General features: G+C 36.7%; 3 protein-coding genes across 3 annotated transcripts; 2 read left to right on the top strand and 1 right to left on the bottom strand.

Annotated features, from left to right (window-relative positions):
• The first annotated feature begins 18835 nt into the window (after positions 1–18835).
• LOC105437225 (fibropellin-3-like) lies at positions 18836–21891 on the top strand. The gene is made up of 3 exons (XM_030997152.1): positions 18836–19074; positions 20081–20191; positions 21809–21891. The coding sequence occupies exons 1-3, from the start codon at positions 18993–18995 to the stop codon at positions 21889–21891; spliced, it is 276 nt and encodes a 91-aa protein (XP_030853012.1). The 5' UTR covers positions 18836–18992.
• A 2420-nt stretch (positions 21892–24311) lies between these two features.
• On the top strand, positions 24312–42107 carry LOC100893625 (adhesion G-protein coupled receptor G2). Its single transcript, XM_030997151.1, has 16 exons — positions 24312–24504; positions 27239–27364; positions 28066–28320; positions 28981–29093; positions 30160–30379; positions 31285–31401; positions 32276–32397; positions 33720–33866; positions 34361–34546; positions 35124–35552; positions 36325–36480; positions 37939–38054; positions 38999–39270; positions 40025–40091; positions 40554–40812; positions 41001–42107. Exons 1-16 carry the CDS (start codon positions 24312–24314, stop codon positions 41475–41477), a joined length of 3255 nt encoding a protein of 1084 aa, XP_030853011.1. The 3' UTR covers positions 41478–42107.
• Positions 42108–55397: 13290 nt separating this feature from the next.
• On the bottom strand, positions 55398–61192 carry LOC753949 (deleted in malignant brain tumors 1 protein-like). The gene is made up of 4 exons (XM_011674395.2): positions 61189–61192; positions 56964–57284; positions 56078–56410; positions 55398–55543 (listed from the first exon to the last, which is right to left on the bottom strand). Exons 1-4 carry the CDS (start codon positions 61190–61192, stop codon positions 55398–55400), a joined length of 804 nt encoding a protein of 267 aa, XP_011672697.2.
• Between the last annotated feature and the right edge of the window lie 10897 nt (positions 61193–72089).

Below are 72089 nucleotides of genomic sequence, written 5' to 3'. Positions count from 1 at the left end.
AATAATTGGTGCCAATTTAAGATAAAAAGCTGATTGAATTAGAACTTTACAAAACTCTTGAATGCAAGCTATGGGTGAAAAAAATGTTTACTTTTCCTAGATATTGACGAATGCGTGGTGGATACAACGCTCTGTGCAAATGGAGTGTGTTCGAACATAGATGGCTCTTACACCTGTAGCCCGTGTAACTCTGGATATGAATTAAATGATTATGGCACTGCTTGCAATGGTAAGGATGTAAAGTCAAATTAGATCTAGTAGTCTATTCAGTACTAGTGTCACATTTTAATTTTTAGATGCATTTTTTTAACAGTCTATTGATCCAGAATACTCTGAATTACAAGTTGTAGTTCTACTAGATCTTAGTCCAAAAGTCAATAGGAAATTTAAATCCACTTCTGTTAAAGTACACTCTGCAATTAATGAAAACTATTAAATCTAGTATGGACATTTAACTTTCTAAATGAGCAATGGAGAGTAAACTGTATAGACTAATCACTTTTTTTTGTTTACAAATTTGGCAATTTCTTGTTGATTTTTCGTAGCATTTGTTCACGATTTCATTGGAAATTCATTTTTACTTTTTTACTCTCTAGATCTAGATCTAGTCTAGATTCAGAGTGCATGGAGATACAAATAATTGGTGCAAATGTAAGATGAAAAGTTGATTCAATTCGAACTTTAGAAAAATCTTGACTGCATGCTATGGGTGATTTTTTAAAAACTTTTCCTAGATATTGAAGAATGCGTGGTGGATACAACGCTCTGTGCAAATGGAATGTGTTCGAACACAGTTGGCTATTACACCTGTAGCGCGTGTAACTCTGGATATGAATTAAACGATGATGGCACTGCTTGCAATGGTAAGGATATAAAGTCAAATTAGATCTAGTAATCTACTCAGTAATAGTGTCACATCTTACTTTTTAGAGGCATCTTTAACAGGCTTTTGATCCAGAATGCTCTGAATTACAAGTTGTAGGTCTACATGATCTTAGTCCAAAAATAAGTAGGAATTTTAAATCTACTTTTGTTAAAGTACACTCTGCCATTAATGAAAACTTTTAAATCTGAAATGGACATTTAACTTCTTAAATTAGCAATGGAGAGTAAAATGTATAGACTAATCACTATTTTTGTTTACAAATTTGGCAATTTCTTGTTGATTTTTCGTAGCATTTGTTCACTATTTAATTTGACATTAATTTTTACTTTTTTACTCTCTAGATCTAGACCTAGTCTAGATTCTAAAGTGCATGGAGATACAAATAATTGGTGCCAATTTAAGATAAAAAGCTGATTGAATTAGAACTTTAGAAAACTCTTGAATGCAAGCTATGGGTGAAAAAAATGTTTACTTTTCCTAGATATTGACGAATGCGTGGTGGATACAACGCTCTGTGCAAATGGAGTGTGTTCGAACATAGATGGCTCTTACACCTGTAGCCCGTGTGACTTTGGATATGAATTAAACGGTGATAGCACTGCTTGTTATGGTAAGGATGTGAAGTCAAATTAGATCTAGTAGTCTACTCAGTACTAGTGTCACATTATACACTGTTGGTCATAATGGTGGAATAATTATTTTTACCCCAGTTTAGGGAAGGATTTAAAAAAATTATTTATTTCTAATAGATCTAGATAATGGCATACATTCTCAGATTTTATTGAATATTGATTTGCGAGAGTTTCTTTTGCGTGACTGCTGAATCATATGTGTGCTACTATGCTAATCAGCTAGGGAACCTACGTCCTTAAATCATAATTGACAGTAATGAGGATTAATGCCTCACAAAAGGGCACTTATATAGCTGATCGACACGATTTTTATCCTGGGGCCTCACAGTAACGAGGCCATTGCTTAGCCCCTGAATCATGACTATACGCAGTGTTTGCTAGGGTACGCGGCCGCCCCCACAAATCCCCCAAAACGAAGAAAATGCAATGAATTGTCAAAAATTCATTGCAATATCCCCCCGCCCCCAACAGGAAAAATTTCTCTGTGTGGCCATGCCTTGAACCATAATGCATGGCCCTACAGAGGAATTTTTCCTGTTGGGGGCCGGGGGAAAATGCAATGAATTTTTGACAATTTATTGCATTTTCTTCGTTTTGGGGGAATTGTGGAAGGGGCCGCGTACCCTAGCAAACACTGCGTACAGTCATGATTCAGGGGCTAAGCAATGGCCTCGTTACTGTGAGGCCCCAGGATAAAAATCGTGTAGATCAGCTATATATCAATGCCCTTTTGTGAGGCATTAATCCTCATTACTGTCAATCATGACTTAAGGACGCAGGTCCCTTAGCTGATTAGCATAGTAACACACATATGATGAAGCAGTCACGCAAAACAAATACTCGCAAATTAGTATTCAATAAAATCTGAGAATGTATGCCATTATCTAGATCTATTAGAAATAAATAATTTTTTAAAATCCTTCCCTAAACTGGGGTAAAAATAATTATTCCACCAATGAAAATTATTAAATCTTAAATTTGATTATTTAACTTTCTAAATTAGCAATGGAGAGTAAACTGTATAGATCTAGACTAATCACTATTTTTGTTTACAAATTTGGCAATATCTTGTTGATTTTTCGTAGCATTTGTTCACGATTTCATTGGACATTCATTTTTTCTTTTTTTACTCTCTAGTTCTAGATCTAGTCGAGATTCTAGAGTGCATGGATATACAAATAATTGGTGCCAATTTAAGATGAAAAATTGATTCAATTAGAACTTTAGAAAACTCTTGACTGCAAGATATGGGTAACATTTTTTTTACTTTTCCTAGATATTGACGAATGTGTGGTGGATACAACGCTCTGTGCAAATGGAGTGTGTTCGAACACAGATGGCTATTACACCTGTAGCGCGTGTAACTCTGGATTTGAATTTAACGATGATGGCACTGCTTGCAATGGTAAGGATGTGAAGTCAAATTAGATCTAGTAGTCTACTCAGTACTAGTTTCACATTTTACTTTTTAGTGGTATCTTTAACAGTCTTTTGATCCAGAATGCTCTGAATTACAAGTTGTAGGTCTACATGATCTTAGTCCAAAAGTCAGTAGGAAATTTAAATCCACCTCTGTTAAAGTACACTCTGCCATCAATGAAAATTATTAAATCTGAAATGGACATTTAACTTTCTAAATTAGCAATGGAGAGTAAACTGTATAGACTAATCACTATTTTTGTTTACAAATTTGGCAATTTCTTGTTGATTTTTCGTAGCATTTGTTCGCGATTCCATTTGACATTCATTTTTTTTCTTTTTTTACTCTCTAGATCTAGATCTAGTCTAGATTCAGAGTGCAAGGAGATACAAATAATTGGTGCCAATTTAAGATGAAAAGTTGATTCAATTAGAACTTTAGAAAAATCAAGACTGCATGCTATGGGTGATTTTTTTTTAAACTTTTCCTAGATATTGACGAATGCGTAGTGGATACAACGCTCTGTGCAAATGGAATGTGTTCGAACAGAGATGGCTATTACATCTGTAGCGCGTGTAACTTTGGATATGAATTAAACGATGATGGCACTATTTGCAATGGTAAGGATGTGAAGTCAAATTAGATCTAGTAGTCTACTCAGTAATAGTGTCACATTTTACTTTTTAGAGGCATCTTTAAAGTTGATACTCTAAGCAAAGAAATGTCCCTTAATTTGTTACCTACGGCAACTATATGTTATTTTTAAGTTTTTCAATTACTTAGTATATCACAAAAAAATTCTGTCTACCCGAAATCCTCAATTGAATTGTCGAAAATATCCGCCTCTCTTTGCATAGAAAATCAGTCACGGCGCTGGTCTACTATTTATGACTTCACGTCTGGGAAAGAGTATATTCACGTACCCGGATGTTCCATAGCAAACATGTGCAGAGTGATACGATTTTCTGCATATTTTTGTTTCAAAGGCTGAAAAGCCTAATAAATCATAATTCTATGTACAATTCTTTACCTTCCCCTAGTACTTCATAGTATTAATATCAATTCCCCTTTAAAAAAAATATGACATATACATGCCAACGATGCGCTATTAGTCGATATTTTCACAATGTAATTTTTGTTTTGATGTAATTGAAATCGGTCCAGGCACGGAGTGAACAGTAGCTGTCTACCCATGCACAGTTCATTACCATACACTACAGTGATCTCCCGATGGTTTCTTCTTCCTTTTTCCCATGTCTTTCACCTTCCTTGGCCTTGAAGATCCTTCATCTACCAATTCTGACACCGGTAGTCAGGAGCAAGTCTTTGTTAGTTGTTTTTCTTAGCTGGCAACGTCGCTATTCTCTTGCAATTGCCGATAAACATATAACTAGCGCACGTACGTTCCATCACAAGCAAGCAGCGCCTAGAGCAGCGGCTTGGTCTTACCTCCCGATTCTGCTCGCTTCACGAACGTTCATGCAAGAGCCGCATCACTCGCCAAATATTATAGAGGAAGCGCGCTTGCATGATCTCGTTCAAGTTTGATATTTTACAACATAAAATGTTTAACTGGTACTGTATCCTTTTTTGAGGCAGTCACACACATCTATGATAAGTACTATCATAGTTCTAGACCTATTCGTTTTACAAAACTGCTCCTGTACCTTATCTGATGACAATATAATGCATCCGCCTATTCATACGTGCACGATTTAACTTTAATTCCTAAGTAGTAAACTCGTCTTAAATCTCTACCAAATAGATGAATATAAGAATAGAAAAAGAAATCAGCGACTGGAAAATGTTGCTTCGTTATTCTTCATTCAAATGAAAACAGAAAATCCATCAAATATACTCCTTAACAACAACAAATCTAAGCTCTGACAGGATAGCATTTACGTAGGGATATCACTGCCATTCACTCTCACTGAGCCCATGAGTCCCGTTCGTGACGTCACGGATAGAGGCCCGACTATACGTGCACTTCCGGGTTTCAGACTTAGATATTTTGGTAGAGTTTACTCGAATAAATTCATTATTCTAAACTTGTTTTGTTGGGTGGACACCTTTTGGTGTTATTATGGGGGTTAAAAGCTTTCTATTTATGTAATTATCTCAGTATTTGGGATTGTCTTAGAGTATCAACTTTAACAGTCTTTTGATCCAGAATGCTCTGAATTACAAGTTGTAGGTCTACATGATCTTAGTCCAAAAGTCAGTAGGAAATTTAAATTCACCTCTGTTAAAGTACACATTAATGAAAACTATTAAATCTGAAATGGACATTTAACTTTCTAAATTAGCAATGGAGAGTAAACTGTATAGACTAATCACTTTTTTTTGTTTACAAATTTGGCAATTTCTTGTTGATTTTTCGTAGCATTTGTTCACGATTTCATTGGAAATTCATTTTTACTTTTTTACTCTCTAGATCTAGATCTAGTCTAGATTCAGAGAGCATGGAGATACAAATAATTGGTGCAAATTTAAGATGAAAAGTTGATTCAATTCGAACTTTAGAAAAATCTTGACTGCATGCTATGGGTGATTTTTTAAAAACTTTTCCTAGATATTGATGAATGCGTGGTGGATACAACGCTCTGTGCAAATGGAATGTGTTCGAACACAGTTGGCTATTACACCTGTAGCGCGTGTAACTCTGGATATGAATTAAACGATGATGGCACTGCTTGCAATGGTAAGGATATAAAGTCAAATTAGATCTAGTAATCTACTCAGTAATAGTGTCACATCTTACTTTTTAGAGGCATCTTTAACAGGCTTTTGATCCAGAATGCTCTGAATTACAAGTTGTAGGTCTACATGATCTTAGTCCAAAAATAAGTAGGAATTTTAAATCTACTTTTGTTAAAGAACACTCTGCCATTAATGAAAACTTTTAAATCTGAAATGGACATTTAACTTCTTAAATTAGCAATGGAGAGTAAAATGTATAGACTAATCACTATTTTTGTTTACAAATTTGGCAATTTCTTGTTGATTTTTCGTAGCATTTGTTCACTATTTAATTTGACATTAATTTTTACTTTTTTACTCTCTAGATCTAGACCTAGTCTAGATTCTAAAGTGCATGGAGATACAAATAATTGGTGCCAATTTAAGATAAAAAGCTGATTGAATTAGAACTTTAGAAAACTCTTGAATGCAAGCTATGGGTGAAAAAAATGTTTACTTTTCCTAGATATTGACGAATGCGTGGTGGATACAACGCTCTGTGCAAATGGAGTGTGTTCGAACATAGATGGCTCTTACACCTGTAGCCCGTGTAACTCTGGATATGAATTAAATGATTATGGCACTGCTTGCAATGGTAAGGATGTAAAGTCAAATTAAATCTAGTAGTCTATTCAGTACTAGTGTCACATTTTACTTTTTAGATGCATTTTTTTAACAGTCTATTGATCCAGAATACTCTGAATTACAAGTTGTAGTTCTACTAGATCTTAGTCCAAAAGTCAATAGGAAATTTAAATCCACTTCTGTTAAAGTACACTCTGCAATTAATGAAAACTATTAAATCTAGTATGGACATTTAACTTTCTAAATGAGCAATGGAGAGTAAACTGTATAGACTAATCACTTTTTTTTGTTTACAAATTTGGCAATTTCTTGTTGATTTTTCGTAGCATTTGTTCACGATTTCATTGGAAATTCATTTTTACTTTTTTATTCTCTAGATCTAGATCTAGTCTAGATTCAGAGTGCATGGAGATACAAATAATTGGTGCAAATTTAAGATGAAAAGTTGATTCAATTCGAACTTTAGAAAAATCTTGACTGCATGCTATGGGTGATTTTTTAAAAACTTTTCCTAGATATTGAAGAATGCGTGGTGGATACAACGCTCTGTGCAAATGGAATGTGTTCGAACACAGTTGGCTATTACACCTGTAGCGCGTGTAACTCTGGATATGAATTAAACGATGATGGCACTGCTTGCAATGGTAAGGATATAAAGTCAAATTAGATCTAGTAATCTACTCAGTAATAGTGTCACATCTTACTTTTTAGAGGCATCTTTAACAGGCTTTTGATCCAGAATGCTCTGAATTACAAGTTGTAGGTCTACATGATCTTAGTCCAAAAATAAGTAGGAATTTTAAATCTACTTTTGTTAAAGTACACTCTGCCATTAATGAAAACTTTTAAATCTGAAATGGACAATTAACTTCTTAAATTAGCAATGGAGAGTAAAATGTATAGACTAATCACTATTTTTGTTTACAAATTTGGCAATTTCTTGTTGATTTTTCGTAGCATTTGTTCGCTATTTAATTTGACATTAATTTTTACTTTTTTACTCTCTAGATCTAGACCTAGTCTAGATTCTAAAGTGCATGGAGATACAAATAATTGGTGCCAATTTAAGATAAAAAGCTGATTCAGTTAGAACTTTAGAAAACTCTTGAATGCAAGCTATGGGTGAAAAAAATGTTTACTTTTCCTAGATATTGACGAATGCGTGGTGGATACAACGCTCTGTGCAAATGGAGTGTGTTCGAACATAGATGGCTCTTACACCTGTAGCCCGTGTAACTCTGGATATGAATTAAATGATTATGGCACTGCTTGCAATGGTAAGGATGTAAAGTCAAATTAGATCTAGTAGTCTATTCAGTACTAGTGTCACATTTTACTTTTTAGATGCATTTTTTTAACAGTCTATTGATCCAGAATACTCTGAATTACAAGTTGTAGTTCTACATGATCTTAGTCCAAAAGTCAATAGGAAATTTAAATCCACTTCTGTTAAAGTACACTCTGCAATTAATGAAAACTATTAAATCTAGTATGGACATTTAACTTTCTAAATGAGCAATGGAGAGTAAACTGTATAGACTAATCACTTTTTTTTGTTTACAAATTTGGCAATTTCTTGTTGATTTTTCGTAGCATTTGTTCACGATTTCATTGGAAATTAATTTTTACTTTTTTACTCTCTAGATCTAGATCTAGTCTAGATTCAGAGTGCATGGAGATACAAATAATTGGTGCAAATTTAAGATGAAAAGTTGATTCAATTCGAACTTTAGAAAAATCTTGACTGCATGCTATGGGTGATTTTTTAAAAACTTTTCCTAGATATTGAAGAATGCGTGGTGGATACAACGCTCTGTGCAAATGGAATGTGTTCGAACACAGTTGGCTATTACACCTGTAGCGCGTGTAACTCTGGATATGAATTAAACGATGATGGCACTGCTTGCAATGGTAAGGATATAAAGTCAAATTAGATCTAGTAATCTACTCAGTAATAGTGTCACATCTTACTTTTTAGAGGCATCTTTAACAGGCTTTTGATCCAGAATGCTCTGAATTACAAGTTGTAGGTCTACATGATCTTAGTCCAAAAATAAGTAGGAATTTTAAATCTACTTTTGTTAAAGTACACTCTGCCATTAATGAAAACTTTTAAATCTGAAATGGACATTTAACTTCTTAAATTAGCAATGGAGAGTAAAATGTATAGACTAATCACTATTTTTGTTTACAAATTTGGCAATTTCTTGTTGATTTTTCGTAGCATTTGTTCACTATTTAATTTGACATTAATTTTTACTTTTTTACTCTCTAGATCTGGACCTAGTCTAGATTCTAAAGTGCATGGAGATACAAATAATTGGTGCCAATTTAAGATAAAAAGCTGATTCAATTAGAACTTTAGAAAACTCTTGAATGCAAGCTATGGGTGAAAAAAAATGTTTACTTTTCCTAGATATTGACGAATGCGTGGTGGATACAACGCTCTGTGCAAATGGAGTGTGTTCGAACATAGATGGCTCTTACACCTGTAGCCCGTGTAACTCTGGATATGAATTAAATGATTATGGCACTGCTTGCAATGGTAAGGATGTAAAGTCAAATTAGATCTAGTAGTCTATTCAGTACTAGTGTCACATTTTACTTTTTAGATGCATTTTTTAACAGTCTATTGATCCAGAATACTCTGAATTACAAGTTGTAGTTCTACATGATCTTAGTCCAAAAGTCAATAGGAAATTTAAATCCACTTCTGTTAAAGAACACTCTGCAATTAATGAAAACTATTAAATCTAGTATGGACATTTAACTTTCTAAATGGGCAATGGAGAGTAAACTGTATAGACTAATCACTTTTTTTTGTTTACAAATTTGGCAATTTCTTGTTGATTTTTCGTAGCATTTGTTCACGATTTCATTGGAAATTCATTTTTACTTTTTTACTCTCTAGATCTAGATCTAGTCTAGATTCAGAGTGCATGGAGATACAAATAATTGGTGCAAATTTAAGATGAAAAGTTGATTCAATTCGAACTTTAGAAAAATCTTGACTGCATGCTATGGGTGATTTTTTAAAAACTTTTCCTAGATATTGAAGAATGCGTGGTGGATACAACGCTCTGTGCAAATGGAATGTGTTCGAACACAGTTGGCTATTACACCTGTAGCGCGTGTAACTCTGGATATGAATTAAACGATGATGGCACTGCTTGCAATGGTAAGGATATAAAGTCAAATTAGATCTAGTAATCTACTCAGTAATAGTGTCACATCTTACTTTTTAGAGGCATCTTTAACAGGCTTTTGATCCAGAATGCTCTGAATTACAAGTTGTAGGTCTACATGATCTTAGTCCAAAAATAAGTAGGAATTTTAAATCTACTTTTGTTAAAGTACACTCTGCCCTTAATGAAAACTTTTAAATCTGAAATGGACATTTAACTTCTTAAATTAGCAATGGAGAGTAAAATGTATAGACTAATCACTATTTTTGTTTACAAATTTGGCAATTTCTTGTTGATTTTTCGTAGCATTTGTTCACTATTTAATTTGACATTAATTTTTACTTTTTTACTCTCTAGATCTAGACCTAGTCTAGATTCTAAAGTGCATGGAGATACAAATAATTGGTGCCAATTTAAGATAAAAAGCTGATTCAATTAGAACTTAAGAAAACTCTTGAATGCAAGCTATGGGTGAAAAAAATGTTTACTTTTCCTAGATATTGACGAATGCGTGGTGGATACAACGCTCTGTGCAAATGGAGTGTGTTCGAACATAGATGGCTCTTACACCTGTAGCCCGTGTAACTCTGGATATGAATTAAATGATTATGGCACTGCTTGCAATGGTAAGGATGTAAAGTCAAATTAGATCTAGTAGTCTATTCAGTACTAGTGTCACATTTTACTTTTTAGATGCATTTTTTTAACAGTCTATTGATCCAGAATACTCTGAATTACAAGTTGTAGTTCTACATGATCTTAGTCCAAAAGTCAATAGGAAATTTAAATCCACTTCTGTTAAAGTACACTCTGCAATTAATGAAAACTATTAAATCTAGTATGGACATTTAACTTTCTAAATGAGCAATGGAGAGTAAAATGTATAGACTAATCACTGCAAACTCTTTACTGCATGCTATGGGTGAAAAAAAATGTTAACTTTTTCTAGATGTTGACGAATGCGAGGATACAACGCTCTGTGCAAATGGAGTGTGTTCGAACATAGATGGCTCTTACACCTGTAGCCCGTGTAACTCTGGATATGAATTAAACGATGGTGGCACTGCTTGCAATGGTAAGGATATGGAGTGAAATTAGATCTAGTAGTCTACTCAGTAATATTGTCACATCTTACTTTTTAGAGACATCTTTAACAGGCTTTTGATCCAGAATGCTCTGAATTACAAGTTGTAGGTCTACATAATCTTAGTCCAAAAATAAGTAGGAAATTTAAATCCACTTTTGTCCAAGTACACTCTGCCATTAATGAAAACTTTTAAATCTGAAAAGAACATTTAACTTCTTAAATTAGCAATGGAGAGTAAAATGTATAGACTAATCACTATTTTTGTTTACAAATTTGGCAATTTCTTGTTGATTTTTCGTAGCATTTGTTCACGATTTAATTTGACATAAATTTTTACTTTATTACTCTCTAGATCTAGACCTAGTCTAGATTTTAAAGTGCATGGAGATACAAATAATTGGTGCCAATTTAAGATGAAAAGCTGAACTAATTACAACTTAAGAAAATTCTTGACTGCATGCTATGGGTAAAAAAAGGTGTTAACTTTTTCTAGATGTTGACGAATGCGAGGATACAACGCTCTGTGCAAATGGAGTGTGTTCGAACACAGATGGCTCTTACACCTGTAGCCCGTGTAACTCTGGATATGAATTAAATGATTATGGCACTGCTTGCAATGGTAAGGATGTAAAGTCAAATTAGATCTAGTAGTCTATTCAGTACTAGTGTCACATTTTACTTTTTAGATGCATTTTTTTAACAGTCTATTGATCCAGAATACTCTGAATTACAAGTTGTAGTTCTACATGATCTTAGTCCAAAAGTCAATAGGAAATTTAAATCCACTTCTGTTAAAGTACACTCTGCAATTAATGAAAACTATTAAATCTAGTATGGACATTTAACTTTCTAAATGAGCAATGGAGAGTAAAATGTATAGACTAATCACTGCAAACTCTTTACTGCATGCTATGGGTGAAAAAAAATGTTAACTTTTTCTAGATGTTGACGAATGCGAGGATACAACGCTCTGTGCAAATGGAGTGTGTTCGAACATAGATGGCTCTTACACCTGTAGCCCGTGTAACTCTGGATATGAATTAAACGATGGTGGCACTGCTTGCAATGGTAAGGATATGGAGTGAAATTAGATCTAGTAGTCTACTCAGTAATATTGTCACATCTTACTTTTTAGAGACATCTTTAACAGGCTTTTGATCCAGAATGCTCTGAATTACAAGTTGTAGGTCTACATAATCTTAGTCCAAAAATAAGTAGGAAATTTAAATCCACTTTTGTCCAAGTACACTCTGCCATTAATGAAAACTTTTAAATCTGAAAAGAACATTTAACTTCTTAAATTAGCAATGGAGAGTAAAATGTATAGACTAATCACTATTTTTGTTTACAAATTTGGCAATTTCTTGTTGATTTTTCGTAGCATTTGTTCACGATTTAATTTGACATAAATTTTTACTTTATTACTCTCTAGATCTAGACCTAGTCTAGATTTTAAAGTGCATGGAGATACAAATAATTGGTGCCAATTTAAGATGAAAAGCTGAACTAATTACAACTTAAGAAAATTCTTGACTGCATGCTATGGGTAAAAAAAGGTGTTAACTTTTTCTAGATGTTGACGAATGCGAGGATACAACGCTCTGTGCAAATGGAGTGTGTTCGAACACAGATGGCTCTTACACCTGTAGCCCGTGTAACTCTGGATATGAATTAAACGATGATGGCACTGCTTGCAATGGTAAGGATATGGAGTGAAATTAGATCTAGTAGTCTACTCAGTACTCGTGTCACATTCTACATTTTAGTGGCATCTTTAACAGTCTGTTGATCCCGAAGGCTCTGAATTACAAGTTGTAGATCTACATGATCTTAGTCCAAAAATAAGTAGGAAGTTTAAATCTACTTCTGTTAGGGTACACTCAGCAATTAATGAAAACTATTAACTCATAGCCTGCATTAAGGCTGCATGCACGCTATTGTTAATCTGCTTCTTGCATGCTAGCACGCATTCGTAATAGCAGTTATTGTTCATGCCCATTGAACTGTGCCTCGTGTTTTGCAAGCGCTATTGTTAGTACCATCGTTTTAATTCGATTATCTCGTTATAAATCTGGCACTGGGGGGATTAGCCCTGTGGCAGGATAAGCGTTAAATCTGAAATGGATATTTAACTTTCTAAATTAGCAATGGAGAGTAAAATGTATAGACTAATCACTGGAGCTCTACAGCCTGCTCGACTTCTCCAAAAATCGCTGGGCGATGCCTTAATTCCAGCGGCAACCGAGCAGGCTACTAATTGGTCAGTCGCCGCTCTCATTTGTGACTATAGCTTAAGATACATGTCCGTGCGTGTGAGCTCTAGTAATATTATAATATATATGGGCAAAAACATGCCTAACGTATTCAAAATCCATTGTAGCTCTTAATGATGCAAGGTGGCCCCAATTTTTTTCATGTTTAGATAGATCAAGAATCGGAGATATGATTTCATGTCTCATTAGATCCTCAATTTACTCATGACGTCAGCATAATGGCCTCCGAACTCAAAATTTCAAATTGCATATCAAATGGAGATGCGAAGTTTAGCTTGATTCACTCTTTTGTAATTTTGAAAGATAGAACAATTCCTGACATTATTTCCATATCCCCCAAACAGGAAAACGATTCTAACTATAAATTAGAACATTAGATTAATCTCGGTACTGAAACACTGTAGTCTTCAGTGTTTATCATTATCTTCATCACAGTTGTTACAAATACTGTAATCTTTACAATTATTATTATCATCGTGTTCATGTTCGTTTTTGTCGTCCTCATTGTCTTTGAAAGATCTTGAAAACAGACCATCACATAAGTCTTTACAATTGTATATGGATAGTTATAGGTATCTGTACTATGGATTTGGATTGCGAGCACGATGGAACTTGTAATATGGATACATTGATGTGCATGTGTACTTCTGGGTACAGTGGTGGCTTCTGTGAAATAGGTAAGATTTCCTAAAAACTACTACCTTTTAACCTATGCTTTCCATCTCCAATTGATCACGAATGCAAAGTTACATGATGTTAATTTAATTCGATGGCAATTATTAGTTCATTCCAAGCGACGAACTGACGAAGAACATTGCTTTAAGAATTATTCTTTCTTCCAAAATTACAAAAGAGCGAATCCAGAGAAAGTGTTGAACAAAAACATGAAAGTTGAAAACTGTAAGTCTACCACGTGTTCTATCGCTAATAAAAAAAAAATCCGCGCTGTCACAAAGATATTTTGCTTCTTTGGCATATAGGACAACTTGGTACACATATTTCTTCTTATCTTCCGAAACAGCTCAATGAATATAAAAGGGATGTCAGCAGGGCCTCTTAATTTTGTCCTGACATTATTTCCATATCCCCAAAACAGGGAAACGATTCTAACTATAAATTAGAACATTAGATTAATCTCGGTACTGAAACACTGTAGTCTTCATTATTTATCATTATCTTCATCACAGTTGTTACAAATACTGTAATCTTTACAATTATTATTATCATCGTGTTCATGTTCGTTTTCGTCGTCCTCATTGGCTTTGAAAGATCTTGAAAACAGACCATCACATAATTACAATTGTTTATGGTTCGTAATAGGTATCTGTATTATGGATTCGGATTGCGAGCACGATGGAACCTGTAATATGGATATATTAATGTGCATGTGTACTTCTGGGTACAGTGGTGGCTTCTGTGAAATAGGTAAGATTTCCTAAAAACTACTACCTTTTAACCTATGCTTTCCATCTCCAATTGATCACGAATGCAAAGTTACATGATCTTAATTTAATTCGATGGCAATTATTAGTTCATTCCAAGCGACGAACTGACGAAGAACATTGCTATAATAATTGCTCTATCTTCCCAAATTACTAAAGAGTGAATCAAGCTAAACAAAAACATGAAGGTTGAACCCTGTAATTCTCCCACATATTTTATCGCTAATAAAAACAATATATTTCCATACCTGTCTGATATACATAGGTTTCATTGATGTATCATGTTCGGTTTTATTTTGATTACATATGCGCATATTAATTAGACGGACTTTTCATATCTGCAGATTCGCAAAAGTGACAAAAATTACTTATTAGGTGATACGTAACGAAGTCTACGTATCACCTATTTATTTCGTCAAGATTTTTATTTATTTATTTATTTATTTATTCTTCCTCGAATTTGTTCGCAAGATATCTCAAGACTGAATAAAGCCATTATCATGAAACTTGCCATGATGATAGATATTAGTCTAACTTAGAACTATGTGACTTTTCAGATAGTCAAGGTCATCGTGACGTCATCTAGGCGCCATTTTGTGAAAATCAACTTATGATCATATCTTCATAACGGAAAAAAAAATTTCATTCATATTTACCATGATTAAGATCAATATCCGTCCGGTCAATTTCAGGTCAATAAACGTGCGCAAATTTGCGCGTGCGCGCAAAAATTTAAAATGCTCTAAATCATCCCAAATTTTGTTTGCATACGTTTCAGGCAATATAGAGCATTTGACAAAAAATCACGCTCACGCGCATGCGCGCGCGTTTTTAGCGCGTACTAGCATTTTGCAACATAGAATCGCCGAATTTCCTCTATCATCATATTTGGCACATTTTTCCAAGCATTTTGATAACTTGTTCATCTTTTAATAACGCAATGAGCGTCCGTCAAATTTGAAAGCGCGCGCGGAACTGCGTTATCTTTATCCAAAATACATGAGCAAAAACATGCCTATACAAAATTCTTTGTAACTCTTCAGAATAGATAGAAACTCCCAATATTTTTTCATATTTAGATAGATTATGAGTTGGAAATATGATTTCATGTCTCATTTGACCCTCAATTAAGTCATAACGTCATCATAATGGCCTCCAAACTCAAAATTTTAATTTGCATATTATGACGTCAATATATTTTTGGAAAATTGATAGTATCTCTCTTAATATTTATCAATTTTCTTTCAAATTTTGATTTGTTCTAGCTGAGACAATTTTCTACAAATGTAGTGACCACAATTTTTCAGTTTGACAAAGTTATCATGGAGTTTTTTGCGATTAAAGGAGGCATGTCATTTTTTCACATTTGGCGTGTATTGTCTATGGGACATGACTATTTCTCAAAACTGGATTCTACATTTCCGTCTTTCGCGAGCAACATCTCCGTTGTTTCAACTTTGTTTTCGTTGAGCTTCGGGTATGTTGTAGCTGAGACAATAAGCTATCTACATTGTGCACTTTATTTTTCGATCATATGCCGGGATCATGCTATTTTACTTGCAAAGTGGGATTTGAGAATTCTATTTTCTGTTTACGTGTAATCGCTACGGGAAATGTTTTGGTGTATCGGTAACGCACTTGACTTCCGACCTTGAGATCCCGGGTTCGAGTCCGGGTGTCTCCAACAATTTTTTTCTCAACTTTTTTTTCTTGTTGACCTTTCACTGTACCATCTCCTTTGATTGTTAAAACACGTAGAATCGCAAATAATGTAATAAACAACCCTATTTACTTTATTGTTACCCTATTTTCACTTAATCCATTACTTTTTGCGTGTAATCCCTATGGGAGATGATTTTTTTTTCTCAAATCTGGATTCTACATTCCTGTCTTTTGCGAGCATTATCGCCCTTATTTCAGCTTGGATTTTGTTGATTTTTGAGTATGTTGTAGCTGAGACTATGTGCTATCTATTAAAATCACCCCTCATTTGTTTTTCAATAAGATGTCAGGATCCCGCTTATGATCATGATCATCATGATCATCATTATCATAAAGATGATAATCATTTATCAATTACACTTTCATTTCTTTGAATAAGATAAAATCGTCAAAATGTGTTCTTCATGATGTAAATTAGAGTCAAAGGTGTAACTGGTTACTGCGCAGGGTCAATGGTCATATATTGTTTCAATCTATCTTCCCTAGATCCATAATGATCAAGGGGACACAATTTAAACTTGACATATGGATAGATCTTAGTGGGAGAAGCATTTCATAAAATAATATTATATCGTGTAATGCATTCTTTATTTCGTAAACCATTAGCATACGTATCACCTAATTCGTCAAAGTGACGAATTAAAGTCTAGTTTTGTTTGCTTCTGTTTACAAAACGGTAATACATATATGAATTTTCTTTTTTGTATTTTTTACCACAAAGATGATATTTTAGTGTCTGATAATTTAATTTATTATTTGTGTCCGAGAAAGTGATGAATTAAGTTGTCAACTTTGTCGAATTTTGCCATTTTTGCCAATTTGACCATTTCTGGCAGGTTTTTCGGTAATTTTGCTATATAAAAAAAAAATGGTATAAAATCACAACGCATTGACCGATTTCAATTCTGTTTTTTCTTTTTTGAAGCTTTCATAAAGCTTGATCATTTGCAATCATTAAATAACATGTGTTTGTTGTACTTATTTTTGGTGTGCTATACCTAATTCCAGACATTCCAGTGCTGACAGATTTTTAATAGCCTATTTTATGTCTTTTTTTCATGGAAAAACGTTTGGGGAGATTCAAAAATGGTTGGGAGAATTTACTGTTAATCACTGTTAGAGAGTGTCATACATTGACGCCTTCAAAGAAAACCATAGATATCTTTGTGGTTTGAGAATATTTTCAGGATTTTTGGCATGTCAGAGGGATAGTACAGTATAAGTAATATAATGAACAACAATTTATACAAAAAAATAGCAATTTTCTCATCAATCTTCAACAATGTTACCGAGTCACTTTAAAAAAACACTTTTACACAATTTTCCTGTTAATCGCAAAAGATTTATAGAAAAATCTGACGATATGAAAATGATTTTCTTATCACGTTCATTCCAATGATTGTCACTGAATCTGAATTCACACAGATATCGACGAATGTGCCAGCAATCCTTGTGTGAATGAAGGAGTGTGTAACAATCTAGTTGACAGATTCACCTGTGACTGTGTTGGTGGCTATGATGGGATTACGTGTGATGCAGGTAAGCTTTTTTATAAGCCCGATTCAGATTACATTCCTATATCAATACACTTGTTAAGTAAAGCAAAATATAAAAAAATATTGTATGTTGCTCATTAAAAATGTTTACTATTAAAGGTGTCTTAAAACTCATATCATGTTATTATATTTCCGCGTCCATTTTGTTTAAATATTTCACACCCAAATGAAAGGTCATTCGCTTAGTTAACTTGTTTTCTTCAATATCCACATATATCTCTGTCAGACAACGATAATTATTTTGGACAATTTTACTACTTCTAAGTCCATAATATGGAGAAACAAAATTGGACAAAACATGAAAGATTTAGATTATTCACTTTTAATATTTATTTAGTAATAGTTTTACAAATGAAGTAGTTTCTTTCTTAATTGTCATCAATTTGCATTTTAAAAAACAAATTTTACTTGATTTTCCTTTTAATCGCCGAAAAATTTATAAACAAATCTGACAAAATGGAAATGATTTTCTCGCCACGTTTATCGCAAAAATTAGTATTTAAACTCAATTTATACAGATATCGACGAATGTTACCCCGACACCTGTCTGAATGGAGGAGAGTGTAACAATTTCCCTGGCAGCTTCACATGTGACTGTGCTGCTGGCTATGAAGGGATTACGTGTGAAACAGGTAAGTTTATATTAAGTAGAAGCAGATTACATTCCTATATTAATACACTTTATGTCAAGCGAAATCCAAATAAATATTGCATTTTGCTCATTCAGAAATTATACATAAAGATTGAAGAAGAATCAAAACTGAAATATATAGTCACTGGAGAGGAAACTCTGGAAAGGGTGTTTTACATTTTGGTGCGGTTCTTAGAACAATTTTGCTTCTCTTGATTATGAGTAGCACAAGGGGAAAAGAGAGTGCATGTCTATAAGTAGAGAAGATTTGATATTGTGGTTCCCAGAGCGATCTCTGTTTATTAATATTTGTTTTAAGGTATGATAAGAGTGGCATATTTCATTTTGATGAAAACGATTCAACTTTTGGCGCTAAGTTGTCTTAAAACTCAGACATTGTTATAACATTTCCACGTAATTACAAACAAAATATTTCACCCCGAAAGACAGTTCAATTGCCTAGTTTAGTTTTTTTTTTTTTCAAGGGCCACATCAAAGTTTGTCAGACAATAATAATTGTTTGGGGGATTTTTTCTACTTGTAAGTCCATTATTTTTGAAAAAAATTCGGACAAACCAAGATAGATTTAGTGTTTTTACTTCATTTCATTTCATTATCAATTTAAAAAAAAAATAAAGTATTGGGCTTTCTCAATTGTCATTAATTTGCTTTTAAAAAAAAAAAATCAATTTTTACTTGTTTTTCCTGTTAATCGCCAACAGTTTTTTGAAAAATCTGACGATATGGAAGTTATTTTTTTGTCACTTTCATTCCAATGATTGTCATTGAATCTCAATTTACACAGATATCGACGAATGTGCTTCCGGTCCGTGTATGGCTAATGAAGATTGTACTGATGGAGTAAACATGTATACTTGTGCCTGCTCTCCAGGTTATGCTGGGACTCCGTGCGAAGGTAAGCTATCAACTTAACCCGTTGACTACTGAATTCTCTAGTTCCCATAGACTTAATACAGGGAGCACCCGGTTCCAGTTGGCAATGGGTTAAAGCAGATTACATACAAACACCTATAACATAATGCAAATGCTCTTTTCTCATCAAGACATTATAGATACCCAGGCTTTCATGCTTCGTATCAGAGTCAAATTCCGTCACAAAATTACTTTTTTACTCTTTCGTTTATAACACCAGATGGCGATTTTCAATGAACTTGTTTGGAATATACACCTTTCAGTGAAACAAATGTACGTGTTGTTGCTGTCCAAAACACTGTGGTTTTTTCACGATAATCAGACTGGATTATAGCTGTGTTTTTCACCTGACGACTGAACATCAATATTCTTATTACAAAATAGAGAACACATTAAACATTAAAGGAGATATTTAGTTCACTACTTCATTTAAGTTATGTATTGATAGCTTTACGAAGGAGGTTATTCATTCCTTAAAGGGTTTCGGTAACTTTGTCTTAGATCCTTTAAAAAATCCTTGATTTAGCTCATACTGCAATGATAATCATAAACTTTTAGGTTAGTGAGAAACCCCATGACTTTTACAAGCCGAGCGCCTGTCTGATTTTCAAGATATTTACGATTGAGAAATGAAATCAAATTTTGCGTTTGCCAAACGGTTTTCATAACACTACAGTCTAATGGGGAAAACGAATATTGTAATACCGGTCACTTACAGGTTTTACTTTTTGAGGCACTTCTTGATCATTTTGAGCGTAATTTTTTTAGGGCTTCAATATAACGCCATATCACAGACATTGGTAACACGTAGGGCTTTGCATCTCAGAATTAACATTGTTAAACGATCCCTTTAACTGTTATCATTTAAAATGCCAATTTTGACTTAATTTTCTTATTATCCGTCAAAAAAAGATAAATTCGTCAAAAGGGAAATTATTTTTCCTGTCGCTTTTATTTCATTCATCTTCTGTGGAACTCAATTTGCACAGATATCGACGAATGTGCTTCCGGTCCGTGTATGGCTAATGAAGATTGTACTGATGGAATGAACATGTATACTTGTGCCTGCTCTGCTGGTTATGCTGGGACTCCGTGCGAAGGTAAGCTATCAAGTTAAAGCAAATTACATACAAACACCTATAACATAAAGCAAATGCTCTTTTCTCATCAAGACATTATAGATACCCATGCTTTCATGCTTCGTATCAGAGTCAAATTCAACTCACGTTTTGCATCTTCACTCGATCAGCAGTGAAAAGTCACAATGTTAATTTAGTTTGATGGACTTTTTTAGTTGATTCCCAGCGACGGCCTGACGTACAAACTTTATGAATCATTCTATCTTCCCAAATTACACAAGCGTGAATCAAGCTACAGTGTCAAACATAAATGAGAAGGTTGACAAGTTGTAAGGCTACCCCGGGTCCTATCGCTATAAATAGTCTATTCCGTCACAAAATTACTTTCAATCTTTCGTTTGTAACACCAGATGGCGATTTCTAATGAACTAGTTTAGAATATACACCTTTCAGTGAAACAAATGTTCAACTAGTTGACTGTTTACTATATTTCAAAGTTTAATGATATTGTAATACATACCAAGTATTTGTTATCTAGTCACAAAACTAGGTGTTGTTGTTGTCCAAAACATTGTGTTTTTTTCACAATATTTAGACTGGATTATAGTTGTGTTTTTCACTTGACGACTGAACATTAATATTCTTATTAAAAAATAGAGAACACATTAAACATTAAAGGAGATATATAGTTCATTTACTTCATTTAAAGTGGCATGTTCCCCGTATTCCAGAGGGCGTTCGAAATACGTACCCGCTGGCGGACGGTGCTAGCTGCCTATTGACACCAACAGAATATTGCTCTTACGCAGATGGCATGTTCCGAATGCCCGCACAATGCCGATTATCGCATTGATGTGCCGAAGTAATATCAATCGCAGTTCGGTTCTAAGATTCGGCTGCTGTTTCCGCCCACTTTCGTGACGTCAGGATCGGCAGCGATCAGCTGGCTTGACGAAGGCAGGCCAGGCCGCGCGTACTTTGATTGACAGCTGTATGCAAATTAGAAGTCGATCTTCGGAACCAAGATGGCGATGACTAGAGCAGCGATAACTACAATGGCGGGAACTTGCCCCTTTAAGTTATGTATTGATAGTTTTCCGAAGGAGGTTATTCATTCCGTAAAGGGTTCAGGTAACTTTGTCTTAGATCCTTTAAAAAAATCCTTGATTTAGCTCATACTGCAATGATAATTATAAAATTTTAGGTTAGTCAGGAACCGCATGACTTTTACAAGCCGATCGCCTGTCTGATTATCAAGATATTTACGATTGAGAAATCGAAATCAAATTTTGCGTTTGCCAAACGGTTTTCATAACACTACAGTCTAATGGGGAAAACTAATATTGTAAAACCGGTCACTCGCAGGTTTTACTTTTTGAGGCATTTCTTGATCATTTTGAAGCGCAATTTTTGTAGGGCTTCAATACAACGCCATATAAGAGACATTAGTAACACGTAGGGCTTTGCATCTCAGAATTAACATTATTAAAACGATTCCTTTAAGTGTTATTATTTAGAATGCCAGTTGTGACTTAATTTTCCTATCATCCGTCAAAAAAAGATAAATTTGTCAAAAGGGAAATTATTTCTCCTGTCGCTTTTATTTCATTCATCGTCTTTGGAACTCGATTTGCACAGATATCGACGAATGTGCTTCCGGTCCGTGTATGGCTGAAGAAAATCGAGCAAAATCCAAATATATATTGCATTTTGCTCATTGAGAAATTATACATAAAAATCGGAGAAAGAAAAAAATACTCAAAGATATAGTCATTGGAGAGGAAACTCTCATTTCACCCCAAAGAAAAGATCAACTGCCTATGTTAGTTTTATTTTCTTTAAGGGCCACATATATGTTTGTCAGACAACGATAATTGTTTTGGAGATTTATTCTACTTCTAAGTCCATGATCTGGGAAATAAGTTCAGACAAAACAAGATAGATTTAGTTTGTTTACTTTATTTGATTTATGTATCTAAAGTTTTACATATCAATAGTTCTGTTAATCGCCAAAAATTTAATAGAATAACATACATGCCAACTGTTCAGATTAAAGAGGAACATTCCTCTTTTTGGGAGAAGATAATTATCATTTTAATGCAGGTGTTCCACTTCCTGTACAAATTTGTCTGTAGTATTGAATAGGATAGTTAGGATTGTTCCTCTTTTTTTTTTTTAAATAGCATAATTTGTACAGATTTCTGATTTTCAAATGTTGGCATGTAAGGAATAATCTGACAAAATGGAAATGACTTTATCATCACATTGATTCCAGTGATTGTCATTGGATCTCAAAATACACAGATATCGACGAATATGCCAGCAATCCCTGTTTCAATGGAGGAGCGTGTAAAAATTTAGTTGACAGATTCACCTGTTACTGTGTTGGTGGCTATGCTGGGATTACGTGTGATTCAGGTGTGGCTTATATAAAGTCGAAGCAGATTACATTCCTATATCAATACACTATTTAGATAAAGCAAATCCCCAAAAATATAGCATTTTGTTCATTGAGAAATTATATGTAAAGTTTGCAATTTGACGAATTACGTGATACGTATGCTCATGTTTCACATATTGAAGAATGCATTTTCATGATTTCTTATCATCATATAAAATATGCTCCTCCCATAAAATGATCTATCCATATGTCAAGTTTCAACTGTGTAGCATTGATCATCATGAATCAATGGAAGATAGAGCGAAACAATATGACCATTGACCCCGTAAGATAAGCAGTTACACCTTTGACCCTAATTTACTCTTTTTTTTTTTTTTTAAAGAACAATGAATTTTCAAAATTTCATCTCATTTTATGAAATACTCCGCCTGTTATGTTCTACCTAAATTTAAATTTTTAGCTTAGTATCAACCGTCACCTTGTCAGATAGTCCAAAACGGGAGGGTACCCGTGATAAAATCAAATATAAACGAAAGCAAAAAAATCAAAACAAAAAAATCAATAGAAAATTGACTACCGGGAGTTCGAGCGTGTGTCGCCGGAAAAGGAAGCACGTGCTTTAACCAATAGACCTTAATATTTCTCACAGACTTTACATGTAAAGCTGACAAACGGCCTTGGCATCATCGCAATTCAATTGATCCCAACATCTGATCAAAAAACAAAAGGCACACTGTATATCGCTTGTAATCTCAGCTATATCATAACAAATTTTGGGGGAAAATAGAGCAAAAATAAAAGAGAGATAATGCTCAAAGAACAATGTATTGTAGATTCAAGATGTAAACAAAATCCACCTTCCTTAGACAAAACATGCAAATTACGAAAATCTGACGTGTCGCCTTTGATTTCAATTTTACATATGATGACGTTATCAAAATCAAAACAAAGTGGAATTGACTTTAAAGAAAGTTGTTTTAGCTTCAAGATTTGGAAGAAAATCGATCATTTTTTACAGAGTCCTGGCGACATCGTCAGAAACCAGATAGAATATATTGCCATAAATTGCCATAATAGGGGCTGACTGCGGGAGTGATCATGTGCCGGTGATATGTACACTTCAGTGCAAATTAAAGAAACTCAAGAGACCAAAAGTTGTGAAAATATTGGATTTTAAACAGTTGAGTAAACCGGACATACGTAAAGAATTTACTGTACAAGTAAAGAATAGGTTTGAGTTGCTCATAGATGAAGGTAAAGAAAACACGTGGGAGACGATGAGAAATAGTCTGGTAGAAACAGCGGAAGAGTATGTGCCGACGAAAGAGAGAAAGAGAAAGAACAAATGGATGACAGAGGAGATTCTTTTGAAAGATAGACAGAAAATTGGAAATAGACAATGCAAGAAATATAGGGACCTAGACAAACAAATTAGGCAAAAATGTAATGAGGCAAAAAAGAGCTGGCTAAACGAACAATGTGTATAAATTGAAAACCAATTCGATAAGAATAGTAATGTTTACCAAAGAATAAATGAGATTTCAGGTAAAAAAGTCTGGTTGTTCAAACCCTGGCTGTATCAAAGGAAAAGATGGGTCAATCCTGTTTGAAATGAAGGACAAAATGAGTAGGTGGACGCAATACAGTGGCGAACTTTTTGAGGATATTAGGGAAGCAATGCCAGGTTTTGCAGATGAAGTCAAAGGGGAGAAAATTCTTAAATCTGAAGTCCGTTGGGCAATGTCAAAGCTGAAGAAGAACAAAGCAGCTGGACCAGATGGTGTGGTCACTGAAATGTTTGAAGCATTAGAGGAATATGGTGTTGATAGATTAACAGAAGTTATCAACAAAATATATGATGACGAAATATTTCCAGATGAATTGGGCAGATCCATTTTCATTACTATCCCAAAGAAACCGGGAGCCGTGGATTGTGAGCAATATAGGACAATCAGCCTTATTTGCCATATCACTAAGATTATTTTGAGGATTCTGCTTTTGAGAGCAAGAAGTAGCATAACTCCCATGGTCGGAAGGGAACAATTTGGTTTTGTAAAGGATGCGAGCACAAGAAATGCAATATTTGTGGTTAGAAATATAACGGAGAGAGCAGTCGAAATGCAAAAGGATGTGTACATGTGTTTTATTGATTATTCAAAGGCTTTTGATAAAGTAAGACATTCAGAACTTTTTGAAGAGCTGAAAAAGCCTGATATAATTGTATAGGAAAGATCTAAGACTGCTATAAAGTCTATATTGGAATCAGTTTGCATGCATCAGGGTAGAAGGAGAGTTTAGTGAATATATCAACATCAGACGGGGAGTCAGACAGGGTTGTGTTATGTCGCCAGACCTGTTCAATATGTTTAGTGAAATCATTCTAAGAGAATTGGAAGATGAAAATGGGATACAAGTGGGTGGTCATTCATTCACATATATCAGATATGCTGATGACACTGTTTTATTTTCTGAATCAGAGAAAGATCTCCAGAAACTCCTGAACGTAGTTGTAAAAGAAAGTGAGAGAATGGGACTAGAGATCAACTATACCAAGACAAAGTGCCTGGTGGTATCGAAGAAGAGCAGTCCAAAATGTAACTTGAAACTGAAAGAACAGACTATTAAACAAGTCTCCTCATTTAACTACCTCGGCAGCATGATTACCGAGGATGCCAGATGCGAGACAGAGATCAAGAGAAGGATAGCTCTCGCTAAATCTGCATTTTCAAAGTTAGGCAAAATTCTGACAAATCGAACAATGTGTATGAGGAACAGAATAAGGGTATTGAATTGTTACATCTACCCAGTACTTATGTATGGTAGTGAAACATGGAATTTAGCCTCTGATACTAAAAAGCGTTTGGAAAGTTGAGAAATGTGGTTTCTAAGAAGAATGATGAAAGTCCCCTGGACTGACAAAGTTAGTAATGAGGAAGTTCTTACACGAGCTGGAGTGCAAAGGAAAAAGATACGTGAGAATGTGCATACATTGTGTGCGGGTAAGCCGATGACCGGGGTAATAGTATGTATATCTGTAAGGCGCTTTGATAGGGCCCTCCTGGAAAAGCGCCATATAAGAAATAGTTATTATTATTGATATTATTACACGTAAAGAAGGCCTAGAGAATCTTGCTTTCACAGGGAAAATTGTGGGAAGAAGGAGTAGGGGAAGAAGGAGGATACTTTGGATGGACAGTCTGCAGAAATTGTTGGAAGGGAGTGGAGTGAAAGAACTGGGAGTGGTACTAATACAGAAGGCTAGGAGCCGAGGGTTGTGGAACAGAATGATCGCCAAAGTCAAACCATATGGCACTTAGAGAGAGAGAGAGAGATTTACAGAGATACAATCAATTTACCATAAATATGCTGACGTCATAATATGCAAATTCGTATTTTGAGTTCCATGACCATTATATGATTACATCAAGATGTACTTAATGGCCAAATGAGACATGAAATCATATCTTATACCCATACCCTACCCAGGCGCGTAGCCAGGGTTTGATGTTTGTTGGGGGGGGGGGGCACATACATGTAATCGATCGAGGTCAAAAAAGGGGTCTAAAAAATGCAACCGATCCTGGAAATTTAGGGGGGGGCATGTGCCCCCCCCCCCCCACGTGGCTACTCGTCTGACTCTATCTAAACATTAAACAAAATTGGCGGTCCTCAATAATCCCAAAGAGCTATAATGGACTTGTTATAGGCATGTTTTTGTCGATTATGCAATATTTTAAAAGAGCTAGCGCGCAAGGACATTTATTTTTAACGGACGCCCATTCCATTATTAATGGTCATAAACAGATGGAAATGGTATCAAATTGTTCGAAAAAGTATGAGAAATATCATGAAAGAAAAAAATAACGATTCTATGTTGGGCACGGCCGTTACGAACGAAAACGCACGTGTGAGCGATTTCTGTTTGTTGAAAAGTGCTCAAAATGGCCTAAAACATTTAGGAAATGAATTTGAGACGATTTGGAGCGTTTTAAAATTGTGCTAGCGCTTAAACGCGCGGACATGCGAATAAAAGTTTGAACATTAACCATTCTTATCCCACCTTTATCATAATATTGTATCATTTGGTTTCGGGTAACTCTATTCATACCTTTCCAGATAAACTTAGATAATGTTCTATAACCTCTGTTGGTGGATCTGGAATAGTTATAATCAAATACGTTAACTTTGAAAGTAGGAGGTATTTTTATACAACAATGATCCTTCCTACAGCGGTAAGATTTGTCTTAGACCACTTATTTATCAAACTCTTAATATACAACAACACTTTCTGGTAATTTCAAATTAATCATTTCATCCAACTTAGTAGTAAAGAATATACCAATCGGAATTCTTCGTACGAGTCAAAAAGTATTTTGGTTTATAGGAAACTAATGGTTAGTAAATAATAAAAAGAACCTTTAGCAAAAACGAACCTTGGGAAAGTATACTTATCGCAACGACTAGCATTAGGAGTTCCCAAGTTGTTGCCAGTGGTTGAATATTTGCCTTTTCTCTTTCTTTGACATTACCCCTTCATTTCTTAAACGTAAATTATTTATAACAATATGTTTAGACAATGTTGCCCAGGAAACTGAGGAATGAAACTACAAACATTAATTTGTTAATTCTATGCTACTACAATTTTACTAAAACTTTACTTCTGACAGTTATCACTGATCCTTGCACCCAACCAAACCTGTGTGTCAATGGTCTCTGCAGTCATATTGGACAAGGGCAGTACGAATGTGAATGTCAAGATCATTATGAGGGAATCCATTGTGATGAATCAACTCGTAAGTCATTTGTTTGGATTTTAAATATGTATCTGAAAGGTGTTACGTTATGCAAATCCATGATTTACATCGTTTCGTAAGACGGGTGAATACTGAGGAACTTTAACTTGGAAATCGATTCGACTCATTGTTTTACCATCAGAAATAATGATCCACTTTTTATTTCTAGATAAGTAAATCAAATATCTTTTCATCATCTCTGGATATTAAAAAAAAAATTTAGGGGGGGGGGGGGGAGCTTTTACTTATCTGTCTCACTATCTATTCGGGTGTAGAAAACGGATACATTTTAGGAATTTATTCCTTAAATGCTATTAGGGCCTTATAGCAAGTGTAGGGCTCATAATACTATTTTGTTGGTGTAATGTAGCTGTACTTATCATTTTTAGTAGAAGTAGTAGTAGTAGTAGAAGTAATAGCAGTAGTAGGGAATTGGTATTATTATTATTTATTCAATGAAAATATTATTATTATTATCATTATTAATATTTGTATTACTATTATTGGTATCATAATTATTTGAATTTGTATTCCTTTTCTTCTGATTCTTCATGTTATTATTATCATTGTTTTTTATTGTATTTGTTGTTATTATTAATATTATTATCATTATTACTACTATACTACTATGGTTGTCATCATTATTGATGATTAAATTACCTCATTCACTGTCGCATGTTCTAATTCCCCCTGAAATGCAGTTCCTTTGGAGGTTTCTGTCCATCCGTCAAGCCAGATAGTCAACATCAATGCCAGAGTGGAGCTGACATGCACTTTCAACAATGTCAAGCGATACCACTGGTACAAAGATGATGTCCTTTTGCCCAACAGTGTAAACCAGAATCCTTTGATAATCCTGTCTGTCGCGCCCAGTAACATCGGGTATTACTTCTGCCGAGGCTCAGGAAGAAATGGAGAAACTTTAGACACGATGCCAGCATCTGTATATGTCAAAGGTAAAAGCTTTGCAATAGGCCAACAAAAGAAAAATAACCAGATTTAGGGTTGTGTCTATCCTTCAATCAAGGTGACCTGTGTGTGTATGTGTGTGTGTGTGTGTGTTTGGGTTTTTACAGACATGTATCAATCAGATATGGTTGTTTACGTCTGTGGACCGACCTTTAACGTCACCATCCGAAAGACGTGACTCCGTTTCGAACCTGCGTCCTCGGTTGAATCAGTTTGTAACTTCCATTGTAAGCTGGACTACAGGCACACGCCACAACGCCCAACAACGCCCCCTGTGTACTCTAGCCAGCTTTTATATGAGCCCTCCAAATGCATGGAATACCCTATTGTTATTGCGAAAAGTTTCATGCAGGCAGCATGGAGCTTGCAGGCTTTGAATAAATACGTTATTAATGACTAAAACGTCCTCAGCATTAAATCTGTGTGGCCTGTATTGGCATTTGTCCCTAAACTTTGCAAATAAACATCAGGTTTTTGCTGTTCCGTTTTACATGCTCTGATGAAACCCCCCCCCCTTATCCTCAGTTGTCTGTCATTTTTCTTCCTCATTTCCCTCCTCTTCTTCGGGCACTGGGAGGGGGGTGGTGTCCCCTGTGCCCTCCCCTAAATCTGCCATTGATTCTTGTGATGTATGTTTGTATTTTCAGATCTGACCAATATAAAAGTTTTGAATGCTAGATTTGCCATTTCATTCCGCGATGAGCTTTATGACCAAACTTCTAAACTCTATGGAGAAACGGCGTTCAACATCAGCACCTTTGTAAGTATCCTTCACATTACTGGTGCATATTTGAGATGCCGATCCCGTTATAGTGATATTCTACAAGGCACGGCCTAATATTGTTTTGGGTTTAAAATGTACAGTTTAATTCTAGAATGCGAGTACATTGTGAAACAACTTTCCTAGCAGCAATTGTTAAAGGCTGATTGCATGTACATGTAACATGAACTTTATCAGCTATTCTCATCATTGTCTCACCTTTCGGTGGTACAGACTATACTACGCAACTGATCCGAAGGCATTCTTCCTCCGTCGCCCGTAACAAGTGTTAAAGTTTACCTGCAAAATTAGACTCTGTCGTGACAAATATTATGGTGCTGTCGAGGGTTGCATAATAATGTAAGGTCAGAGCTTATTTTGTTGGCCTCTCCTGTGACAAATAACTTCGCAACTAGCGATAATATTTTCGATAACTTTGCAACTGTTTATTCTATTGTGACCATACTTGCTTCGTATCCTTTTCGGTGTACCGCTTATAAGCTTTAAGTTTTTACTCTGAATACATGGTTCGTAGGTGCAACCAAACTTGAGTCAGTGATGCTCTTTTAAGACATTCATATAAATTTGGTCAGAGATGCGCGAGACACACTTGGCTTTTGCCTTTCAATTTAAATTTGATGAGTTGTGAACCATTAGAACCAGTATTTTCAGGGGACAGTTTTTTCTATGACATGTTTGCAACATGTCCAAACTGAGGTAACAAAATGTGTAAGCTCACAAATTACTTCTCACCTTTACCAATACTCAACCTTATCTTTAATAATTGAAAAAAATCATGATACTCTTGTATCACAGCAAAAGCAGCCCCGAAATTTGAACAGCCACCCCAGTTCTTAAACAGCACCAGTTCATACAGATGATACAGATACTTTCACTCAGTTCTTGAAGTTTATTCAAACTGCAGTTCTACCACAAGTAAAATCAACTTACGAATTTCCGTTCTGACGTATACTTTTAGAAGTTACAAGAGAGTACCAGTCTTAAACAAGGACATATCTATTAAACGTTCTACCTTTTTTATTTGTTGTTTCTTACCTGTGTAAAGGTGGAGCAAGGCCTCCGAACCAGTACTGGGTTGGAGGATGTATCAGTAGTATGCAGAGCCCTAAGACCAGGAAGCGTCAAAGCTGACATGAATATCTTCATCGAGCCGACCAATATGACGGCACTGGAGACACAAAATCTTATCGGTCTTTCTCTTGAGAGTCTAGCCAATGAATCGAATGGTTTTCTCGATTCCAACACCATTTCAGTTCAAAATAACGGTACCAAGTTCTTTCATATACATATAGTTCTGAAAGTCAGTGTATATATATCCAGCATTGTGTATAAAGACATGGGGCACCCATAGAGGGATGTCGGGTAGGGGACGCGAAAAGCCAGGGGTCACAACGTATTTTGTCTCGCCTTTCTATTTTTACTCATTGCAAGCATTTATTTCACATGGGCCTTCAAAGGGGGTAGAGCTATGCTGAATGCGCCACTGAACTGGCATGTGAATTTGGTACCCTAGGTATTTCGAAATGCAAGAGTGTTATACACACAAACACACCCACGCACGCACGCACACGTATGTGCATAATACTTATATAGGCTATATAGATATATATACACATGTGTGCGCATGTGTGTGTGCGCGCACAAGGTCATTCAATTTTTGTGCTGCCTTGTGGCCCTTCATTTGATATATACTCCTTAATTATCATTCTTGGTTATAGTTATCAAAATCTATGCATGGAATGGAAGATTCAACGTGCGGAGAAAAGGTGATTTGTTTAACTTGCCAAGGCCCCATGTTTAAGACGAAAATGCAAGAAGGTAACTACAAAAACTTGACCAGGCGCCTTGTTAAGGCCTAAAACTAGTTAAGGCTCCTTATTTAAATCGAGAAGGCAACTAGATCGCCTTCTCGGTTTGAACAAGGCGGTTTTTTTAGTTGTTAAGACACGCCCTCTCGCTTTCACGACTATAACATGGCGCCTTGGCGAGTTCAACAAGTTGCTTTCTTGCGGCACGTTTAATAATCCTGAACAGTGGGCACCTCTTAGTAAAAATGAATATCTGCACATTTCTCAGCATTAGTTTTATTGTAGATAAACAAACATTGAATTGAATTTTGTTCAAGCTTTTTTTTCTTTTTAATGCTTTTTTAAAATTTCTTTTTGTGAAGCTATTTGCCAGAATATCTCGTGGATTTCTCCTCGGTTTGAAAGAGTCGAATTTCCGGTGGGTGAAAATGGAACATGGGCAAATTCAACAGGAATGTGTCCTTTCAACACTACTCAAGGTTGGTTTTGATGGTCATTCATTTATTTATTTGAGGAAGTGGACGAGGCATTAAGTTGAATAGCACGACCAATGTGATCATACCCCTAAAGGTTTGTTCAGATATGGAGCGATAAACCGCCGCGAAAATAGATACCCCAGCTTTTTTTCGTTTTTTTTCTTTTTTTTTGTGGGGGGGGGGGGGTAACGCGTTAATGAATAGCAACAGCACGTAGTAAATTTCTTTGGCATATGCACTTATCTCTGTGTCAAAAGATGTAGTAATGTGCAGCGTATTACACTTTACGTCATCATGAACAAACAAACCGTTACGGATTTGCCACGTCATATCTGAACAGGCATTTAGGCTTGCAAAAGTAGCTCTAGACTATGGACGACATTGAAGCTATAACGCAAATTCTGTTTAGACTGTGATGACAGTTAAATTGAAAGAGACTCGCAACACTATTTCCAAAATATCCTCGTTATCCTGATGTCCAACCGATGTAGTTTTTTTCCCTTCAGTATTGAACATTAGCAAATCAAGATGAAGGCTTGGAGGCTGAAAGTCCCTTCCTATTGATATTCAAGCCCCCGAACTATTTTTTGAGTAAATCTGAATTTAAGCGAGGCACACATAGGAAAAATAAATGCAGGAACCCCCAAGCCTCCAGCCTTCAGACCTAAATTAATATTCGGAGGTGTTATTGAATGTGTTGGATAGCTCCAGAGTCATGAATTATTTGAGACAGATTTCGTAGACGCTACTTCTTTACTTTCTTTATGTCTCCTTCTTTCTTTTTATATGGTTATAATTGTTTGCCAGTGTTCTTTCGATATATATACAATATATATATATATATATATATATATGTATTTCTTTTTATACCAAACAGCCAATGAACCCATTGGACGGGCTCTGTGTATCGGCGATGGTATTACCCAGAGCCAGTGGCAACCTGTGGATAATTGCGGACCATTTAGAAATGTCACAGATATTCTCACTGAAATTGCACAGGTTTTTGGAATTTTATATTCAAATTTCGATCATTGAAAAGATGCTTTTTAATAACCTTCATTTGTAATTCAATCGTGTTTAGTAAAGTATAGATACCACTGACTTTTACAACCTGGAGAAAGAAAAGACGATTATAAAAAATAAAATATAAGTATAAGATGACCTTTCATTGCGTAGATTTCACCCGATTTGGTACTTTATTTTTACCAAGTATTGTTTACATTTTTACCCAGTATTGTGTACATTTAAAAGCAATAAACATTCATTTTCCTTTCTTACTCAACTTTTTTTTTTAGAGTGTATCCTTACTTTACATTTGAAAACTATAAAAGCATGCATAACAGGCAATGAATAGCCCGTGGACAATCAATTCTATTGGTTTTAATTCCAATCGCAAATGCGCTGGAAGATGTTTACTTAAAGGTAATGCAAAGTTTTGGGAAATTATGAAAATTGAATTGATAGTAATTCTTTAAAATGTTGATATACTTGGATGCCCCTGTGAATGTTTTATAAGCACTAGAAAATTTAGCCCCTAAAACACTTCTGCTTTCGAGAAATTGAATGATACAAAATTTACTATGCTCCCGGTAAATTTCAAATAATTCAAATAGCGTCTAAGGCCATTCTATGGTAGCTGCGACCATGAAAATATGCAGTTCTGATATATAATTTCCAAACTGGAATAGCAAATCGATCGATCGTAGTCAAGAAACATTGTTTTAGTGTTAAAGTAATATCAGTCTTGAGAGGGCGCTATACAACATAAAGAATTTATTGTTTACACTTTTATTACTTGAGACTCGATTTCAACCGAGACAGAGATCATTGAATATTGTAAAATCGCATACATGCTTCATTTCAAATAAATTCATGACCCCATACCAAAACTTTGTAATACCTTTAAGGCGGCAACTTATTCTCTGTCATATTCATTGACAATACTTCAATAGGAGCATTCGCAACAGGCCTACTTATTGTTATTAATACAGCCTTTAAAACCATAAAATAGTTTGAAATAATAGAATTTTACTGAATTATTGCATTTGTAAAATGTTGGTCTGACAAGCGTGAACAATAATATTATTATAACTGCTAAATTCGTTTGATAGATACCGGTTCATTAGTTGTGAAATTAGATATTATGGGACACAGTGTTTTTTTTAATAATTTTTTTTTTTTAAACATAATAATAAACTTATATGTCATTGCAATATTGTATTAAGGGAAACATGTTCGCTGATGTTATGTTACCTTAAGGAGTGAAAGTCGTATGACTCAACGTGTACATGCTGTATTGATATTTTCCCTTCGAATTTTAGGTAATTGTTAGTGAAGAAAATGCAGGTGAGGTGAGCCAGCAAATATCAGCTGTTACTTCCAACATCGAAGATATCACATCAGATGACATCTCGTTTGTGACACAGATAACATCCAACATTGTGCAGCAAAATCTTACTGGTGAAGAGGTATTCTGCACGATGCAAAACTGATCCTATTGAACTTAAAGTTGCGATTGTTGATAAATTTTATTATGTTCCGTTAATTATCTAATGGGGAATAAATTTGAGTCTTCCCTCTGATACATGTATAAAATTGTCAAATTTGTGAAAGAAGGAAATCCCATAACCAGTTTTAACAATATTGGACGCCTTGAATCTAAACTACTGTGAATAGAAAATTGACTAGAGCCTTACCTTGTATCAAGCTCTTTTTTAAAATCATTTTGTATAATACTTTATTGGTTCTATGACTGATTGAGGCGTGTCACTGTCCTTTAATATCTTTTGACCCCTTGGCAGTTGCTTTTTCCAGAAGTTGTGTAATAGCTTTAGAATAACAGCTGTGCTAAAGCTGTCATGTTATTTAATACCTTATCGTCATTCAGTTTGACTTTCAAGATTTGGCATTTTTCTCCTGCTATAGTTTAAATCATCTTCATATTTTGTATTTGAATTGACAGGTAACAGAGTCAATAACAAGTATTGTGAGCAATATAGCTCAGGTAGACACAGAGGAACTTGAAGCCGCAGAGGAAAATGGTGGGGCAATAAGTAAATTTGTCCAGGCTTTTGAGGAACAAATCAGTCGTGTTGAGGTTGCCGATGGTGAGATGCTCAACATTCAGCAGCCATATGTAGCCGTACAGGTGATTTTACATTGATATCGTAGGCTATAAAAAAATAGTTTGATTCAACCAGTATGATAAAATATAGAATTTCATGTCCAAATTATATATTTGTAGACATGAATATTCAAAATGAAAAGAATTGAAGAAAAAAGCTGACACTGCCATTCGTCCATTCTCGTCTCATTCTATCTGGTGTCCAACAAGGCGCGACACTTTCACCATATTTGTTTTCATTAAAAAAAAGATCTACCAAGCAACATCATTATTTAATGAAATAAAAGGGAGCAATTAATTATATTCCAATCCAAATAGAACAATTTTAGATCAAGTTTGAACACCTCAACTGATATGCTTTCAAGGGAGAACATTTCACAGCGAAGGCTCTGCATGAGCAAAGGTACCCTCTCCCAGTTCCCTTATTTTGGATAATAATGATAAAGATAATAATAATAACTATAATTTAAAAAAAATATTGATATTATTGTTAATAAAAAAAATATAAAAATACAATAATAATGATAATAATATTCATAATAAAAAATGAATATGATAATAACAATAATGATAATAATTCAAGTTCTGGTTCTAATAACAGGTCCAGAGTGTACCTGCTGAGGACATAATGCGTGGCCTTGTGCTTTCGCTAGCTGGATCCAGTCTTTCAGACCTGACCAAGTCCAATATTACCATCAATGCTCCGACCCAAGATGACCGCGATGAGAACATTGCTACCAGACCAGACACTATTGCTCAGGTCAACATTCCACCTTCAGTTTCATCCATCATTTCGTCCACGGCCCCACTCTCAGGATCGCCGTCGAATGGCAGTGGTGAATACGTCCGGGTCAACTTCAATGTATTTTCAACTCCAGCCCTGTTTATTTCTAAATCATTGCGCACATTCAGTGCAGATAATGAAGGCTTCAATCGATCAGCTAACTCTCCCGTTATTTCTCTCAGTATTGGTCAAGGGAAAGTAGCAGCCTTGACCGAATACATCAACTTTACCTTCACTACAATAATGGTAAGACCTATAACAATTAAAGTCAGAATAACGTTTTTTCATATATTCAATTCAATCCTATTTTATTTATTTTTCCAAGAAATAAAAACAAAACATACAGGATAAACAAAAGCAGTATACAAAGTATCACACAATTACAATAACTAACATAGATAAACACAGAAATACATAGAATCAATTTACAAACATGAATAAATATTGTTAAAAACACAAGGGAAATCGCTTAGCTGGTAGCAGCCAGAAAGGTGGTGGTCTTTATATGCGACTGACCAAATAATCAAATATAAAAATTATTATGATTTAATTTAAGCTATAATAACAAGTACCGGTAAAACAAATAACTATTACATGTAGAATGTAATGAATTTAACAACCATTGAAATCTTTAGCTACCATTAATAAAGGTCCATCAAATATTTTTTTGTATTGACGTTTAAAAGTGTTAACAAATTTAAATTCACGTATTACACGAGGTATAGCACTCCATAATAAAGCAAGTTTCATTATATATTACTGTACGTTTATATGAAGTTGTATGTACAAGGGGCAATTGAAAATCATCAACAATTCTAGTACTATAGTGGTGTATATTACAATTTAAAGTTAAACATTATACGTATTTCAATCTATTTTCTTTATTTTTTCCCTCGTTATAAATGGGCTTTTAAACTAAACCTATCAAAACAATCATTCAGTCTTCTTTAATGCCTTATTAACAAATTGTATTATAGGTCTACGCATTTCTTGCTTTTCTTTTGTTATTGTTGTGTAGTCTGGATACGTGAATCCCAATTGTTCATTCTGGGATGAGGAGCAGGAAGATTGGTCCCAAGATGGGTGTGTTCTTGTTTCTGGATTCACATCATCTGATGATGAGGAGAGCGTGCGCTGTGCGTGTGATCATCTTACCAACTTCGCTGTTATAATGGTCAGTGAAAAGCAAATAGGCAATGATTACACAGGTATACACATTATCACCATTTAACTACTCCCCGAACTACTATAACCCGACTAACTAAACGCAGTAGGTTACTAGAGCTATAACGTGATAATCCTTTTGATGAAACAGGGATAAAGTTGGTCCTACGGATTAAATAGTATGGTCTTTGTAATATACAGTGCGTCCCAGAAAAAAACAAAACCGAGAATTGTTGAGGTTTTAACCCTTTGTTAACCCGGTGGTAAATTTGCCCCCCCCCCTCCCTGGAGTAATTTAGTGACTACTCCGGAACTGCGACAGATATTAGGTTTTCCTTTCACGACTTTTTTCTTTCGAGTTACACATCTTTTTTTTTAAAAATGAAAATCGGACGTATAGTTACATATATTCACGTGACCATTTGTCTTTGAATGTCACCCCGAAAATCGCTCATTGTTGTGATTTGTGTACAAAACATATGGAAATATCATTTTACCTAAAAGGAGATAAAACATTGGTTATTTGGTCTTGTTCAAAGTTAAGGTGTTTGTTTGGGGGTCAAGATAGTTGAATTGTAATTAGAAATGAAATAAAACAACAAAAACAATAACATACATAATTTAAAAAGCAATGAAAAACATAACACAATCCGTCCTTGTTTTCACGAAGTGACGGTATAGTGAGGAAAATTGTAATGCAAAGTGAATGCAATTTTTTTCACTACCGTCACTTCGTAAAAACAGTGACGAATTATCAAAACAAGAAATAACAGTTGTAAAGCTTAGAACCTCTGCTTTCATTTGATGCAACTCATATGATGCATATGTCACACATGAGTGATTAGAAACAATTCGAAGAGAGGGTCACAAAAAGTCATTTGGCGGGCGGTATCGGAATTACAAAGAGAAAATCACATTTCTAGAAAGTTCATCTTCTGCCCTTTCATATAACACCTCAATCAGGGAAAATGAGTTAGGAATAACAAAGTTCTGTTTGTTTAAAGTAATGCTTGCATTTCCATAATTTTGATTAAACGAACTCGTTTTCACTGGCTGCCTGTCATAGCAACAAACAGAGTTGACAAAAGACTTAACTCTGTTTCATTGACGACCAGCAACGTATCAAGTCCCTCGTCTTCTTTGTACATGGCTGATTGTCAACGAAACTGCCAAAGAACGATGGAGTGTAGAGCTGGTCTTCAATTGGGCATGAATAATATTCTCACTCTTGAGATCAAAAAAAAGTTTGAAGGTGTGGTGTCTTGTGTGAAAGGAAGTAAATTGATATTCTTTGTTTTCTTTCCGGCAGTAATATAAAACTACTCCACTTTCTATAATGAACCCCAGTTTTTCGGTTTTCAATTAATGACACAAAGACTTTATGAAAGCTGATGGATAAATAATCAGTTTTATTTGAGCATTCAAGGAAGATGTTTCAGTTTGGGCACACATTTCTTTTATGTTACAGGATATCCATAGAAATGAGGGCCCTGCCGACACAGCATACAACATCCTGACTTACATTGGCTGCGGTATTTCTATCTTCAGTATTCTTGTTACATTGGCAACCTACCTGTGGAACAAGTGAGCCCAATTAGAAAAATATGCAATCATTAATGTAATACAAAAGAGACAGATTCTCTGGTCAATTTAAAATGGCCACCTTTTGGTCGAAAGTATCTCTTAATCTAACGATTTGTGAAATACGTATAAATCTGGAGCACGGTTCTATTCCGTATCACTTCTGTTTGAACCAGCAGGGCTATTTAGAACTACTATCAACAATGTACAGTTCATGATAGTAGGCCTAAGGGAAGGAGGAGGAGGAGGAGGGGAAGATGGAGGAGGAGGAGGAGGAGGAGGAGGAGGGAGAGGAGGAGGAGGAGGAGGAAGAGGAGGAGGAGGAGAAGAAGAAGAAGAAGAAGAAGAAGAAGGTGGAGGAGGAGGAGGAGAATAAGAAGGAGGAGGAGGAGGGAGAGGAGGAGGAGGAAGAAGAGGAGGAGGAGGAGGAGGAGAAGAAAAAGAAGAAGAAGAAGAAGAAGAAGAAGAAGAAGGAGAAGAAGAAGAAGGTGGAGGAGGAGGAGGAGAAGAAGAAGGAGGAGGAGGAGGAGAAAAAAAGCCATAATAAGAGCATTTGCTTAGTGATATATGGGTGGTGTGATGAAGGTCACAAATAGGTTACAATATTAATTTGTTTATATCATATCAATATTAAATAATATACATTGATATTCTATCAACATCGTGAATCACATCTTCTGCCTCATGGTGTGCAGTTTGCATATAAAACAGAACATCTTTGGCGTACATACATATTTCCCATTTGACATCGTCCTGGATAGTTACACCCAGATTAGTTTTATTTAACACGCCTGGCAATTCTGGGGATTTGTGCCCAACAATAAAAGAGATACATGTATATAAGTTAAGCACAATCACGAAATTTCCTTCATTTTACAAACAATTTGCCCTTAATTTTATTGCTTTAACGCTTTCATAACCTTATTATAATGTTGCAATTTTGATAGGGATTTGAGGACCAAACAGACTAGCCAGATCTTCATCTGTCTGTGCCTGACCTTGCTGTGTCTCTACACGACATTTGTCATCATGATCTCCCTGGATTCTCGTGAGGTCCAAGCTGGACCCTGTGGGTTCCTGACGGCCCTAGTTCACTACTTTGTTTTGTCCTCCATTGCATGGATGGGTGTGGAAGGGTACAACACCTACCTCATCATTGTGAAGATCTTTAACACCTACATCGAGAAGTTTATGATCAAGGCTTTCTTAGCTGCATGGGGTAAAATATTTCTTTCCATAAATGTTTTTTCTGCAATCAACTTTCAGCAATCAAAAACATGATGTATGGGTGATCAAACATAATTCTTATACTATTCATATGTAATAAAATAATTCAAAAACTGGCAGTGTATTATATTCATTTAGCCATTCTTACTAAATGGACAATAATTGTGGAAATATCACATTTCGACGGACTTTACTCCAACAGACATCATCTAAGGCTATGATCACAACCCAGAGCGGCGACCGACCGATTTGTAGCCTGCTCGGTCGCCGCTGGAATTTAGGCATCGCTCAACGATTTTTGGAGAACTAGTCGAGCAGGTTGCAGAGCCCAAGCTTTGCCCGGGCGGCGGCCGCTCCGTCCCCGGGCAAAATTGGCTAAAAACTCGCAACCCGGCCGCCGAGCAGGCTACTTGTTGGTGTTGTGACCACAGCTTAACAACGCACATAGATTCGTCGTAGTTGTCATTTATGTTTAATTTCCTCATTATAAGTATTAAAAATGGCATGCGATTCGTACAAAGAAGACTCTAAACCCCATAGACTATACAACTCAAGATATCTATTCAATTTTAAAATAATTATTGTGTCACCATAACCGTAGTAAAAACCTGTGAGCTGGACAGTACAACGATGACATGAGAAGGCCTATTAGAGAAAAGGAGAAAGGAATGAGCTAGGCCCATAGCCAATTTAGGTATATTATGAATGATTATTACATGCACTTCCTTACATGTATGTCATTTCAGGAATTCCTGCACTTATCGTGGTTCTTACCGGAGCTGTTGCTAGAGACTCTTACGCCCATGATGATCTGTAAGTGGTAATTTCCTTGCAGTTTAGCTGGAATATTGGATTGCATAGCATAGGGCATATCACATGATCTTTGAATTTCGGATTCAGCAAAATCACGTTTCTGTACTTCAATCTAGTTTTTAAGCATTTGTATTTGGTATCTCATGAGTAAGCAAGTATGTTATTATGATCTGGAATTGGTATTTAGATATCACTTTCGTGGGTATGTGTTGTGATCCAAACTCTAGAAAGACCACCAAGTGAATACAGTCACCACCCATACTAAAAGCTCAGATGTTGTTGGTAAATTTTGGGACAATAAAGCTTGGACTTGCCAAAATCAACAATGGGAAATTATTTACAATTCTGACTTAAAATGTTTCAAGGAGCATGGAGATTTTGTAAAACTGTCGCTAAGATAGTCAGTACTGATTGACTTTAATAATTCAGTCACTTTTCAAAATGCATATTTACTATCGATAGATGCTTTCTACAATTCTGGGCTCAAATCGGTGGTCTCCTGATTCCCATGTCCATCATCCTCTTCATCAACATCGTCATCTTCATCCTGGTGGTTCAACAATTGATCCGGTCAGCCAACTTCGCTGGTCGGGTGAAAAAAGAGGCTAAGGCAGAACGTCGGGAGACTATTGTACGCGTCCAGAACGCGATTTGCATCTTGCTCCTGCTCGGTCTGACCTGGGTCGCTGGATACCTTCTTTTGATTCCAACATTTAGTCAGGTAAATTAGCCAACTAGCTTCAAAAATAACTCATGTATGGTATTTATCACTTCTAAGAAGTATCTTGAAAACTCAATTATGATAATTACATACGCCAGCAATACCTCTTTAGATCTTTAGTATCTGAAGTACATGAGAAATAATGCCATATACCTAATTATCATTTCTGAAACATTTGCGTTTAACAGGTGGCTCAGCCAATCTTCATCATCCTGAACTCCTTCCAAGGATTTTTCATCTTTCTACTCTACTGCGTCCGGAAGCCTCACATCCGTAAGAAATGGGGGCTAACTTGTTTCGACAAGTTCCTAAAGAAAAAAGCAACCACTTCAAGTGGTGAGGTAAGCTCGACGGCGCTATCATCGTCAGCTGGCATGAATAGCAATTTGCGCCCAGGAGCCTCGGATAATTACTTTTTGCCTACCAAAGGCGACGATTCCGATCCTATGTGTATGTTTAATCCTACCTATGATGTTAGTCAGGTTGAGGAAGGGGTCACGCCACCTATGACCAATGATATCCAAAGCTCCACAGAGGAACAGAAGAAGGACGCGGATCATGATGCAACAAGCGTTGATGTTGTGACGGTAAGTCTCCCTATTGAAGCATCTGTCACAAAAGCCTCTGAGAGAAGTGATGGTGTTTCCTCCCAACATAGATGCTGACACGGTCATTGTAACACTGGATTCAAATGATGCCAGGAAAGCTACTGAGGGTACCGATGATGCTGCTTCTGCAACAAGTGATGATGCCTTCAATCTTCCAATGGATTCAACGGATATCAAGAAAGGAAATTAGAGCAGTGACATAGATACCAGTAGCACCACCAATTTTGCAACTGCCAATGGCACAGTTTCGGTGTTGACTATAGCGATGTATCCATTCTTACTTGATTACAAAAAAATTGTAAACAGCTTTTGTATTAATTTAGTTTTAAGCAAGAAGAAGGTCTTATTAAGAGAACATGACGTCATATTGGCATACTAGGCAGGGTATGGGTGGTCTGGGTGTCGTCTGAACCCCCATCTATTTTCCCCAAGCATTTGTTATTTAAGAGGTCTCTGCCTGGAATCGGAACAGGTCACTGGCTGAGAACGCCAATGCCTTAACCACTACACCACACTGAACCCTCCCATCCCCCTTCCCCAAGAATGTTGCAATTACCAATAGTCCGTCACCACATATTCGGGCAACCAGGTGGTTGTTACTTGTTATCATCTTGATCATATTTCAATGACGACATTATATATGTACATTTATATGTACCGTATGGAAGCATTTCTGATCAGATGATTTTTTGTTTTAAAATAATGGTTTATGGTGTATTACTCAGATAAGAGATGTTTTCATTGTTAAAAAAAAGGATTATGTTGATGGTGCGATGTTTTTTTTTCAATTTATTTTAGTCATGACTATGTATATGTATATTGAGAATGTAAATTACTGGTAGATAATAATGGTTGTGTAGCTTTAAAAAAGGTCCCAATTGCTGTCCTCTTTTTAAAATTTGTTTCAAAGGTTGAACAAAAACTGTCTCTGTCGGGAATCGAACCGGGTCACTGGCCGAGAACGCCAATGCCCTAACCACTAGACCACAAAGAAGTCCCCACCCCCCCCCTTCCCGGAGCATTTTACATTTACCAATAGTCCGTCACCACATATTCAGGCAACCTGGTGGTTGTTATCATATGTCAATGACGAAATTATATATGTACATTTATATGTACCGTATGGAATCATTCATGATCAGATGATTTTTTTTGTTTGGAATAAATAATACTTTGTACTCAGAGAAGAGGTCTTTTCATTGTTGAAAAAGTATGTTCATGATGATGAATATGGTACGATGTTTTTTTTTCTTCTCAATTTGTTTTAATTACTTATGATATAGTATGTATATTCAATTATCGGAATGGAAATTGTATAATAATGGTTACGTAGCTTAAATACAAGATCCTCATTGCTGTCCTCTTCTTATATTATTTTTTACAAAGGTTGAACAAGATTGTCTCCGACGGGAAATCAAACCGGGTCACTGGCTGATAACGCCAATGCCGAAAACAATAGACCACACAGAACCCCCCCCCCCCATCCCCCTTCCACAAGCAATTTGCAATTATCACTATTCCGTCACCACATATTCGGGCAACCAGGTGAATGTTATTTGTGATCGTCTTTATGATATTTAAATGACAAAATTATATCTGTACAATTTATATGTAGCGTATCGAAGGGTTCATGATCTGGAGATTTTTTGTATATGATACTTTGTGATGTATTACTCAGTAAGAAAGTTTTTCCATTTTTGACAAAAAGTATAATAATGATGCTACTTGTACAATGATTTTTGTTGTTGTCATTTCATTTTAGTCGTCATTTGTCATGACATAGCCTAATATATATATATATATATATATATATATATATATATATATATATAATGCGAAAGGAAATTAAACAATAAAGGTTGTGTAGCTTAAAACAAAGTTCCCAATTGTTATCCTCTCTTTTAATTTCTTTACAAAGGTTGAAAAAAATTGTCTCCACCAAGAATCGAACTGTGTCACTGGAAGCGAACGACAAAGCCTTAAACCGCTAGACCAGTGATACTTGAGGTAGTTGACGAAAAATAGACCAGTGAATACAAAGTAATGTAAAAAAATGTAGGAGATACAAAATAACCTAATTTTGGGGTTTAAACCTTTGTCAAGTAATGAAATACCTTGTTGTTTCATGATTATACTGTCTATATAGTTTTTTTTTGCTTTTTAATTTTAAGTGTCTTAGTAGAAATTGATATCACCATATTTTACTCAGAAAAATGTACTTTTAATCTACATTATTTTGTTTGTCTTCGTTACCAATTTTGTTAAAGCATAAACTTTATTGTTCAGGGTGTCCCTGACAAAAGGAGACCTAAGTCTATCGTTAAATCTTCCAAATATTCCAGCACAATTTTAGGTTAATGTGCACATAATAGAAAAGCTAATAAGCAAATAAATGATTTTCCTTCAAAAAGCGATCGAGGTTAATTGTCTGTAAGCCCTATGCATATTAACTTACACTGACACGAATTAAGGAAGAAATATTATGTAATAAACGTGACAGGAATTTACATATAGATATACAAATGTAGACACACAAAAAATAGGTTCAAATGTACGCAGACATATTTACATATGACGAAAGTAAGAGTCACGGGGAAAATACTTTTTTAATTAACTGTGCGAATGGTAGGCATTTAGACTAGCCATAAAGTTATGAAAATGAAAAATAAGAATATCAGGCTTTACATGATGACTTTCAATAATCAATATTCCCAAATCATTTGTCTTTGCAAAACAACTTTCATCGACTCGTCAGACTGTCTTAAATCAGTCGTGTGTGATTCAATGATCATATTTTTTTTTGGTCATATGATAGAAAGGAAAATGACCTTTTCAGTGATGTATATATTAATGATAGCAAATAATTTGGGAAATTATTGAGTAATTTACGAATATAAACTTGGGTTTCTATTATCACGGACACCGAGTACTGTAGGTTGTTTCAATTTTGCTAAGTTAATTTCTGATACTGCTGATAGCATGATAAATCAGAACGTTACTGTTACTATCATTTGTATTATTGTGCGCAACAAGAAATTTATAAAAGCATGCTTAGTAATAAAGTAAATGGTGGAGTGGAAAGTTGGTATTCACATTGTTTGTATAATCAATTATTTCACATATTCATATTTCCATTGCGATTTAAAAATGTATGCAATCTTAACTATTCTATACATAGCTGTCAAAGCTAGCAAATAAGTGAAATAACAAGAGAGCCCACTATCCACAAGATTACTAGCATAATCCGGGTTTGGATTTGTATTGGTATTTATTCAAAGAATTCCACATTGCAGCCGAGGGGCTGAATTACATGGATTCTACCACGTAAAACGACAAAAGACAAAATGTATTACAAATGTATACATACACCATATTAATTCAATAATAAAATGATATAAAGAAGAGAAATAGAGAGAAAGAGGGAGAGAAATTGAGAGACAAGACTGAAAAGAGAAAACAAGAAACGGTGATATAGAGGCAGAAGGGTGGGAATCTAAAGGAAGATATTATGAATTACATCATAAATGAGAGATTGATTAACTAAGTAATCATCTGTTGTGTCACTTGGTACATTTTAAAATTTTGGTTAAATATAAATAATTGTAGCAAGCGGGGGTGAAGAGTAGGAAAATAGAGGAGAATTAATTGAAGAGAACAGAAGTAGTTTGAGATGGCAGAAGTGAGACATATAGAGGAAGAGAGAGATAGAGAGAGAGAGTGGGAGGAAGAAGGTGAAGAGGAGTAAATATGTATGTATATATATATATATATATATATATATATATATATATATATATATATATATATGATAACAGGCGCGTACACAGGGGGGGGGGGGGGGGGGGTTAACCCCCCCCCCCCCCCCACCTTTGGTATTTTGTTAAAGTTTTTTTTTTAATAATAATAATTGAAAAAAAATAATACCAAAAGCTGACCTCTAACCCCCCCCCCCCCCCTTGAAAAGATCCTGCGTACGCGCCTGTATGATAATACCATCAATACATTGTGATATTATATAGTGAGAGCAATTATGGGGAATGTAATTTATGATAAATGTTTACATTTTGAAGAAGAAAAAAAAGAGAGGATGGAAGTTCTTTTCCTCGTACAGTTTATGTTGACAACTTACAGTTTGGCTATTGTTCTAAATATCACTTAAAAGTGTACAACATGATCGAAACACTTCCAAAAATCAACTCAAGGGTAAATGCAATAATTATGATTATTTGTTTTATCTAGATAAGATAAGTTTTATTGGTCAGAAAACATAATGATTTACAAAATATGCGTTACTTATAATAATTATGATTATGGCTAATATGGTAATTTTCATGTGAGACGAGCCATCAGGCTTGCCTGAGCTTTACTATGATTAGATATCGTCATGCAGTAGGCCGGTTTACCAACACATGCAAATTGTATTCATACTGTTTAATGAAAAGTTATTCTTGACATCCCGAAAGCTTGTAATTTCATCTTCGGTCTGTTGTCATTGGTGTGACCAGTGGCGTACACAGGATTTTTTCAAGGAGGATGGTTGAATATTTGAAAATCGCGCCGACCGACATTTCACTCAGTGTGAGGGGGGGGGGGGGGGGGAAGGGTGGTAGTGAGCAATTTTTGTTCCCTTCTTTTGTGCCCCGGAAATGATCGCGCCGACAGATATTTGCCTCAGTGGGGGGGGGGGGGGGGAGTATCAATTTGTTTTCACTCAACACCCACCCCCCCCCCCCTTAACAAAAAATAAGGGGGGTTTTAGCCCCGAAACACCTCCCCTGCGTACGCGCCTGGGTGTGACTGAGGAACTATGGGCTTAATTCTCTCTCCCTCTCTCTTCACCCCACCCCCTCTCCCCTAAACAAATAGAATAACGTTTACTCATGGATGAAGACTGAATTACAACACCCAAGTACTAGCACCAAGGAGACCGACACCAGACCGCATACAGACCGAACAAAGTATTACTTTAAATCAAAAGACCAAGAATTAGTCGGTTTGGGATCGGTGTGGAGTCGGTTTGGCACAGCGGTGTGACTGCGGAGTTAATTAGCCTGGTCTTAGTAACGCAATCGAAGACAGTTGTGATACCCCAGTAACACCGAGAAGACCGACACCAAATCGACTCCAAAATGACTCTTGGTCGTTAGTCGCAATGTACATTGTTATTCGGGCTGGAGTCGATCTGGTGTTGGTCTCATCGGTGTGATTGAGGTATAGAGGCTTACGTAATTGAAAAACACTCTATTTCTGCGAACCAACTCATTGATTCTGATAATGTAACCTTATAAAAAACAATGTAAGTGGTCACGAGAACCGTAATTATTCATGTCAAACAACTTGATTTATTTACACCCGTAGTAACGTTTTCAAAACAAAAAAATACGACCCGTTCTTTCCAAGGACGTTCACATGAGAATCCCACTTGTTGGATGATTGCTCAATTATACACAAATGAAACACAATACAATACAATACTGAACGCAATCCCCATCACCACCAAGTATGCAGGGGTGGCGGTGCGTCTTCCAAAATAGGGGGATGGGGCACCAACACAAAGGGCACTTTCCGGAAGAAAAAAAGGGGCACGTACAAAGGGAAACATAAACAAAAACGGGTATATACCCCTTCATCGTCGTGAATGTGATTACACTACCAGGGATGATATCAATATGTGTTTCTTTCTTTACGTGGTACAAGATAAGCAACCTACGTTGTAGTTTGGTGTGATGGTCTGAATATACATCTTCAAGCGAGCGAAGTGAGTGAGCAAACACTTTAAGATATGTCTCAGTTGTCAGTGCGAAAAATTAAATCTTACAAAGAAGACATAAAACAAGCCCTGATGAGTATTAAGCACAATCTAAGTATAATTATAAAATCTATAAATGCGAGCGAGCGTAGCGAGCGAATTTTAGGGAAAATTATAGAAAAAGGGGCTCTAAGTCTCCTTGAATTAGGGTTGCATGGTATGGAGAAAGAAAATGTAGACAGTTATCAAAAGGGAAAAGGATAGTTTTTAGAAAAGAAAAGGTGCTCGTGTCAAAGTAAAAAGGGCACCTCTTGCACCTAAAAAGAGACACTCAATAGAGATAAAATCTGAAAAGGCACTTGTGAGAATGGAAATGGGTAATCTGTTGAAGGATTAGAGCACCTATCAGATTTTAATTGACGCATTTATCAGATGTAAAAAAGGGGCGTTTTGGAAAGGGGAGGGGCTCATAAAAAGAAGGAAGAGGTGCACGCGTCAAACTAAAGGGGAAACTTACCAGAGGTGACAAGTGGCATTAAGAGAAAAGGAAGGGGGTTATTATTACGAAGGAAAATTGCACTTATTAAAAAGCATAAGGGGAACGAGTCAAGATATAAAAAAGGGCAAAAATATCGGAGGTGAAAAGGGGCACTTCTCGCACCTGAAAAGAGGTACTCGTCAGAGATGAAAAGGACAGTTATTTGAAAAGAAAAGGGGCACTTCTCTTATGTAAAAATGGGCACTTTGGGGGAATGCAATAGGCAATGCAGCCTCTAGCATAGTGGGTAGAAGTGAGAAGAAAAACGTCATTTCATCAACATTTGTAAATCTAAATTTTGTTGGGGGTCAACTGCCACCCCCCCCCCCCCCATCAGTACGCCAGTGTGCTTTATATTTTACAATGGAAAGGGTTGAGTCTCACATATATGTATATATTAGATAGCTTAGACAGATACCGAGATGTGATTGGTCCAGAGCTCGTCACGTGATATCAATTGTGAGGATCCAAATTTTCCTGGCCGGTCACTTTTCGGTGTTATATTAACCAGCTGGTGAAATGAATATATTTTTAATCAATGCTTGTCGCCCTCTTGAGGACTGTATGTCACCAATTACACACATTACACCATTACCGAGGGTCATTTAATATTTTTCAATTTTTTTTTTCATGAATTTTTTTTTCCCTTAAAATTATTTTTTTCACATTTTCTTCTTTTTTTTTCCCCCAAAATATGCTATTTTGGGTAAGAATTTTTTTTTTTCAATTTTTTTTTTTTTTTCCCAAAATTTTTGTTTAGAATTTTTTTTTTTTTTAAGGCTTTTTTTTTCTTTCTTGAACTATCTCGACAGATTAATTTTTTCGTAAATTCCGGGAAAAAAAAGGGGATTTTTTTTTTAGGGCAAACAATTTTTGGACCCCCCCCCCCGCAAAAACAAAAAAAGGGCTATCTAATATAACAGTTATTGACTGGCAGGGGGTATTTAACATTCTTTGAACCTGAAGGGAGTTATATTTCCCCTCGTTACCATATTTTCCCTCAGCGCTGCGCGCTTCGGGAAAATATAACCACTTGGGAAATATAACTCCCTTCAGCGGTCCAAATAATGTTATATTACACCCCCTGCCAGTCAATAACTGTATAATATCATGAACAGATAACCACCACATACAGATACATGTAGATGGACCAATACGCAGTAAGTGATGCATGTCGGGGATAAAAAGAAACCCTTCATTATCTCTATTACGATTGGATTAGAGCGGATGACTCTAACGTGCATGTAATTAGGAGAAGTACCCTTTTGTCGATACAGGCAATGTAGTAATGACGTTAACGTTTCGTATGAAAGACCCCGGAAATATAGCAATTAATTGCTCAGCTTCTGTATATGAATAATTAAACGATTTAAATGTCCTACCTCGACGACAGACTAACATAATTTGCCTCAAGCTGATGACGAAAATGGTCTCCATGATTTTCAACTCCATTTATTATCATATTGTTATTCAAATAGTTTGGCATTTATCCGTTAACGCTCATTCCATCATCAAAATGTAATGACTTTTAATATCAACAACAATCTACAGTTATTGTACTACTACTTGCATTAAATGCAGGTATCTTCTAAATACCTCCCTAAAATGTCCTGATTTTTGGTAACACGGTAGCGAAATACGAAAATTTGATATTAGATATACGTATTAGAGATTGAATGATTCCAATGTTTCGAAGGATTATGCGTACTTAACAAAAAACTACGAAAAGAATAAGGTTTTGCGAGGTTTCAATCACTTTATTTCACGAATATCGTCAGGAACTAACACATATGAAAAAACAAATACTTGTTTCCCAAAGAAACATTCGATTAAAAGAGAGATTCTTGGCCAGTCAGGATAATGTAGATTATCGTCCGGTCTGTTATTGGTCTGGTGTCGTCCTTGTTTGTGTGACTGGGGTATATGCATATATGTGTATATAATGTACATGTTTATAAGGTATATGTTTTAGAATTGTATTATCAAATGATGACGTGGATCCTAATCAAATGATTGGTTGAAATCGTACACGTGACCATCCATTTGTTTTGCCTATTAAACGCAACATTTGGATAACTACCGGTCATTATCCAAGGGTAATGGCCGGTCATTGGCGATCATGTTTTCTGATCGTAACCATTGAGATTTCATCGTTTTATTTTTACTCGCAAAAATGGCTGCCGCGGAATTAAAAACGCCTACTTTTGAAATGCTTTCGACTGAAGAAATGAGGGTGAATGATGAGGGTGATTTATAAAATAACAAGGATCCACGTCATAATTTTATAAAACAAATAATACACACTATTTTGTTCGGGCATCAGTAAAATTACCAACACACTGTACCTTTGGAACAGTACAAACACCCTTGGCTATCGCCTTGGGCTTGTTAGACTGTTCAAAAGATACCTTGTGTGTGCAATTATTACTAATGCCCTCGCTGCAGTGCATTATTTGTATTTTATTACATGTTTCAAACAGGCATTCTTGCTGATGGATCATGCCGTTTGATAACACAAGATGTATGTCCCTATGGTGTGTCTGAACGTACTAGGGACGTAGTCAAGTTGGTTCCCAAGTATCTACCACGTGACCATTCAGAATATGAAGTCCGAACTCCGGAAGAAGCGAGGGACAAAATAAACCTGTACTGCGCACATCCGGGTAGGATTTGATTGAGAGATTTATCGTAGGGGTTTGAGGCATGCTTATACGAATTGATTTTTCTCATCATTTCAGCCCGAATGGAAGTATTTAATCCATGATCGTCAAGCAACTGTGCTTTAAAAGGATCATTCATTATAAAAAAAAAAGCAAATCTGTCTCAAAGAATAATTCTAAGAAACAAATGTGTTCTCATATTCATGTATTTCCCCCTTGAATACGAAGTGAATATTTACACACTGCAGAACTTGGTAATATATTTTGTATCATTATAACCACAAGCCAAAAGTGTTTTCAGTTGAATATATATCACTGATATGCACAACCCGCCCCTAAAAAGTATATGAAAAATGATGTAAGCGAAATGTATCAGTTTATTTTATCATCAACAAATATTATTTTTCTGCATTCGGAAATAGTATAGAACTATAATTTAATATGTTGGTGATACATATTGATAGCTTCTTCCTGCATTGAATTATTCCATCATTTTGCCATTTTAATCTAAACATTTGCTATTTACACAAAAATCATTATCTTTATTTAATATGTGTAATGCAGATTGTTGAGTTACTACCTCTGAAGTGCATCAAATATGAAGAAGTCTATCGAAATTTGTTTGAATATAAAATTAGAACACCTTTTAAAAACTTACGTTTAAATTTCATGGCTAAAGCTTACCAAAGGGATGTTAGACACAGCGGAAACTTACCAATACCCTCCGTATTCCGACAATTGAAATATTATGCCTTGTATAACCCAGACTGTTAAAGAAGAATATATTTTTAAACCGGTGAATTTCTTAATATTATTCTTCCATTTTCTCTTCTTCTTCTTCTTCTTCTTCTTCTTCTTCTTCTTCTTCTTCTTCTTCCTTCTTCTCTCTTCCTCGTCCTTCTTCTTCTTCCTCTTTTTCATCACATTCCTTTTCTTCTTCTCCTTCTTCTTTTTCTTATTATTCTTCTTCTTCTTCTTCTTCTCCTTCTTCTCCTTCTCCTTCTCCTCCTGCTCCTTTTCCCATGTCAACTACGACTGCTACTACTACTTCTACTTTTGCTACTTCATCTACTCTTACTACTTCTTCTTCTTCTTCTTCTTCTTCTTCTTCTTCATCTCTTCCTCCTCTTTCTCCTTGGTTCTCGTTTCTCCATCTCCTTCTCCATCATCACCTTTCCGTTTTTTGTCATTTATTTCATTTCACCAGCGTGTGATTTCCAGGTGTGTCATTTTGAAGGAACATGCATGGAGGAACTCGATGGATTTCGCTGCATCTGCCCTGATATTTTTTTTCGGAATGCATTGTGAAGACTTGGACTTCGATAGTTGGTACGAAAATTGGTCACAGGAATAGTTATACCTAAAAGGGATTTGAGAATCTGCACATGTTTTAGAATGATTGTCATGTAGCTAATCAATGCAAAAAAAAGTTTGTACGTCGGCAAAGCTGTTGTGCAGGACAAATAAATTATTCCGTTTATTGTTGTCTGCTATTTTGTGCCATTCTGCACGAGTGGCAAATGAGCATTATGTGCTAATCGGCTCATAAGGCAAATGAAAGGTAAATTCTCTCAATGTTCAAGTTCTAAGCGAAGAGCCATAAGAACTAGACTGACTCACCTGAAAAATATGTCGTGAGATGATTTTTTATTCCACATAATTATAATTTCTTGACAGATTATTTCGTACGTTTTTGTTTAACTCTAGAAGAAGAAGGTAATCCAATAGCGTAGGTAGTTTGTCAGTATGGGATGGGAGGGGGATCAGCACCCCCCCCCCTCAAATACAGATGGAAATCATTCACATTGAACGCAACCATTGCACATATATGATTACGATAATAATACTTATTACAGTTATACAAGATTGAATGGCAATCTAAATTTTAAAAAGTACAATAGAATCATGCATGTTAGTCTGTTAAAATATTACAAAATATTAAGTAAATTTTACAAAATTAGGGGTAGATTTTACTTTGTATGACTTTTCCCAATTCTTTTTTTGGTTTAAATTGTATAAAATTGAAGTGATAAGGATGATGATAATAATCATGAAATTGCACGAGCAGAGCAGATGAGTATTTAAAATATTCTCACTTTAACAATTGAAAAGAACAGGTCTTTCTCACTATGGCTTAAATAAAGTGCTCCTTTACCCATGTGATAAGTGCATTAAAATGTACATATCTCGCTTTAAAGAACTGATTCAAGCAGCTTATGTAGCAATGGTTATAGGCTTACATTATCGCTACTACCATAACGTTTAAAGGGATAGTTGAGTTCTGTTTTCAGACCGCAAATGCCTTCAAAGTGCATGGTTATTGCTCTTATTCTTATTTATGACATTTCTAGTGCCCTTTTAGAACCTCAAATTGCTATGAAGGTAATTTTAGACCCCAAAATGTGTGAAATTTAGCCAATACGAGCATACCAATTCAGCTCCACTTTCAAAAAACACGGTGACCGTTAATTAATTATTTAATTAAAAATAACAATACATGGGCCGGCTGGTTGTGTGTAATATAAGCAACACTAAAATGCCAACATAAAAACCAACGTCGGCATTGGCTGAAATACGACGTAAAAGGCGTTATTTCGTTTTTTGTCAACGGTTTTTTTTTTTTTTTTTTTTTTTTTTTATCTAATATTTGTGGTGGTACACAAGTATTAGAAATTGCTAGATTTCAGCCGTCTCTCGACCGATTTTGATCAACCAAAGATGATTTTGTCATTCAAATATTATGTTCTTTCAAATTTAATACTCAGTTTTTCATTATCTCACAAAAAAAAAATTATGTTGTGTAGCGCCCTCTGCAACAGAACTCAACTATCCCTTTAATAGCCGCGAAGCATAATGTCCCTAATATTGCTAGAACGAAGAGTGCTCTTTTTTAAAGCATATTCAAACTCATACAGTAATGCTATCAAACGACTTTCGGTGACAAATTTATTTCAATATAACATTGAAAACACGTCTGCCCCTGTTAATAGTTAGCCGCCTCGGACATGATCTGTCTCAATCACACTTAATTTCAGAAGAAGAACGATAAGCAGAGATAGCCTACGTCATCTTTTGTTTGCATATACATGTACACGTAGACATTATGTAGAAATCTACCTAACTGAAAAGAAATGATGGGAAAATATTTTCACAGTAATCGGTATTGTTTTTTTTAATTTCAGTTTACTATTTATGTATGAAAGCAATCATTATGCGAATTAGAATAGTGTTCTTGCTATACACTGTCTGCTGATAGCTGGTAGGGTGTCCGTGTGTTCTTGTTTTACTAGCCATCCCAGAAGAGACCCGAAGCTGTGACATCATTAAAAATCGTAATGTTATGAACCAGAGCACTATAACACTGAGTTCCCATAGGACATCTATTTATTCAGATGGTCATATCTCATCCAATACCTAATATATTCAATAGGTTTTCAACATTCGGACATCATTTTTGATGCTCTTTCGAAAAACGAAGAAACAATTGAGTAAATTCTAAAAATAGATTTGTTTGATGACGTCACACTTCACCACTCTATTTCATGCTCATGCCTACATTTGTAACATGTTTCTGTATATTATACGGAAAATAAAATTGAATCTGAATCTTGAATCTGAATCTGAATTTGAATCTGTTATTCTATTCACATACAGACCTCCCGTCTGTCGCATACAAATATATCATAAATTTCTGTTTTTCTCCTAAGCGCCCTTGTCCCTTGGGCACATCTCAAAATATTCAAGCTGCCCACAATATATTTTGAGACGAGCCCAATTTTCACTTGGAGGTTTTTTTAATTTTTATTTAAAGAACCTTAAAGGGATAGTTGAGTTCTAGTTTCAGACCGCAAATTTCGAATGCCCTTTTAGGACCCAAAATTGCTATGGAGGGAATTTTAGACCCCAAAATGTGTGAAATTTACCAATACGATCATACTAATTCAGCTTTACTTACACAAAAAATACGGTGACCGTTAATTAATTAATTAATAACAATACATGGGCCGGCTGGTTGTGCGTATTAGAACCAACACGAAAGCCACCAAAAAGCCAATATCGGCATTGGCTGCAATAAAAACCTATAAGGCGCTATTTCGTTTTTTCAGTGGCTGGGTCAAATTATTTAATATTCGTGGGGTACACAAATATCAGAAAGGGTTATATTTATGGATATTTCAGCCGTCTCTGAACCGATTTTCATCAAACAAAGATGAATGTGCCATTTCAATTGTATTGTATTGTTGGTGTCATGAATGGCCCATTGGTCTCATAATGAACCCTTTGAAGATTGTGAGATGACCCCTGTAAATAATCCTTTAAAAACGTCGTTGGGGCTGTGCGACCCTACCCCATCACTATGGGATCACCGTCCCTGGCCCCGACCCCATCCCCCACTCACATTAGATGGGGGCTACTTAAAGGAATGGCTAACACACGCTTGGTTTTTATAGCCCTCGAGCCAGGACGGGATTGCACACGCACGCTTTCGAACGAGATGAAGACGAGTTGAATTGTCTCTGAATGGTGTGGTCGGATAACAAACTAATTAGAACAAGTTATGAATTAGTTATAATGGGTTTGAACGTATTGAGAACGAGGTAGAACTAGATAAGAAAGGGTTTAAGCTGACAACAGACGGGCTTGGACTGCTTGGAAATGGCAAATTTACCCGAACTGAAGTTTAAATAAACTGACTATGGACGGGGCAAAGATGAGATGGACGTATTGAAGACTGTTTATGAATTAAATTAGGATCGTATTATAGACATTATTTACAAATTCTACCCCGACCGCGACCCGTATAACGATTTTCTAGGATGGTTCTAGAACGTAGTGAGAACTAGTTTGGTGTGATGGGGCATAAGCTCTAAAGACCTAGCATGCATCAAATCCATGAAAACAGTAGTTTCAAGATTCTGTTTAGCTCTTCTTTTCCGGGTTCGACGTAGGCAATATACGAACGCTGCGATAAGAATAATGCTCGAGACGGGAATACTGATTCCGAACGATAAGAAAAGGTTGCGGTGGTCTTAATTAGATTGTAGATGTCCAGGTTCATCCGAAATGAATGGTTCAAGTGTGTTTGAATGCATAGATGCATCCTTTGATAGCCCTTCTACGGTGGTGATTGGCGACGAAGAATCAGTAGTCTCGATCTCAAAAGTACTCGTAGATTCTGAAAGGTAATAAAGAATTGAGAAAGAAAATTAAAAAACGCTCATAGTTTCATTTAGTGCCTCAAACAACAAGGAGATGTGTTTTATTTCTTGCACCTACTGCATGTCTTTGATTCCTTCAACCTTTTGTTTCTTCTATTTTTTTGTTTTGTTATTTGGCTTGAATTCAAAATGTGAGGAACTAGGTAAACATGATACAAAATAATAAGCAATTGTTCTGCTTTGGTTGCAATAATTGTTTACCCTGAAAACCGTCGATAAGACGAGAATAGAAAGTAACAGTTCCGAGTGTCGTGCTCATCCAATAAGCACCCAAAGAATTCATTGTCGGGCAGCTGTAATACTAGGTTTAACGGGCTTTTTACAAATACGCTCTTCAAATAGTCTGAACGAAATTAACATCCTGAATGGTTAGAAGTCATTCAAGAAACCTAGAAAAATAAAAGGACGTTAATAAACTTTGTTTCAATATTATGTTGAATCTAAATTATGTTAAACCCTGAGGGTGACATTCCTACGAAGTGGAAACATACCCAATGAATAACATACAGCACCTGCATCATTAGCATGGCCCCATGGACTATAGTCTCCAACTCCAAAATGAGCACAGTCTGCTAGGTTTTCTTCCGTTCCATCACAGCTAACAGAGACCAGAAGAATAGGACCAGAGCCTTGACCAAACCTAGCAGATGTCGGCGCTTCTAAGGCTCCGTCAAACCCGAGCATTCTGCAAACCACCATAGCGTCTCTCAGATCCCAGATCCAATCATATACAGTTCCCCAGGATCCGTCATGCATAACTTCTACTCTTCCTTCAGCTTTGTTCGCTCCACCGATCAGACGAACTTGGAATGGATTTGGATGGGCTACAAGAGAATAAGAACTTAATTATTCTTCTTAGGAATGATATCACAAGTTCCAGCACACGTTCAATGAGATTGCCTAAGGGCAATTACAAAATAAATTACTATTGATCGCATTTATTTGTCTTATCCAAACTACCTAATGATTAACTTTATGTTCAGAGTGGGCTAAAGACTTTGAGTAGGAAATACTCATTTTTGGCTTGAAATGAATGTGTAGAACTAGTGGAACATAAACCAAAATGAAGACATTATTCTGCTTTGGTTGTAATTGCTTACAATGCAAACCGTCGATAAGACGAAAAAAGAAAATAACTGTTCAATATTCATGTTCATCCTATAAGCATTCAAAGAAATTCATTGTCGGACAGCTGTATTTAAAGGTTTATACGGGCTTTTTACAATTACGCTCTTCAAATATCTTTACTAAAATTCACATCCAAAATTGATAGAAGTCATTCAAGATCATAATACTAATAGACTTTGTTTCATATGATGGTGTATCTAAATTATTGTTAAACCCTGAAGGTAACATTCCTATGAAGTGGAAACATACCCCCTGAATAGCAAATGGCTCCTGCATCCCATGTATGACTACATGAGTAACGTCCGATCCCTGCATGAGCACAGTATGCTAGGTTGTCTTCTGTCCCATCACAGCTAACACCGGTCAGAAGAATATGACCAGAACCTTGACCAAACTTAGCAGATCTTGGTGCTTCCAATGCGCCATCAAACCCGAGCATTCTGCAAACCACCCTGGCGTCTCGCATATTCCACCACTTACCGCAGATAGTTCCCCATGATCCACCGTAAAGTACCTCTACCCTGCCTTCAGCATCGTTAGACCCACCGACAAGACGAACTTGGAATGGATCTGTGGGGAGAACCAGAAAGGCGAACGGGATTTTTTTCGTTAAAATAGAATACTGCCATGGCACATTAATTTATTTATCATCTAGTTATCCAATAACCGTTCATATAAATTCATTGTCGGGCAGCTGTACTAATAGGTTTTCACGATAACTTTACTAATACGTTCTACGAATAGCTTGATCGAAATTAACATCCGAAATTGTAAGAAATCATATAAGAAACGAATCAAAATTACTGGACGATAATTGACTTGTTTATAATCTGTTGTATCTAAATTAGAGGGTAATATTCTTATGAAGTGGAAACATACCCCCTGAATAACATTTGGCACCTGCATCTACAGCATGTTTACATTATCCATATTCATAATATTCAACTCCTTGACGAACGCAGTCTGCTAAGTATAAAGAGCGTATGAATCAACAATATTCTAAAACAAGTTATATGTAAATGCAAAGTTTTGGGAAATTTTGATAATTGGATTGATAGTAATTTTTTTAAATGTTGATATATCTGGATGCTGTGGATATATTATAAGCACCAGGAAATGTATCTCCTAAAACACTTCTGCTTGCGAGAAAATGAATAATAAAACATTTACCGGCGCTCCCGGTAAATTTCAATTAGCGCCGAAGGCCATTCCATGTTAGCAGCAGCGACCATCATAATTAAAATCTAAGAATATGCAGTTCTGATCATTGGCGCCGGAAGTGGGGTGGCCCCAAACAAAAAGTGGGGGGGGGGGGCAAAAAGCATTTTCGCCCCCCCCCCCCCCCTCCAAAAAAAAAAAAAAAAAAAATCGGTAAAGGAGTAAAGATGGTTGTATTTTTAACCCAAAAGAACATAACAATAATAAAGACTTGAATTAAATCACATATAAAATTCCATTCAAAGAAAAGGAAAGTTAACAGGAATTAAATTTCCTAAACATTGCGCATGCCACCTATATTTTTTTTTTTTTTTTTCATAGGTTTTTATTCATAACTCTCAAAGAAAAATTGTACATTTATAACATTGGATACAAAATAACAAAATAATTTAACATAGGTCTTTATAAATTTACCAATGATCTTTTACATTTACATACAAAAGTTACACCTCTTCATTTTCCTTTGGAGACAAAAAAAAAAAATTGAGGTTTTTATAATAGCGATACGCGCATATCGTGGGCATATTGTGAGAGAATGGGAAAGTAAAATATGCTTATTTAGAAGCCTTGGTCATGTCATGGTCTGAGCCCCCTCACTTTTTGAAAAAAAAGTATGTTACAGAGAAAAAGAAAGGAAGAGAGAGAGAGAAAACATAAGTGACCTGCCAATGTCACAAATGAGGTATCAAAATATGCTCATCTGACCGTAATTAATACCTAACATCCCTGAGCTTCCGGGAGTTCTGCCCCCTGTACCCTACAAAGGGCCCTAAGGCCCACAAAGGGCCCTAAGGCGGCCCCTAGATGCTCTTCTGACCGTATTTTAATATTAAAACCTCTGAGCTTCCGGGGGCTCTGCCCCCTGGACCACATCAATGGCCTAAAAGAGAGCCCCTGGATTCTCATCTAACTGTAATTAAATACCCGAAACCCCTGAGCCTCCGGGGGCTCTGTCCCCTGGACCCCACAAAGGGCCCTAAGGCGGCCCCTGGATGCTCATCTGACCGTTATTAAATACCTAAAACGCCTGAGCTTCCGTGGGCTCTGCCCCCTGGACCCCACAAAGGGCCCTAAGGCGGCCCCTGGATGCTCATCTAACCGTAGTTAAATATTAAAACCTATGAGCTTCCGGGGTCACATCAATTACCTTAAAGAGGGCCCCTGGATGCTCATATAACCGTAATTAAATACCTATAACCCCTGAGCTTCCATGGGCTGTGCCCCCTGGACCACATCAATGGCCTTAAAGAGGGCCCCTGGATGCTCATCTAACCGTAATTAAATAACCGAAATCCCTGAGCTTCCGGGGCTCTGCCCCCGGACCCCACCAATGGCCCTAAGGCGGCCCCTTGATGCTCATCTGACCGCAATTAAATATTAAAACCTCTGAGCTTCGGGGGCTCTGCCCCCTGGATCACATCAATGACCTTAAAGAGGGCCCCTGGATGTTCATATAGCCGTAATTAAATACCTAAAACCCCTGAGCTTCCGGGTGCTCTCCTCCCTGGACTCTCCGCCAATTAACGACCTGCCAGTGTTACAAATAAGGTATCTAAATATGCTTATCTGGCCGTAATTTAATGCCTAAAAACCCTGAGCTTCCGGGGGCTCAGGCCTCTGACCCCCTGCCGAGGCTCAGACCCTTGACCCCAAGCCAATTTACGCTCTACCTGATCGTTAATACTCCACTTTGCAAAACGTTCCGCGGGGCCTGCATGTAACGTGTGAGAGTAGTGATGATGAAGATTTTTCTTCTGCCCCCCCCCATTCCAAACGTTTTTTGCTCATTACGTCAATGCCCCTGGAAGGTGAGCCCCCTGGAATGTTTGCCCCCCCCCCCCCAATCCCAAACTGCTTCCGGCGCGCCTGGTTATGATACATAATTTCCCAACGGGAATAGCAAATCGGTCGATTGTAGTCCAAAAACATTGTTTTAAAGCTAAAGTAATATCAGTCTTGAGAGGGCGCTCTACAACATAAAGAGTTTATTATTTACGATTCCATCACTTTAGACTCGATTTCAACCGCGACAAAGATCATTGAATAATATAAAATAATAACAAGTTTATTTGAACCAAATTCATGACCCCATACCAAAACTTGTTATTACCCTGAATAACCAAAGACGTATTAGCGATAATTACCCAACAAGGAAATAGACGACATAGAATAAATCATTATTTCTTTTTTTTTAAGATAAGATAAATGACTCAAATAGAGTTGTATTTATACAACCGGCAAAGATCTGGCGAGGGCTTTTACTTGGCTTTTGTTTCATCTTCACACATTTCAGTGTTAAAACAATGGTCGAAATCATATAACTAGCAATTGCACAGGCTACACTTGAAAGTGAAAGGTACCAAGTACCCATTAAAACCAGGGTTCAGAGAATCTATACTTAGATGTGTTGCTTATGAAGTAACGTGGTATATCGACCTTTGCGTTCCCGTGCGAGTCTTTGAACTACCCGATCTCTACTATACTAAGCTTGTGCTTGTCTGTGGATCCACTAGTTGCCTTATCTTTTGTTAAAGTCTATGGGATCGTATTCTCATTGATGGAAGAATTCATTGTTTTGCAAATCATACTCAAAATATTGCCTGAAAAAATATGTCTATTATTTCCATTGCTGTTCAAAGTATCGGCTCCAAAACTTGATTGTTGGTTACTTTAGCTCCAGCCTTACATCGAAGTACAAAATGCAATTCTTCACTTTCGAAGTTCAGTTATTTATTTCATTTGAAAGTGTGCCCGTCCTCTTTGCCGATATCATTACCATTGTCAAAAGTTGATGTTAACATCCTAATATCTTTTTGTTTTGTTTTGCATCTTTCTTTTCTTTAAAAATGAAATGTCACGTATGACCCGATTTCATATTTGTGAACTACAAACTCTTCTAGCAACTTATTTAATATTATAACATAGAATAAGGTACGATAAATATTCCTGCAAAAACTTTCTGAAAGAAGCTCAACTGGTCTTATAGGCCCGAATTCACAAACCTTGCTTTGTGAATTCGGGCCATTTATGTATATTTTCCTTGCAGAGAAGAAGTTCAATCATTGTACGTACACTATATTTGACACCCGCACATAAGAGTGAACATGAAAACAAAAAGATCAGGCTATTCCTTTTTCATTATCATTTTCATTCAACCGATGATATGATATTCACTGAATAGTACTTATCCGTAGAATTTGAACATTTTGTTGGTAGCTCTGGAGCTTTTTAAACTGTATATTCAAACAATACTTACCCATGGTTCTCCCTCCAACCACCGTGCATACGCACAAGATCGCTATAACTAAAAGTAATAGGTACACACACTTGATGGAAATCACCCTCATCCTGTTCAGAGAGAAGATACAACTTGATTGAAGTGAGATTCTCAACGCAGTCTCCTGTATCTAATACAAAAATAAGAGGTTACAGGACGCATGCGCTAACGGCTTACACACAGCTGGCTCGTTTAATTATCCTTTACAAATGTTAATACCTATTGGCAAACATGACGTAAGCATACTTTTGTATTGTGAGAATTCATTCGCAGTCACTGTGGAAATGTGGACTAGTTTATTTTTAATGTAGATCGCGGACGTGTCCGATTATGCAAATTAGTTCATTACAAATGATGCGGATGGATAATTGATTGTTTAAATGAATGAATTAAGAAAGAATACCCTTTACAATGGTCAACCAAGAATACAGAGTGAATTTTTTGTGATTATATGATTATGAGTGTATACAGCTCACATGATTAATGTACTTAATGCAATGATGACATGGTATTAAAGCAGCCATTCTATAAACACATCTATATATATCAATGGCAAGCTTATGACCTCAGGAATTTGGAAACAACTATTTCAGATTTTGTTGATACTTAATTAAAGATAAAGGTGAGTTCCCCGATTGCATTGTGAAAGAAAAGGTGTGGAATGGATCGGAAAAAAGTTGATCATGTAGCAAGTATTGGTATGTCCTGCGAAGTTCTGGAGTCATCAAAATCATAATGAATTTGGCCCAGTCTTGGTAAAGTAACAAGCACTGTACACAGAAAGATGTATATGAGACTACACAAATGGTGTCGGGGCTACTAACCTTGAATTCCTTAATCTTTCTATGCTCATTACTCAGCCTAGGTACGTACGCAGGGTGGGGGGGGGGATGGGTTTTGGGGTTAACCCCCCCCCCCCTTGAGTTTTTTTTAATGTATATTTTTGTTTTCCTCTTATGCCCCCCCCCCCGCGCTTATTCTGCGGCTGGCTGAGTCGTTGCGATTTTTTGGGGGACTCCAAAAAGAGTCGTTGCGAAATTTTGGGCCTGATCTTAACCCCCCCCCCCCCTTAAAAAAATCCTGCATACGCCACTGACTCAGCCAGTATACATTTTCTACCAAAATTGTATGGCAAATCACATTTATTTGTAATCTTGAACATTCAGTGTAATTTTCGTTTGATTCTGTGAGAATTATAATTTTCTTTTTTTACCAGAACTAACCTTTAGGCCTATGTTTAAGCAAAAACACAAGTTCATTTTCTCGCCCAAATAAAACTGATAAAACACCCCATAAACATTTTGTTGACATGTATACACGTATGTTTAATTCAGAAATTACAATAAATTGAAAACACTTGCCTCCTTTCTGGCTTAATTTCCATCGTGTTTGGATAATAAATCGTTAAATAGGCTTAATGATAATAATGATGATAATATGACGATCGTCTAGCGTTTGTTGATACGGCGTGTTAATCCGGAAGTGGCCTTACTTCAATCGCCCACGTATCATTAAGCGCCCAGTTTGTATGATTTCGGTTTCGTTTATGCGGGGGGGGGGGGGGGGGTCTAGCCAAGATTCAGTTTTAAATCTCTGATTGTGGTCACATATGTATTGTTAGGAAAAAGAATGACATGATTCACTTTCTCTTTCTATAAACCATTAAAGCATGACCTTGCATTTGACATGCGATGTCTATTCTAATCAACGTCTATTATATAAGTTAGAAGAGAAACCAGTGAAGTAGTGAGAAACTATATAACCACTTGCCTCTTACATGAGAATAACATACATTGAAAGAAAACCACAAACAGATTATGAAGTATGATTGATTTGGTAATAGACTTGTTCAAGTGACCTCTAATAATAAATATTGTGTTGTCATTGAGACACTTGACATATATACACGTACATGTATACTGTACAAACATCTAAAGGTACGTAAAAAAGTAAGTTAGAAAATGTGTTGAACAAGTGCACACACAAAGGACTACTTTGAAATTAAAGGGATAATATGAACAAAGGAAACAGATTATACAAATTTTACACAATCTAAAAATCTAAGCATAATTTGATCATGTCATTAATATTATCATGCACACTAATCGATCAATAATGAATTGTTTGTTTTGAATTGAAATGACAAGAAGAGATTTGCTGGCAATATACAATGAGGATAATAACAGCTTTGATATGCCATATTTTTAGAATGCAGATACAACATACATGTCTCTATAAAGGGTAACCAGAAACATCATTAAGACTAATTTAATTGTAAGGTCGCGTGTTGTATATTTTTCTAATGACGTTTCGACGTTTAATACTCTCTATATAAAGAGCTTCATTCCATAAGAATTAAATCCACTTTGGGTACTTCTGAGTAAATCGCCTTTTAACAATTATTTCTCCACTTTCCATTTAGCCATGTACCTTCATGTTGTTATATATGTTAAAGGTGACCCTGGACCAATAATATATGATGAGAAAAAATTATTATTTTTTGAAAATATTTACTAAATGTTAAGATTTTTATTTTTGTATATTTAGCTCCTTTTGGAATAAAACATGTTATTCCAAAAAATAACTTAATTGTATGCAGTTTTCAACCCCAAAAAAATTACACGTTATCTGCTCATATCCTCTCCCCCCCCCCTCCCCCTCCATTCCTCCTCGCTCTCTCTCCGTTCCTCTCACTTCCCCCTGCTCGCTCTCTGTCCATTCCTCTCAATTCCCCTTTCTCTCTCTCTCTCTCTCTCTCTCGTCCAATTTATTTCTCACCCTCTACCCCACTTCCTTCACTCTCCCTCTCTCATTCTCACGTTCTCACTTTCTCCCTCTCTCTCTCTCTCTCTCTCTCTCTCTCTTTTGTCCCTCCTAGTCCTACAATACCACTTTACCCATTGGTTCAAATACTAGGGAAATTCAGTTCATTGTGTTTTATGTGTGCAGATAGTGAGCTATATATTTTTCTTGTTCTAAATCTTACTTTTACTCAATTTGCTGAGGAATACAATGAATTATTAAAAGTTTTACACATCAAATTATCGTAAAAATGGCAAAAAGCATCTTTATTTCTCTTATGCTTGATCAAATCATACAACAACAAAAAACAGAAAGTATTGTACAAAAGGAATACAAAAATATTGCACTTTAAAAGAAACTGTACAAATGATGACTGTCATATTATTAGCATTACAAAAACAAAGTGACAATTCTTTTCCTATACCCATCTACACTGCATGTACACTGTCATAATGTAAAATTTTTAAATATCATTCCAAATGACCATCAAGAGAATGGTCTTACAAATATTACTGAACATGTAGTTGGAAGACAATGAAGTATTCCATATTTGTGTGCATCATCACTATTAAAAAATAAAACAATTACAGTGAGTGTAATTGACCTACATTGTATAGTCCATAAGATTCTATTTCTTACATTAACTTTTATCAAAATACACTTATTTCACCGAAAATAAATATCATTACTTTTGTTAAAGTTTACTTGAATTTGGGAATAGATACATGAAGGTGTAATGAACAAAAACAAGTATGTAAAAAGAGCGTAACTTGATCTTGATATAGATGATACTGCTCCAAGTAAACTAATCTTTTTTTACTCTATTTTTAATTTCAGAAAGAAGCCTTATACACTCTTTTGAAGACTTTCTGGCCTTATTTCAGAACAAGGTGGTCAAAACGGAAGACTTGAAGGTCATTCAGCCTCTGGATATTAAGAATGATAAAGTGTGACTGATCTAAATATCCTTAATATGGATAAGCCTCTGATATTCAAAATGTTCAATGTAGATGCATACACATGGTGGTTCCCTCTTTTACAGAAGCATATTGACAGAATACTAATGAAAATTGCCTTTTGAAATATTAAATTTCCTAAAATACTTTGACCTTTAATAATTTAATAATTTCTGCCTCAGTTCAGTTTGCTTTCTAAGTTCTACTGAAAGATTTGAAGGGTAGCAATTATCCTTTGAAATGGGCTTAACTGATTAAAAGATTTTGGCTACTTATCCTTGGCATCAAAAGATGCTCTTCTAAGGCGAAAGAATGGCATGAACATACAGTCAAACCTGTCTATAGCAACCACCCAAGGGAAACACAAAAAAGTGGTCTTTGAAGAGAGGTGGTCTTTGTAAACAGGTTCCTTTAGTACATGTTTCAATGAGAAATAATTTTCAAGGGAAACAAGAAATATGGTATTTTTTAGACAGGTAGATTTTATAGACAGGTGGTCATTAAAGCAGGTTTGACTGTACATGTTTTTTAGAGGATTATTGAGTACCCATGATTGCCGGGTGATTGCCCACTCTCCCTTCATACATGGAGATGAGGGTGTCCCACTGACCAGGTTTGCCCTCTCTTCTGACCGGGGGCAGCACAGGGTGGGTAGCACATTTGGGGAGAGGGTAGAAAGCCTGGGCATGCCTGGCTTTCTCCTTCTGCCTTGAGACATTTGCCCTTGCATCCATGACCCTGTCATTCTGTTCCTGCGCCATTCTTGTATCGTGGGCTGCTTTCTCGACAGCAACCTGGGCTTGTCGCATCAATTGCCGATGCTCCAGGTACCTATGGACCAGTTCACGTTGACTCATCTCATGCTTGTGCTCGGCGTGGGCAAAGTCTTCTTTCTCCTGCAGGAGCTTCTCGCCTCTCGCTTGCCTATCATGGCGCAGCAATGCATTGGATATAGACGTGTGCTGACTACCGAATTCATGACTGAATGTATTCTCCTTGCGCACCCTAACCTTGATCTCAGAATCCTTGCTTCGGAGCTCTCGCCTCTTTTCAAGCTCGTCAATCTCCCTGTTTGCTTGTCTTTCATAAGCATGTGAAATGTTGGTGATCTCCTTATCCCGTTTCTGCATAGCTTTCAAGCGTTTTTCTTCCAGGAAGTCCTTTGCTCTCAGTTTGCCTTCTGCTTTCTGTTCTCGGATCATAGCTACCTTGTCACTCTTGGCTGAATGCTTGTCCGATGTCTCTCTGTCTCGATATGCCTGCATGACTGCCTTCAAGCTGGACATTCCCATCGTTCCTTGAGCTCTAGCAAAGAGCTTTTGATCAGCGTTCATTGGTTTCTTGTGGACTGGCTTACGGGGCGGTTCCGTTGTTCTCATTTTGTGCGTGAAGGCTGCAGCTAGTCCCATCCTTACATCTTGACCCGCCTCTCGTTTCGATATAAGAATGTCTTGCACCGGGTCAAGCCTGTGCACAGCTGGTCTCAATCCAGCCAGTCTAAACTTGACCACAACCGGTTCTTCATCTTCATAATATTCATCTGAAGAGCGCTCCCTCAATAACTCATCGTCTGACAATGCAGTTATTTACGGATGCTTGCGATTGACTTCGAGTTGGCGATCCGTAAGGACTCGTAAGGAAAATTCGTGTATGTGAAGGGGGTATTAGTGGACTAGCTTATACTTATGTATATCGCGGACTTGTCCGATAATGAGAATTGGTTCATTACATATGTTACACATGGTTTCGCGGATAAATAATTGATTGTGTAATTCTTGTCTTGTTTGTATTATTTATTTATTCGTACGGAGTAGCCCATTCAACATTGGTCTCCCATGGGGCCCCTAAAACATACATAAAAGAATGCAACACAATACAGGTGTATGTTAAAATAAATCATTCGAAATACATATGCATACACATCGTCTGAATCACGGCCACGGTGTAATACGCCGCCCACGTTAACGTTTCAATAATGCTTCCCAATAAATGGATTTAGAATGAATACCCTTTAAAATGGTTAACTAAGAATAAAGACTGAGCTGACTAGGATATAAGAGTGTAACAAACTCACATGATTAATCTACTTCATGCATTCACTTGATGACATGGTATCAAAGTAGCCATTATATAAATATATAATCATATATCAACGAAAAGCTTCTGACCTCAAGAATTTGTAAACAAATATTTCAGATTTTTTGGTTACTACTTGATTAACTAAGAACAAAAGCAAAGACCAATTTGTAATCATTCATTTGTTTGCCCAAATAAAACCAAGAAAACGCCCAAAATAATGATGACGTAGGCGATTGTAGTATGTCCCCAAAACATAAACAAAAGCTCGTGACCACTGCATGGGGTCTATGGTCCTTGCTGTATAGGTTTGTTGCATGTTCTGATTGTTTTCCATGTATGTTCTTTGAATTAGATAAAGATGAACTAAAAAAAGAAGAAAGCATAATGTTGCTTATAACATTCAAATGACGAAAGAAAAGATACAGATGATTGAAATCACTGAAAATTAACACAATATATGTAAAGAATATTGCAATCGCTATTACCGGTCATTCTTCATGCTAAAACCACCGTAACCAACAAAATCAAATCAACTCAAACAAAGTCTAAATGTAAACACGTATTTTTAATTCAGAAATCACAATTATTTGAAAACTGGCCCATCGATACCATCTATATCAACGTCACTGGATTCAGACGATCTGCTATTTATCATCTAGCGTGTGTTAATACGGCGTTGTGTGAATCCGGGAGTGGCATTGCTTCAGTCGTGTACGTATCCTTGGAGCGCCCAATTTATGATTTCGGTTTCGTTTGTTGGGGGGGGGGGGGGGGGGGGGGTACCAAGATTCAAGTGTTAATCTCTGATTGTGGTCACAAATGTATTTTTAGGGAAATAATATGACACGTTTACTTTCATGAGCTTTCATTTGACATGAATGTATATTTTAATCAATGTCTACTATATGTTTAGAAGAGAAACCAGGAAAGTAGTAATAAACTAACCGCTAGCCTCTGACATCAGAATGACATACATTGTAAAAGAAAAGCACAAACAGTTTAAAGTGTGATTGATTTAAAAATAGACTTGTTCAATTGATGAGTGTTGTGTTGTTATAGACATATACATATATACACGTACGTCTATTGTACAGCCATCAAAAGGTACATGTATCGGTATGAAAAGGAAGTTAGCAAATACGCTAAACATGTACATACACACAAAAGAGCTACTTCAAAGGGAAAAGGAACAGATTATACTTTAAATTCACCACAATCTAATAATCTAAGCATAATTTAATCATAATATTGTTGTATTTCTCGTTTGTCTGATACGAGTATGATGCTATGATTGCTGGATTTAAGTTACTGTTTGATGAGATTCCGACAGCTGATTTGATGTTTAGATTTAAATATATCATTGAAGTAAATGATTAAAACATTTGATTTCAGTGATTATACGAGAGAAGCGAGATGAAACAGATTTTGATTTTGAGATCAAATTGTAAATACTTTATATAATATTTAATCAAGAGGATAAAAATATATCTATTTAATAATTACATGTACTGTGTTTATATTTTCATCAAGATAATCATGTTTTGGGGAAGATGACATTCATAATTGATTGAAATACTAAGACATCTGTTGATCTATTGTTATATTATTCTGCCAACACCGAGAACCAAAAACTTTGTTCCCGGCGGCCACGGCAGACCCGCTTGCCCGAAACGTAGTGGGCCGAGGGATTTGGGCCAGTTTCTTCTCTGTATTCAAGTTTATTAGGTCTTGTTAAGTTTTATCACAGTCTATCCCTGTATCCGTAACGGGCCATGGGGGAAAGGGGCTGCTGAGTCCATGAGGCTCAAAGGCGCGCTACGGTTCGGCCCGCGGTCTACCACGGATGCTAGTACGTTCTGTTCTGATCAAGGTTAGACGAATAGTTCACGTTCTCTCAAGGCTTTCTACGAATGAAACGTGGACGCCTGGCAGTTTTGGAGCACAGTTGTGCCCACGGTATAAAACAAGGCCTCCCAAGCAGTAGCAAGCATTGTATCATGAGATTTCGACGAGACAACATCATGAATGCCCAAGATGAAGAAGATTTTGTGTTTGCATGTTTGCTTGGTGCATACGGCCAGTCTTTGCGTCAGCAAGAAGAAGGCCATCATCAGTTGCAGAGAGGGAAGGCCAGACTTCAGCAGGCAGTAAGAAGGCGAAGAAGGCGGATGAGAAGGCCAAAATCCATGTGGGTGCGCAAATGGCTATCGGAAGACAGAAGGCAGCATCTGGGCCACTACTCAACATTTCTCACAGAGAGCTCCGCATCGAAGATGTCAACGCCATCCAGAAATATCTGAGGATGCTTCCAGAGCTTTTCGATGACATCCTAGAATCGTAACACCAGCAATCAAGAGAAAATACACAACGTTCCGCTCTGCCATACCACCTGGGCTGAAGCTGTCAGTGACTCTGAGACATCTGGTCACTGGGGACAATTACTCGTCACTCTCCTTTGCGTTCCGGTGCAGTAAGGCAGCCATCTGCAATATGGTGCCGGAAGTATGCAATGCCATCGAGGAAGCCTAAAAAGAAGTGGTCGCCGTTCCTGTGACGCCCGAGGAGTGGAGAGCCCTTGCCCAGGAGTTTGAAGACAATTGTGGAATGAGCCTCATGCGTTGGGAGCTCTTGATGGGAAGCATATTGCCATCAGCAACACAGGCTCCTTGTACCACAACTACCAAGGTTTTTCAGTATTCCTCTCCTCACATTGGTGGATGCCCAGTATCGTTGGATCATGGATCATAGATCATGAAGTTTTTGGAGTGGGACACAATTGTCTGATGCCCAAATCTCTAAATCTCTAGACTGCGCTCGCCGTGTCAGAACATAGTAGAGCGCAACGCGATGTAACGCAACGGGCCCGTAAACCGTCACACGCCGGAACTCACCGTGATTGAACGCGACGAAACGGCTACCATACAACCTAGCTTGCCGTGAGAACCGTGGCAAAACGTTGCAAAACGTAGCAAAACGGGACAAAAATGCGCATCAACCGTGAAGCAACCATGACTAATCGTGCACCTCACACGGCAGAACGTGACAAAACTTGAAACGAATGTGAAGTGCCGGGGAATATACAGGCTTCCCGTCCCACTAAGGACCGCCTCCAAGTCTTGTAATACTACGTTTACACTTTGTTTCCGGGGGCCACGGCAGCCCCGTTTGCTCGAAACGTAGTGCGCCGTGGGATTTAGACCAATTTTATCTCTGGATTCAAGTTTTGTTAAGTCTTGCCAAGTTTTCTCACGGTCTAGCACGGTATCCGTGACGGGCCGTGGGGGAAAGGGGATGTTGAGTCCCGGAGGCTTCAAGGCGCACTACGGTTCGGCCCGCGTTCTATCACGGATGACAGAACGTTCCCTCCCAGCCCGTCACGTTCGGATGGGGTCCCTCACGTTTCTCACGTTCTGATCAAGTTCTGACACGTTTTTCACGTTCTGTCAAGGCTTTCTACGGATGAAACGTGGACGCCGGGCAGCTTTGGAGCACGATTGTGCCCACGGTATAAAAAGAAGGCCTCCCAAGCACTACTGGTGATGGTGATGGTGCAGGACGGAGGGTTTTTGAACGTCTTGGCTTCTTCGGTGGCATAGCTTGACCTTCTTTCTTCGTATTGTAGATGCAGAAATGTGTCGTCGATTGCTCACACTCGAATGAAGCTCCTGCCGCGCCCGTCTTTTATATTCTACCTCATATTCTACCCACTACGGACCACCTCCAAGTTTTGTTACGGCCTATTACGGACTGTCACGTTTTGTTATGTTCAACCCGTTTTACGACAGCCTACTAGGTTTCTTATCCGCACCGTGACTGCCGTGGCAAATTTGTTGACAGTTTAATGCTACGTTTACACTATGTTCCCGGCGGCCACGGCAACCTCGTTTCAGGCCACCGTGGACGAAACGGGATTGACGTGACACAACGCGGGGTACCGTATGGACAAACGTGACAGGCCGTGATTGCCGTGGATACCGTGTCAGATTTTTAAACTGTCAAAAAATTTGCCACGGCAGTCACGGTGCGGATGAGAAACCTAGCAGGCCGTAATAAACCGGGGTGAACGTAAAAAAACGTGACAGTCCGTAATAGGCCGTAACAAAACTTGGGGGTGGTCCGTAGTGGGACGGTTTAAGCGCCCGGCACGCTACGGCGCGTTGCGTTCTGCTACGGTCTGACACAACACGAGGTCTCAGAATACCATGATTGCTATTGCTTGGGAGACCTTCTTTTTATACCGCCGGCACAAACGTGCTCCAAAGCTGCCCTGCGTCCACGTTTCATCCGTACAAAGCCTTGACAGAACGTGAAAAACGTGTCAGACCTAGATCAGAACGTGGGAAACGTGACGGACCCCATCAGAACGTGACGGGTCTGGAGGGAACGTTCTGGCATCCGTGGTAGAACGCGGGCCGAACCGTAGTGCGCCTTGGAGCCTCCGGGACTCAGCATCCCCTTCCCCCCACGGCCCGTCACGGATACCGTGGTAGACCGTGAGAAAACTTGGCAAAACGTAACAAAACTTGAATCCAGAGATAAAATTGGTCTAATCGCACTACGTTTCGGGCAAACGGGGCTGCCGTGGCCGCCGGGAACAAAGTGTAAACGTAGCATTAAAAATCTGACACGGTATCCACGGCAATCACGGCTTGTCACGTTTGCCCATACGGTCCCCCGCGTTGTGTCACGTCAATCCCGTTTCATCCACGGTGGCCTGAAACGTGGTTGCCGTGGCCGCCGGGAACATAGTGTAAACGTAGCATTACGGCCTATTACTGTACATACTGTCCCGTTTCGTTGCGTTCACCTCGTTTTACTACAGCCTACTAAGTTTCTCATCCATACTGTGCCAAATTTGTTTACAGTTTAAAAATCTGGCCCGGCATCTACGGCAGACACGGCTTATCACATTTACCCATTTCGTCCACCGCGTCGTCTCACATCCATCCCGTTTTGTCCACGGTGGCATGAAACGTGACTGCCGTGCCTGCCAGGAACATAGTGTAAACATAGCATTAGACCTATAAAATGTTCGTGTCTCTA

This window comes from Strongylocentrotus purpuratus, unplaced genomic scaffold (genome assembly GCF_000002235.5).
Source record: "Strongylocentrotus purpuratus isolate Spur 01 unplaced genomic scaffold, Spur_5.0 spur5_scaffold_4, whole genome shotgun sequence".
Classification (NCBI taxonomy): domain Eukaryota; kingdom Metazoa; phylum Echinodermata; class Echinoidea; order Camarodonta; family Strongylocentrotidae; genus Strongylocentrotus; species Strongylocentrotus purpuratus.
The sequence above is the reverse complement of the archived record's forward strand: the minus strand, read 5'-3'. Positions and strand labels throughout refer to the sequence as shown.

Coding starts and splice junctions, on each gene's coding strand:
- LOC105437225 (XM_030997152.1), top strand. CDS start 18,993: ATGGCTAATGAAGATTGTACTGATGGAGTAAACATGTATACTTGTGCC. Junction 19,075..20,080: donor TGCTGGGACTCCGTGCGAAG/GTAAGCTATCAA, acceptor CAATTTGCACAG/ATATCGACGAATGTGCTTCC. Junction 20,192..21,808: donor TGCTGGGACTCCGTGCGAAG/GTAAGCTATCAA, acceptor CGATTTGCACAG/ATATCGACGAATGTGCTTCC.
- LOC100893625 (XM_030997151.1), top strand. CDS start 24,312: ATGTCAAAGCTGAAGAAGAACAAAGCAGCTGGACCAGATGGTGTGGTC. Junction 27,365..28,065: donor CCATTGTGATGAATCAACTC/GTAAGTCATTTG, acceptor CCTGAAATGCAG/TTCCTTTGGAGGTTTCTGTC. Junction 29,094..30,159: donor CGTTCAACATCAGCACCTTT/GTAAGTATCCTT, acceptor ACCTGTGTAAAG/GTGGAGCAAGGCCTCCGAAC.
- LOC753949 (XM_011674395.2), bottom strand. Junction 56,411..56,963: donor AGCCATTTGCTATTCAGGGG/GTATGTTTCCAC, acceptor ATTCTCTTGTAG/CCCATCCAAATCCATTCCAA. Junction 55,544..56,077: donor TGCTGTATGTTATTCATTGG/GTATGTTTCCAC, acceptor ATTACCTTTCAG/AATCTACGAGTACTTTTGAG.